This window comes from Dromaius novaehollandiae, chromosome 8 (genome assembly GCF_036370855.1).
Source record: "Dromaius novaehollandiae isolate bDroNov1 chromosome 8, bDroNov1.hap1, whole genome shotgun sequence".
Classification (NCBI taxonomy): Eukaryota; Metazoa; Chordata; class Aves; order Casuariiformes; family Dromaiidae; genus Dromaius; species Dromaius novaehollandiae.
Window position 1 is genome coordinate 14,388,241 of NC_088105.1, and position 64,063 is coordinate 14,452,303.

General features: G+C 42.9%; 1 protein-coding gene and 2 long non-coding RNA genes across 8 annotated transcripts in view; 2 read left to right on the plus strand and 1 right to left on the minus strand.

Moving 5' to 3' along the window:
• Window positions 1-150, plus strand: part of LOC112997432 (regulator of G-protein signaling 2) — a 2,985-nt gene extending 2,835 nt beyond the window's left edge. For both annotated transcript variants that reach the window (XM_026123448.2, XM_026123449.2), the window contains exon 5: window positions 1-150. This exon is cut by the window's left edge and continues 843 nt beyond it. The gene's annotated coding sequence lies outside the window, so the exon portion shown is untranslated.
• Window positions 151-8,483: 8,333 nt separating this feature from the next.
• LOC112997402 (uncharacterized) lies at window positions 8,484-57,204 on the minus strand. 5 transcript variants are annotated; one of them, XR_010390134.1, is made up of 5 exons: window positions 56,979-57,204; window positions 23,308-23,380; window positions 22,487-22,617; window positions 21,253-21,365; window positions 8,484-19,710 (listed from the first exon to the last, which is right to left on the minus strand). It is a non-coding gene; the product is annotated as an uncharacterized LOC112997402 (long non-coding RNA). The 5 variants fall into 5 exon arrangements; XR_010390135.1 differs by having other exon boundaries at window positions 8,484-19,135; window positions 19,657-21,365; XR_010390133.1 differs by having other exon boundaries at window positions 8,484-11,221; window positions 11,580-21,365.
• LOC135329013 (uncharacterized) lies at window positions 16,288-30,575 on the plus strand. The gene is made up of 3 exons (XR_010390137.1): window positions 16,288-16,354; window positions 23,352-23,457; window positions 29,210-30,575. It is a non-coding gene; the product is annotated as an uncharacterized LOC135329013 (long non-coding RNA).
• Window positions 57,205-64,063: the final 6,859 nt, after the last annotated feature.

Genomic DNA, 64,063 nt, shown 5'->3' on the forward strand with positions numbered 1-64,063 from the left:
AAGGCAAAACATGGCCGCAGCGAACAGGAGCTAAGTGTATTATGTGCAGATTATGGTTGTGTTGAATGCTGTATTAATGTCATAATTGTCTTGAGGACAGCAAGCTTCAGTGAAGTTTTTATTGTTTTTAATAAACTATTTGATACAAAACTTATGTTGCTTAAGTTGTTTTGCATACATGTAGATGTACTGTCCAGTGCCAAAATCTGGAGTACTGGGAACAGGCATCCCGCAGCAATCGGTCTCATGGGTGGGATTGCAGTAGGGCTACCCCTAAAGCTGCTAGGTTACACACTAACAGGCAAGCACACCTTTCAGGGAGTGAAAAATCCTCCAAGGCTGTAAGCTGCAGTAAGGCTTAACATGGGAGATTAGTTCCTCTACATCCTCTATTAAATCTCAACCACCTCCACATTAAAACAATACCTTGAGATATCACCAGGCACTTGTTTAGACACAAGGACAGAATTCATACGTAGCATCAACTAGAAACCAGCAGTAAGTTACTTCCTATAGCTCATGAAGGCATCAGGCCCACGAAGCCACCACCAGCACTCCTCCTCCTGGAGGTCACAGGCATAAGACTATATTTGGAAAACAAGTGCCAGTACTAAAGCAATAACACAGCTGCTACTGTTCAAGATTTCTGCTTCAGACCAGAGCTTAACAGGGTTTCTTTTTAACCAAACTACAAAGCCTGTGTGGAATCAGAGATGACACTTGAAAAACCACTTGACTCTCTGCTAGATGAGTACCCCTTTGAGGGAGAAATCACCGATCGCTGTCAACTAGATAGATGCAGTATCCATGGAATAACAAGATCCAAGAAAGCAGTAGCTCCAAAACAATTCCCTTATGAGCCCTAATTTTGTCAGACCTGTGACTTGTCTGAACTCAGGCTGTTCAGATCCTGACCCAGATACTTTGACTCCACTCTACAGGTCACACCTTTAACTCTGCAAAGCCTAAATCCCATCATCCATACCCACAGCAGTCACTTCTCTAATGATCCACTTTCCCAGGCAGCAAAAAAGTTCTAACTACAAGATTTTCCACCCAGATTGTTCAAAAGCAACAAATTATGTGTATACAATACTATATACATACTATACTGCCTCCACTTGCAGAAAGAAGCATATTTGGAGATAGTGCATCCTGATACAGCCTTACTTCTCTTCCTCAGCCTGCTGCAGGATCCCTGTAAGGTATAGGTAAAAGGGACATGAATTCAGCAATATTTCTTATAGCAATTGCCTGCAAGTCTGAGCTCCTGCATGTTGTGCCTGGGATGCACTTGCACTGTTCAGTGCTTCAGCTCTCCGGGACAAACAACCTTTGTTTTAGCCACACTTCCCTTAATCCAGGTGGAGGTTTTGGATCAGCAGGGATATGACCATGGAACCAGTGCCAGGAGTCTCTTAAGGCCTGATTCTCACACAGCTAAATTCACTATCGGTTTATAGTTATATCCACATAAAACGAGCGGAAGACAATACTAAATCCAATAGCTTACTGCAATGGAGAAAGCTTTTTCCCAGCCAGGAAAGAGATCTGGCTGATGACAGTTGCTTTCATAGGGTAACAAAATAACAAAGAAAAAGAAAGAGCCAGAAATGCACCTATTAATGACTCGGAGCCGGGGTGGGAGCGACTCCATGAATCTCCAGTGGTTCCAGCAAAGCTGCACTAATCTGTGCCAGTCTGGATGTGGTAATTAAGCAGTGCCAGTCTGTGCTTTCATGGAGAGAAGTATTTGTAATACCAGCAGGTGCCAGAGCTCCTTGCAGTGCAGTGTGCGCTGGGGAGGGGAGCGAGGTGGGGCAGCCAGGCAGGGCATCACTGCCCGAGGGCCACTCGTGTGTGTTTAAGACTTTTACTGCTAACACTTATCTTCAAGCAGTTGCTTTGCTTCCACCGAACTTGCCATGAGGGCAGCAGCAACCCAAGCCGTGCCGTGGCCCTGGTATGGTCTTTCTGCAGCACTCACCAGCCCTGATTTCAAGGCTCAGCTTTGCAGCAAGATCATTCAGTGCATCAACAGCAAAAGTCCTATTTTTTAGTAAAGTGCTTGCAACATCTGTGCATGCAACACTCCCTCCAGTTGTTGCTTTCTCAGTTCATAAGAACTGTTTTCCCAGTTCCCAGAAGGAACTTCACCATAAAGAAGGCAAAACAAACCCGTTGCAAGTGCTGCAACCCCTGGAAGACTGAGTATTTCTTGGAGAGGCACAACCAGTGACTGCTTTAAGAGCTGCTGCTTCCAGACTCTAGGCATCCTTGTATCTGCAGTTAAAATTGGTGCTCGGGTATCAGTATCCAATGGCAACAAATAATAAACTGCTCATTCCTGCACAACCCAGCTGAACAGTTAACCCTGCCTCCCGACAACAGGGCTCAAACCAACAGCAGCGGCACACAGCCTGCTCCCTGGCAAAGAGGCAGGTCTGGAAGCAGCCGCAGGAGGTTTGCAGAGCCGGGGCCCACAGACCAAGGGCCAGAGCAGGACACCTGGTCCAGGCATGGCCCTTTCCTAGCTCCTGTCACGTTGGGGAACTGCTCCAGCTCATCCCCCTAATGAGCAGCAGAAAAAAAAAGAGAAGGGATCCTCCAAGGTACCTGCGCTCCAGGTACCATAACTGCTGAGGAACACGGTCTGCGGACAAATTGTTGTATGGACAAACTTAACTCCTTCAGAGAAGCGACTCGCTGCAGGAGCTGAGGACAGGAGGAGGGGGCAGCTCTCCCAGGCCGGGTGCGCGGGGGCCAGTTCAGAGCTGCCCCCAGCCCTGCCGTCACAGCCTCCCGTGGCAGGGCCAGTCCTGCTGCTCCCCCGAGAGCGAGTGCTAGCTCATGTACTTATATAAATATAACTAATGTTGACATACAGAGAGTCCAGGGATCCAGATTTGCTGAGAAAACACTCAGCAAGTCTTGAATAAAGGCAACTTCTTTTTACTGTCCATGTATCACCAGTTTATTGCTGGGGGGGACATTGTTTGCTTGTTTCTTAATAACAAGTCTTGCAGTGTTTGGTGCTTTTCTTAGAGCTCTGGCTACTGGAGGCAAATGATTCTTCTGCTTCATACCCTTAAAATCACCCTCATAATTATGAGAACTGTGAAGTTACAGCCTGAGTATGTGCATCTCTAGTAATTCCCCAGACCAGAAGGCAATGCAAAGACTCTAAAGTTATTTCCAAAAAACCCAACACAACTAATTGTTTTTAAGCTGATCTCATGAATTGGAAAAAATAGGTCACGAGTTTCCGATCTCTGGATTTCACAACAGCTTGTTTTAAAAGGCTTGCTCTGCCACTGAAGCATATGCCAATCTGATGGAGAGACCTCCGTGCTGTCAAGAAGGCAACACGCAAAGCAATCTCTTCAAACGCCAAGCCAGAGGAGCTGATCCTTGGCAGAGGTAGCCCAGCCCCAAGGCTGGAGAGGGTCCCTGGGACCAGGGCAAGTTAAACAGCAGTGCTGACTCACTGCTCCCATCAAACAAGAAAGCACAGCCTCTCAGTAAACAAGCTTCAATGCAGTGTTCTTGTTCCACATATTTATACATTGCAGCTGAAAAACATGCCAAGAATATAAATACGATGTGTAGCTCCACTTGAAATTCCCAAATCCTGTTTGAAAAGGGGAGACAGATGACACTGTAAAGGGTTTTACAGGCATGCACACATGCATGTGGAAGGGTTTGAGCACTAGGACTTTATGACTTGGCACTTGCACGGAGCAGAAAAGTGACCTTTAAAAGTAGTTTTAGGAATTCCATAGATAATTTTTTCTGAGGGACTAACTTGACTTAGCATGAGTTAAAGTAGCAGGGAAAAGGAAAAAAGCAATTGGAATCTGGGACTACAGCCCAAACTGATCTTCCTTTTAGGGGCAAGGCATCACCACGGGCTCCTCCTCACCCCACCAGTACAGCAGTTCTCAGTGGCCCTGCAGCTCCAGGCGAGCCAGGAGCAAATCGTCAGGGGGCAGCAGGACATGGGGACAGGACTGGAGACCAGCTACCACGTCAGCCCCAGGTCCCTTCCAGAAACAGGGCCAGAAGGAGGACCAGAGACAGACCTACCTGCAACAGAGGTCACAGCTCACCCAGGAGGCCAGACTGGAGATAAGACTGGACCTGCAGCACAGCCCAAAAAAGGAGCAGTCCTCAGGCCTGAGCTTAAATGGGCCCCGGGCAGGGTGAGGGCCAGCTGGGCTCATCAGGGCAATTAACACCCATTAGAGCCCTCAGGGCCTGACACAGACACGGAGGTGCCTCATTCCTGAGGGCTACTATCCAGCCGTATGGCCCCATCAATTCACGGCCTTGAAGCAGTCCGAGTTTTTGAGGCGGCCCTGCAGCAGGGCTGGGGGTGCATGGCTTGAGAAGTGCACTGCAAAGTTAACCCAGCTCGCACGGTTTTGTAGCTGTGCTATTTGACGTTACTCTGAGCTCTGCAACTGTGGGCCCGCACAGAAACCTGGGGAAAATAGTGCCCCTGTTATCCCACATAGGAGTTTACAACGTGAGTCCTCTGGCAAGCTTTCATGAAAATAATCATTTAGATCAGAGTTTCCAACAGCTACAAAGTACCCATGAGCAGCAATTATATGATGTTCCTTTAAAAATATTAAATATTCCATTCAAGATCCTCTGACAGAAATTAATACTTGCTTTTCCAAGCCAATTTTCCCACTTCAGATTCAGTGGAATAAGTTGTGTTTCTGCATTACAAATTTAGCCCAGAGAGCAGCTATGTGGGTTCTTGGATCAGACCCTAACTTTGGGCTTTCAGAAGGCATGGTACTAATCTAATATTTATAGGGCTTGGAAAGTCAGCTGTCCAGTATGGAAAAGGCACTTGTGAGCAGCGTGGGGTGTTTATTTAGCTGCTGCGTTTCTTAGCCTGCACAGATGACACAGGGAAATAACAAAACCACGAGATGACACACGCATTGCAGAGGGGCGAGAGCGGGCAGTAAGGGGCTGTGCGTGCACGCTTGCCTTTCCACTGCTGCTTTTAAAGGCGGAGAGGATGAACCCTTCCACTAGCAGCAAGTGAGGAGAGCGGCTCCATGCCCATCGTGGCCGGCCACCCGTGACGGGGATGCTGGGAAGCAGGAGAGCCATGGTGGGAGCCCGCCGCGAGCCGGCCTCCCGCAACAAGGCAGGGCCCTCCGCCGCGGCCGCAGGCTTCCCTGCTTTCAGGAGGCATCTCGCTGCGTCACGGAGACTCTCTGTCGCGTACAGCTGCCCTCGCTGGCGGCTGCCCAGGTTTAGTGCGTCTGTGTGCAAGGCTGAGCTGTCCCCTGGTCCGGCTGCAGCTGGTCCCTGCTGTTTGCTGCTCCCTGGTCCCCCCTCCGCGGAGGGGACCCTGGGAGGGGGAGGAAGGGGGCTGCAGAAAGCGGCCCCCCAGGACACTGCCCCTTGCGTTCAGTGTCATCGGCAGTCCTAAATGTCGCTTTTGCTGCCCATCCTCCCTACAGACTTCTGGGGTTTAGGGTGGGATCTTGCCGTTTTGGAAAGGAGCAGTCAGCTCGCTCCGCAGCGAAGCAGCTCGGCCCTTGACGATGAAGGTGCCAGATAAAACAGGCAGCATAAATGGGCCACAGTTAAAAGCTGGGAAAAAGAACAGAAGTGGCCTTAGGATCAGATAGTAGAAGAGCTTTATGGCTGGAAGGGTGAAGCTACATAGCTACACGATCCAACTGGCTGCATTTTTATAACGGTGCAGTTATCAAACCTGTTTCAACAGGCTAATGCCTGTATAGATGCAGAGGTGGTTGTTGAATATGTATGCATTTTTTTTCCATTAAAACTTCTTCACATCATTTCTGTAGAGGAAAAAACAAAGTACTCTTCAGAGGTGGCTGTGCGAAGAGTCTGGGTTAGCCTAACAAAAAGGGACCAAATTCATTTTCATCTCCAGTTCTGACAAACAGATTCTATCTCCAGAGAGAGGCTTACAAACTAGGGCCAAATCCATCGTTTTCAGGAAATCGCTAAGCCAGGAGTCACCCCACCATTCATGTGGCTCTTCCCATAAGTCAGTGAGGAAGGAATAGGGGATCTGTCTTTTGCTAGCACTAAATCAACAATACACCATTATCACCATCTAGATTTACTTAAAACTAGCATTTGCTAACTATCACTGGGCCCAAACTCCTAATCCTGGCAGAAAGTATAGCACCTACTAGGTACTGTAGAAATGCTTCAGTAATCCCCAAGGCTTATAGCTCTATGCGTGCTTTATTAACACAGTGAAACTCAAATCCTTTGCAGCTATTTGTCATAGTCTGGCAAGCTAAATGTTCCTAATATCTGCAAGAATCCAAGCGGCAGAGCTATTTTCGGAGCAATTTCCAGAAGGACAAGAGTGCCCATGTGAGTGTCTCGCTCTGTTAAGTGTGCTCTGCGCCTCGGAGACCGCCTCTGAGGTCTGCCGGTGCCGTAATAAAAAATAATGAATTGTGATAATGCGGCTCTGGAGCAGCACGATCTGCCAGCAGGCAGCTCTGGAAAGAGGTGAGCAGAAGTGTGAGAACAGTCCTCAGTATCAGCATTCACAGCTTCCTTTGAAAATTGTATTCTGGGATAGCTCCCTGCTAAAGTGAGCTCAGCTCTGCCGCAGAGATCCCCTTGAGCCTGGCAGCAGGCACTAAGCCTAGGTCTTTGCACAGTGGAATAGAAAGTTCATACCCAGCAGTGGAATCTGGACATATAATACCCCGGAAAGGAATAGTTTATCCTCCTGGAGATCAAATTTGATTTAAATGTTCAGTTAAAAAATATGAAATGACATGAAGAGCACCAGGCCTCCTTTCTAGCCAGCCTCCCTTCTCCTTTTGACTTCCCCCTATCCAAGTACCTCTTCTCCTCTTAAAAAGTAACCCACAGTCTGAAATGTTACACTTCTATTTAATACTGTCTTGAAACTTGTTTGGCTCTGAGGAGGTGGAGGATTGCACAACTGCTATGAAGCGTGGTGTGCTGGAACACATACACCCTTGTAAACTACTTCTCCTTTTGTATGTGCTGTTTCTGTTTCCTTACAAAAACAAAAAATTAAAATGACATAAAAATATTGCCCTCTGGAATAAGCCAGCTTTGCACACTGAAAGGTCACTTGTTTCTTGGTGTGCGCACGCACTGTAAATCCCACAGAAGGCACCTATACCACGCACAGAGGAACAACGGCAAATTTTTCTGGTTATTTTTCTCAAGGCCAATAATTATGCCTACTTATGAGCCTCCTGCAAGCGGCTCTTAACTGCCTTGCCCTTTCTTGGCTGGAACAAGAAAAAACACATTTCTTAATCAGCTCCACTGGCCACTATAAAACAGCTGCTCTGTTTGGGTAGTTTCACTCCTGTGGGAAAACTGAACGTACATCAAGGTAACAGGCTGCTGACAACGACAGGTATCAAAAGGAGCAGCAAGCAGCAGCCACGCCAGCTTTGCCACACGTCCCGGCTAATGCACCTGCCCTGCAACATTCCTGCTTCATTTAACTCAGAGTAATTATTAGGTAAAGCCTAGTGTGGCAAAGTCTGGGGTTTTTTTGTGGAGTCCATTAAGGATTTGAGCAAGGTGTTGGATCATCTGCCTCAAAAAATCCCAGTACACAGCTGAATTTGTGTCCTCTGTGGCGCTGAAAGTTTACAGAGCAGTGACTAACTCAATGAAATGCCGATACTCCCCTTGCACAGCCAGCAAACGGCACCTCAGCTTGTAAGCGATAGCTAGAACAGGGTCTTCCAGCCTCGGGGCAGGAAAGGCTTCACATGCATGAGCAGGCTAACCACCACCGTCTCACTCTGTGATAGAGAAGGGGACACATTGATTAGTTAAGTGACCTGCTGAAGATATCACAGTAACTTCATGACCAATTCAAGAGGCAGGGCTCCCTGCAGCTCCGTGCCAGCAGTCACTGCACGCTTTGGGAACACGAATATGACCCCAGCGCAGCGTGCATCGTAGCGGGACCGAGGAGACGGGAGGGAGGCACCCAAGGGAAGCCACAGCATTTCTGTCAGGGCAGACAGCGAGAAGGAACATCATGCAGGGACTGGCTGGGCACGCGAATCGCCACCAAGCTGAGGTTTCAGCAGGTAGCCTGGAAATGAGGGAGTCCAGCCCTGTTAATGCATGAACAAGTAGAATCGACACGGACTGGGGTGGGAAGGGTTAACATGCACACCCTAACATCCTTTCCATTAGGAAGTAGTAAGTGACTAATGATGATACCAGCCATTACAAGAAGTTGGACAAGTTAGGAAATAACGTCCAAAGGGAGCAGCAGGCTCCTCTGAGTAAGCACAGGCTGGGGTACAGCAGCTTCACAGCCGTCCTGGCGGGAAGGCTGCATTCGGGCAGGTGCTGGTAATGACAGCGGGAGGAACGGGGAATTGATGCTACCAGAAAAAAACAAACCCAGGGGGAACAAAAGCCTATTTATGGGGCAAGAACAACACCAGCTGTACAGTTTGCATGAAGTTTTATTGCCATGAACAATAGAGCAGAATGGATGAAGAGTCACGAAGGAAGCTGATAGCGGATCACCAACAGATAAGAAATATCCCCCCTCGCAGGTCAAGGGAGTCTGGCAGAAGTGCCACCTTTTGCATCCCTCCCAGGGAAGAAATAATGCAGCTGCTTTGCTGACAATGAAGGGAAGTTTCTGTTTGTTGGAGTTGATATGGCCCAATTACGTTTTCCTGGAATAAGCCACTCACAGAATTGATATAACCACAAATGCATACAGAGGATTATTTTAATAGCAGTTTCCCAAAACCAAGCCACATTTTGCTTTTTTTTTAGTCTCAACATGCTGTTAACATGCATATCAAAGGACCTTGAGCAACATCACCAGCTGGATGACAGCTGTTTTGTCACATCCTTCCCAGTCCTCTGTCATGTTTGGTGACCGACGACGCACAGGATATGCCTTTGCCACCACCGCTGCTGGGACAGCACTGACGTTCCCAAGTGGGATTTACACTGCCTGACTCAGGTGGTGCTAGTGGGATGGATTCAGGGAATTTTGCTCAGACCAGCCAAGGTTATGGCCTTCACATTACGCCTCAGCCTGACATCACAGCGGCAGCAGCCGCCTTCCCAGGAAGCTGGACAGCCCCACTTCCCCGGCTCCCTCCCCTTCCCCACTCCCCTGCACATCGCTCATATCCTTGAGTCTGATTCAGCAACGGTGCAGCTGCTGTGGCGCCGAACGAGCAAGCGGGTCTGGTGGGAAACTTTTCTTTTTCTGGTGGGTTTGCTTTCTGTGGGCTTGGCTGCCTGATCTGACTCGCCCTGCAGCCACCCAGGCACTGGGGCAGGGTGATGGAGAGAGAGCAACACAGCGGTGGGGGGACATCGGCCTGGCTCGTTTTAGCCCGCAGTTACACCCCGTAATAAGTATTTACCCAGCATCTTGGGTGTGCTTTGCCGGCCGTGTCGAGCAGCCTGCCTGTCTGGTTACATTGCTGGGAGAACCCAAACAGACAGTTTAAATGTAGTTCAAGTGAGCCTGCGACATCTGCGGCCCCAGTGAGGACGTACCCTTTGCAGTGTCCTGTACTGTGTGGTTCATACAGTTGAAATTTCCTTTGTGCTTGTAACAGCAAACCTTACAAAAAAGCAAGGGGTTTTGATCCACTACCCCTTTGGAAACCTGCCCTCAGGATCCCTGGGTGTGAGGACAAGCAGATTCGTGGATGCAACAGACCTGGGCCGGCAGCAATCATGGGCACAGACACGTGTTCTTTGTCTAGCCAAAATGCAGCAAAGACCAAAAAACTTCTGCTCTGCTTTCTGAAAAAAAAAAATCTCCATTAAGTAAAAAACACATTGGCCTTACATAGGCTCTGCCAGTCATGACTGCAGGAATCTCTCGGGGTGCGGGTGACCTGGCAAGCAATGGATAAGCCCACGGTGCTGCTGAAATGTGGTCTGGTACCTTGTGGCAGGCTGCCCTGTGGGGAAAAAGCCATATTTTCAAATGTTTCGAATAGTCCAAAGATAGATCTTGCCTAAATCAGCTGGGAGCACTGTTCATTCGCATACTAAACGTGAGCCAAAGAGAGGCTCCTTGTCCTTTCTCCTCAGGCAAAAAAGCTTGCAAGAGAGCTCCCTTTCAAGCTCGGGCCGTGTTTTGAACCAGCTTTCCATCAGCTCTCCTTCTGGTGCAAACGTGGTCAGACGTGAAGGCAGGTGGGGCTAACTGACCTCGAGGTTCATGTCCCTCATCGCTGTTTTGTCATACGTTCCTCTGTGCACACCTCTGCTTCTGCTGCTCCTCCTTTCTCTTGCGCATCAGCAGCCTCTTGGCAAGGCATGCTGTTCATCCAGAAAGCACGCTGCTCATTTTCTGATGCTCCTTTCTAGGTAAGTGGCCAGACTGATTACATAACATGGCATCATCTGCTCAGCCATCAGAAGATGTTCAGAGGCTGCAGGAACCGCATTCAAACGGTACCTATCAACGATAACGCTGTGAACGTGGTGATGCCCAGATGGGGAAGAGACTCTGGAGTGAAGTGAAGAAAAAAGGAGTTGTTGGCTGGTTTAACATCCAATGAATGGCTTCATGTTACAGATCACCTGAACACAGTGACGCGGATGAGCCTTGTTGGGAGGTCCAAAGTTCAAACATGGCTTGAAAACAATTTTAACGCATTGGCAACGTGTCCTGACATGAGTCACTGGCACATTGCAAGTGGGCAAAAGTGTAAGTGGGTGAAGCCACTCAGTACCATGCTTTTCCAAAAGCAGCTTAGCTGATTTCCAAATAGAGCTAGAAAAGCAATAATACAAATTCATATCTTCAAGCAGAACATCTTCATCCATTTAGTGGCTGTCTATTTATGAGTGTAGTTTCCAGCATAGACAAATCTCATGATGCTATAGAGTCAGGAACACGGTCTACAAATGCCATATGTCTTTTTATAAGGCAAATATTAGGTCAAGTATCTCACATCTCCCACAAATCCGTTGCCAGTAGCCAGTTTTACCAGTGATTAAGGTAGCCGACTGGGTTAGCTTTTTTCTATGATATTTCAATACCATCAAACAGCGCTATTTTCCCAAGCTAATTAGGATCAGATCAGCTTGAAGGGGAATTCAGTATATTTGAGATGAAGATTAGTTTTAACTTAGTTTGTTACCGCTTCTCATTTACTGCGTAATTCATAAATATCCTTCCTCTGTCATGCACTACCTGTAATAGAGAAAACGATTTACAGGCAACAGACAACTCATCCGTAGCAGCTGCAGCTATTGTTATCCCTGACTGCGTAGTCTATTATGCAGTTACCAGAGCTACACTTTGACAAAACCCAAACAAACTGATTCAGATTAAAGGAAGAACCAGCTTGAACTTTCACCCAAAATTTGCTAGAACTTCATGGAAAATTTATATATATTTTTAATATATATTTATGTATTTTTATATAGGGTATGTACATGTTTCAAATTAACCCACACCTCCTAATTTAATTGCTCCCGAAGAGGTAGGAGATACATTAGTGACCATGCTAATAGGGATGAAACAAGGAAGTATAGCAACTGAGTCCTACTTTTTGCAGTTTTAGAACCATGGAAAGACTTCGGTAAGCTGAAGTAGCTGGTTGTTTCCTTTCCCCAGACTCTGGCTTACGATGATGATGATCTCTATTCTTGCAGCCTTCTCTTATTTACTGCCATAGCTGCAGCGTTGCAAAACTCAGGGAGCCTTTTTCACCAGTATTTCCTCCTTGGCAAGAACAAACAAAGTCAGTCATGTCAAATGTCTTTTTCCCTCTATGTCATGTTTTTGCAAACAAACAGACCTGTCCTTGGTCACTGACAGCTGAATCCAAAGGATAGACGGTGACTGTTAGATGGTCTCGGAACCAGGTTTCCAGTGCGAAATGGCTTTGAAATGTAGCTTTTCTCGCTCACAGAATAAACGTCAGTTACTGAAGGGCAGCGCGGCTTTTGCTGCATGCTGCCAGCACAACTTTCCTTTCGCTGACCTTCCCAACAGCAGCCGCTCTCCTCCCTAGGGAATCATCTGGTTTATGTTCTCCAAAAAGCCTCCTCACAGTCAGCATTTACATTTCGGATTAACCTTTCACAAGAAGTCAGGAAACTAAGCCGATGTTGGAAGCTCAGCCAACATCAACTCAGTCGAATAACACCTGAAGTGAGACGGTCCTGCTGCCTTTCAGGGTTGGGAGCAAGCCCTCCGACAACCTACCACTCCTCCTGCAGGTCTCTGTTCTCAAAAATTGCCCTCATTTTTGCTGACATAAATAGCTAATCAGTACAACTCTTGATTCAGACCCAAAATTTAGACCCAACTCATGATTTAGATACCTATGAAATCTCTTTACAGATCTTCAGGCTGATAGAAATACGCCCACAGAGGAAGAACCCTATTAAACACAACTGTTTTGAATAAATAGATATTCTCCTCAAGTTCAGCCTTTCATATTCTGAAACTGAAACCAAGCAGGCAGCTGCACAAGCATTAACTTCATCCTTTTTCATTCTGCAATCTGAGGCCTGCTCTGTACATAGGCTTTGTGAGAACGTAGTAAAATGCGTGCAGAGGAATTTTTTTAATTGAAGTTGTTATGACTTTAAAGTTGAAGCAGCACAATACTGCATAGATGGAAAGCCACAAGGACAGGCAGAAGTAACCAAAGCAAAAGAAACACATACATTCAATTTGTTTACAATTCTTTGGTTATCAACATTAACCAATGCTTTTATTAGGAAAAAAATGTTATCCTCAACATAAAAGGAAGGCCTTTTTCTGTTGTCATTGGATATAACTTTGTGCTGGGCCATTATTTTTAGGTTAATGAGGCATATGAGCAAACAGCAGTCAAAGCTGTGACTTTAACTCCAGGAAGAAAACCTGCCTGGTAGTCTTAACCAGCCTGGTTTGGAAACGGGTAACAGCACAGCCCAGTACCAGAGGCAGCCTCGGGATTAGCACCTCTTTCGTTCTGGGACTAGAGCAGCCCCGCGTTGCTGGAAAACTTTCCTCCTTCCTCTACCTGCTGTTAGTAATGGGCATTAACTTTCCATCACTGCCGTTTTTTGTCTTTTCTTCATGGAAACAGTATTGGCTCTCAAGTGCTGCCCGAAAAACCGTAGCCACGTTTAACAGTAAGGTTTTGCGAGTCGACGAGCCATGAAAAGCTCGCGCAGCCTCCGTGCCGGTCCCAGCCGCCAGGTCACGGGGAGACGGGCAAACAACAAAAATAATACCCGGCCTTAAAAACCTGAAGACAAGAAAGCTCATTTTGTGAAGCAGCCTCAGTTTCAGTGATACTGGTTAGACAAATGAAGAAAAACATGCTGGTCTAAACTTGGTTTTGCCGTACAATACAATTGACGTACTTTTATTATAAAAATGGAAATTACTGACAAAACTTTCTTGCTTCTCAAACTAAAAAGAAAAATGGGTCTTTCACTCCAATGGCAATTTTGAGCTAAAAAGAGTAGATGATGTTTCAAAAAGAGGTGGTTGGTATAAAGGTTGCCATTTGTAAGCATCACTGTAATAGAAATTTTGACTTTTCAGTTCCAAAATATCCTTCCTGGTTCTTAAGTCTGGGAAAATATGAAGTGATTCAATGAGGTTACAATGATGCTTCAGTTCACTGGGGGGAAAAAAAAGGGGGGGATTAATTCTTTCCACAGTTCTGTTAAACATTTTTTTCACAGGAGAATTTGCTGGAATAGTTAATGTGGAAGAAAATATTCCCCAATATCCAGTCCAGGAGAGAAATGTTCCGATTCTGGTACATAGTTGTCTTTTTTGCATTTATTTTAGCCCATTCGGGGAATTACTTTAAGCTAAACTGTATTCTTACTTGGAATAAGTTTCCGGTAACAGAGATATTCAGGAACAGCTATTATGCTTTAAGTTTTAAATGAACCTGAGTTAACTCTAGAACAATTTCCTAATGCTGAGTCTTATTTTATCACCCTACATTACTGTGGCAAGATAGGGGAAAAAAAAAAAAAAAAAAAAAAAGGTACAAAATCCCCAGGCATCTTCCACGCAGTTTTCCAGAGCAATTTTTGGCTTTGCCGCGCTCCTGCTGACTTCAGTAGCGAGCACTTGGGACAAATCCCGTTACTGCACTGAGCAACTTTCCCTTTCCAAGACGTCCTCCCCACAGGCGAGCCCACGGGAACGAGGAGGCGAGCAGAAAGGCCCAAGTTGCGAAATCCGAATGGCTCACGGCCCCGCGGGGCCGGGAGTGGGTGAGCGGCGGTCGCTCCTCGGGGCCAGCTACACGCTGCGCTCCCTCGCGCCCAGCCGAGCCGGGACTTGCAGCCCAGAAAACACAGCAGCTGAGGGGTCAGCTTGTAACGTTACAGCTAGTGCGGAGAAATCGGATAAAAATCCTCCCCGCTCCTCGCAGTACAGGAAGCCTCTCGCACCCAATTAAATCTAAAATAAAACGGGAGCACGTCTTACACATGCTGTAGTTATTCTGTGGGACTTGATGTCACAGGATCTTCCAGAGGCCAAAAGTATCGACAGGTTTAATGTAGGACTTAGATTAATATATATTTTTTTCCCTCTTCTTTCCAGCCCCTGGATCCCGCTCACTGCATGGACCTGGCGGAGGATGCAGTGCGAGGGGGGGCTGTGACCCCAGGGCTGCTCCTGCTGGCTCTGGTGCCCAGCCAAGTCCCACAGCCAAGGAGGAGCTTCCCCATCCACGGTCCAGGGTCCGTCACTGCTCCTGAGGGCTAAGGCCCTTCCCGAGAGAGGCGCTGACGGGGCGGAGCCCCCCAAAAGTCAGAGGTTTCAACCTCCTGTGCAGCTCCAGGAAGCAAAACGAGTTCATGCAAAGCCAAAGCTTCTTCAGGCTTTCGCTGAGGTTGCAGTTAGGGCTCGCAAGCTGCATATTTTATTTGTCTCTCTCACATGCTCCTGTAAACACAAACTGAGACACTGACAGAGCAGCTGAAATGCAGAGCTAAGGAAGGGACAGAAGTGCAGCTGTTTGCAAATGGTAAAAAATCGAAGTTATTAAAAGTTCTCTATATATACTTGTACTGTGTGACCCTAGAACTAACATTTAATATCATCAACATGTCCAAACACTTCAACATGACAGCGCTCGCCTCGTCTTTGTTGTAGGGATTTATTTCTATATTACATCAAAGTTGCCAGCATACTTGAGTCATGAGTAGCATACTGCAAGACACGTGAGAAAGAGGTAAAAACAACGTTAAACTGCAAAAATGAGGTCTGAAAATCATGTCTTATTGTCAAAGACCGGAATGTAGTTCCACCACAGCTTAAGCTGGGGACTTCCCATCTAAATTTAGGGTGTTGTAATCATACCCTCTCTCAGCCAGCCACCCACGCGTTCCCACCTGCCGCAGGATGCTGGCTCTGGCATTTGTGCAACCAGAAAGTGAGCTGCTCCCTAAACCACCTTCCCGTTGGTGTCACTAGTATCAGCACAAGCGCTGGGTCAAGGGCGCATGGTGGAGGCAGGACTGTGCTGGCAAAACTGTTCCTCAGCTCCAGCTACTTCGTTTATTCAGTAAAAGGTTCAGAAATGATTCAGAGACCTCAAATACTCGACAGCACGCGGCATTAAGCCTACGCGTACAGCTCCGATAGGCATCTGGCCCTCGGAGGAGCCTGCTAACTCCAGGACGTGGTCACTAGGAATCCTGCAGCTGGCTGGGCCCTACGTCCACGTCCCCGCGAGCGCCGGCACGCGCCGAGACGCCATTCACACTGCAGCGCCTGCGTCGCTCCCGCGGTCCCAGCCGGCAGGAGCGGGGACCACCGCGGTCCGCCTGGGCTCACGTTATCCCCTCCGTACGCAGAGGTGCAGCCTTCACTGCTCACACTCTGCTCGGCACAAACCCGAAGGAAATACTCGGTTGAAGAAAGGCAACCCGATTCCCTCTACTTGCTTTACTCTGCTGTTCACACAGGACCGTCCAGAAAGCTTCGGTGCAGCCTTTTTGTCCTCGCTCTGTAGATTTAAACGACATTAAAACAGTTGTCAGACTGCGTGAAACTTTTTCAATGAGGTCCCTCGTATGCGCAGCACTCCCACATACGCTGCTCATTATGCTGTTTCTTAATATTTTCCACATCAGTCACTGCTACAGAGCAGGATATACATACTGAAAGGGGCCCTTCCCTTTTGATTCACGCCGGGGTGTCGCCGTGCCCCGCGAGCCCGGTCAGCCCGCTGCCACTGACGCGACCTGCTGACACAACTTCCCGAGCCGAGCAGTAAAAGTGGGGCGGTTCGGAAACACCTCCCCTCTGCTGCCAGCACCGTGGCACAGAGCAGTCACGGCAGGTCAGGTAAGTGGGTATTTAGTAATATACTCTAGTGGGATTATTTGGCAAGTTTTAGGCAAGTTAAAAACAAAAAGTGAAAGTTTAAGACTCAAGATTTTCCTTCAGAATCAGTTCTGTAGGGTTATGACCTAGCACCACAGGTAGGTCAAAAATGTGCTGTCCTCAGACAGCGTTTCCGATTTCTGTGACCTCCCCTGCTTTCCTGAGACCTTCTGCACTCAGAGTTGTAGCTTCGCAGCTTAACATGACAAAGTCTTTTTTTTTTTTTTTTTTAAAAAAAAATAGTTTATAACATTTGTTATTGCAGAACAAAGGATGAAATATGACTCCCAAAAGTCTAGAAGGAAAATACTCCCCCAAACCCAAATACTCTTTCTCTTACTATTTAAGAGGAGATCATACTTTTTTATATTTAGGAGTAATATTGCTATTAAGATGGTGCAGTTTCATTGCCTTTGCTTGAAACCTCTGTTTATGCAATGCAGATGTCTGCTGGAACAGAACAACACAACTCTAACCAATTTTGAGCTTTTAAAAATTATTATTTAGACCTAATTCTGGAGGGTAAGAGCCAGGCTTTCAGCAGCAGCTTCTTAAAATAGCAACTGTTTTAGTCAGTTTATAGATTCAAATACCATTTATGGACACAACACCACAGACAGGGGTGGGATCCCCTTGTGATATATGAACCTAGTGTTTCAGACTAATAAAAAAATCAAATGAAACTGCCAAAATAAAGGCACATTACGGAAAAAACTGCAGGCAGACTTCGTAGGTAATACGTGAGCATGGAGCTACATGCAAATCCAGAAACACAGACAGCAGCTTTGTCGCCTTATCTTTGGCTTAACATCTGTCAAATCCCAGCTGGTGAGCACACGAGGTGAAAGAGCCACCGACCTCTCGTAGCGCCTGCAGCAGCAGCCTTGTCGCAGACCTCTGCGACCAGCAGCTGGGACAGCAGCCCCCACGGCTGCATCTGGCCAGGGCAACGCTGCACCCAAAGAGTGCAGATGGACTAGCACGAACTGCTGCAAAAGGAGGTAGGAACTGCCTTGATGAGGCCAGATAAATGGTTTCAGAAGCAGCGCACAGTGACTCAAGCTGCTGAATTTGTCACATCTCCCAGGTCTTTGCCACATCAGAACTTGGGTGCAGGCTTTGCTGGTCATGGGAGTCTCTCACCTATCTGTGAAACACTTCTATTTAATGCAGCTCAGGTATTGCCAAGTCCCACAAACAAGGGCCTTTTTACTGTAATCCCTAACGCAATCAGTGGCGACATGAAAAGGAGAAGGTTTTCAGGCTGGCTTCTTTGGTTACCGTGAGTTGGATGCAAACAGCTTTGATCACGTTTAGCAGCACATTATTCTGTCGGGGGTTTCGTTGGCTTCCTGGGACACTTTGTGGAGTTGGGCACTGCGTGGTGTGCGGATACTGAGGCAGTTGCAACATAAAGGTAGTTTTTCTGAAATTTGCTGTCCAGACCTTGCACCTGCGCCTATATGGTTTTGGGGCTGATCACACTGATGCGACTGACCTAAGTATGTTGGGTTTACATTACTTTTTAGCACACAAAAGCTCTCCATGGGGTGATAGCAGGAAGAAAAAGTTAGAGAGGGGAAGGAAAAAAGAAAAAAGAGAAAAGAAAAAAAGAAAAAAAAAGCAAGCAGGTCCCCAAACCCAAACATTTTTCATAAGAACTCCTGAACCTGCACATTTTTAAACAAGGTCTGTAATTTAGTTCTAAACCTTGCTGCATCTTTGCAAAATGTAAGAGGCAGAAAATAAATAAGTATAATAAAATACGTTCATACTTTCTATTAAACATTTCAAAACCCATCAAGAGGATGGGGGAGGACCAAGTGCACAAAAAGAATAGTTAATATACAATGAGATTTTTTAAAAATAAAATCTCTGAAGAATCATACAAAGCACTTTTGTAACACAAGACTTTATATTCTTGCCTTTTCTTCCTTAAAACCATCAAGGACTTCTAATCAATCTTTCGAAGAACCTGCTAGTGTAAGACACATATCTCCAAGAAACTTTAGCAAAGTGCTATAAAGTAGAGGTCTTTCTTCATTGCTAGTTCACTCTTTGCTTCTGTAGCTAGACTCCTAGCAGAACTCCGTCTCCCTCTCACACCAAATCCAGATCTTTGCCCTCACATGAAGCCCATCAACAGTTCAGGTAGGCTCAGCAGAGGACCCAGGTAAAACAAGAATTTGACAGCGGCTGAAGGAGGCTGGGGAGCTCCTGCCCATGAGCTGGCCAGACGGGAGAGCGGTGCTGCACACTATCTCACAGAAAGGCAGGAAGGCATTTCCACTATCAGACACCCCTTATTATCGGTTTTGTTTCAAGCACTTCGGCTCTGAAATCGCACTGCACGTGTTAAGGGAGGAACTGAGTCCCTCCGGTCTGTGCAAAATTCCGCTCTGCTGTGGAACATAAGGCAGAGCCCAGCATCTCCTCCTACCGACAGGGACGGCCTGTCGACAGAGGTCTCGACTCCTTTCCTGCATCACTGGAATAGATTTGCTTGTACATCAGAGATTACTGCAAAGTCCAGACTAGACCACACTCGCCTGGGGAGAAAATGAGAAAGTACAAAAGGTGACTGCAGGTTATGTTTATAGACATACTGTGCGATGGCAAAGCAGTACAGAAACTACAGAAAGCAGAAGGGCACCAAAAAATACCAGTTCCAGGCGGATTCTGTGCGTCACCTACCTGCAAACGGTCTGCAGAGCCAGGAGCGTGAGCTGGCTGCAGCCATGTCTGAGCGAGGGAAACAGTATACATATAAAACATATTTTGAGATCAAAGCAGTATGCGTATCCTAGATTTAAAGACCATGTCATGATGCATATACTCAGGGAAGACTAGGCAAAATTTTACAAGGAACCATAATTCCAACATTTCTTCTGCATGTCCAATTTTGCATGTCCAATCCATAATTGTGCTCTTTTGGCACAGATTTATATCTGTAATATTCTTTATGTATTGATACAATGCTGATTGTGTGTAAATACATGATGGTCTGTGTTGTCCACCAGACTGAAATTCTCGAGAAGGAACTCCCGGACGTTCAGGTACTGCCCTGCACACCGCTTCCCCTCTCTTCCCCTCTGTGCAGTACTGTCAGTACCGTCAATGTCCTTTGCTAGCAGCAGTACATGTAACAGTACAGATCCCTTATTACTTAACTTCCCTATATGGGTCAAGTTCATTTACACTCTCCGCAAATGTGTTGTCAGCTGCAGTTTTTGATGACAACATAAAATAAAACCAGAAGTTACCTTATCTCCCTCCTGTGCCTCTGTCCTCATGTGCTGTACCAACTTCTTCTTCTCCTTAATACACAAAGAGTAAACTTTTTGTGTTAGTGTGGTATTTTGTCTCTGGTTTTGAGATAGTCAGCTACTTAAAACTAAGTAGCTCAATGTTTCTACCGGCTTTCTTGGAATAACTTACTTTGCGTTGAGGTCAGTAGATTTCCACTATTGACTTGAAAATAAGAGTTTAACCCCACCCAGTGATTTGAAATCTAATATCTCACCTTTAGGGAAGCTATTTCTGATAGAAATAATATCTTAATATTCTGATGCTTTATTTCCCTCATTGTGACTCCTGATATGGTTTGTTTTGGGGATTACAAAAGCTTGGAAAATGCAGAGGAGAGGATGGAAAAGCCCTAGAGATCCTGGTTTGGGATCTAGCTGAAGTGCATGGGTGTGTGCTGATAGCATGTGGGCACTCACCTGCAGAAAAACAACCACTGCCGCTGAGCTGCCCGTAAGTAAAGGAATATTGGACTTCACTCCTTCACATGCAGCTCATTTCAAAAAGGGCAAGTTTTAGTCTCATGTTATACTGAGATTTCTATGCTGAGTGTTATTCTCAAGTACATTTTAGGACATAAAACACATTTTTTTTTTTGCAAGTGGAAATGCCAGTAGCTTTCAAAACAGATTGCATTAGCTACTTAAGTCAGTTTTCCAGGTATTCCAAATGTTTGTACAGAGACATTTATGTCTACATACGTAGGCTTGCAGTGAGGCATTTACAATCAATAATGTCTAATTCGGAGCTATAACCCATATGCCGTTAAGCATCTGCTGCCCGCCTTCTTCTACTGTGTTTTGTAAACATTTACTGGCATCTGCAGCTGTTCTGGCAGCTGGAAGATAACTTCATCAGTATGTATTTTGTATAAATCTACACTTTCCCACATCTCTATCAGTTTTTCCACTTGCCTTGTTGTACATCTCCCAGGCACTGGCTTGAGCTGTTCCTTACTAAATGCATGCATATCTGACAAAAGAGGATCTCTTCCCAACCTGAGGTCACCTCATTGTACAGCAAGAGCCTTGCCAAAGACAGGAATAGTTGGCTGGAGATTTCAGTGTGATAACATTATTTGTGTTGGTAGATTGTTCACGTGGCAGGATTAGTCTAATACACTTTGTGGATAAAGGAACACAATGTTCTGCTCCTATTTATGTTTTTTTTGTTGTAGTTATCTCAAAGATTAATGTTGCTAACCTTCCCTGTGAGACAAATGACACACAGAATTTGAGGTCACTTATACCTGCTTCTTCCATCTCAGGTGATCTCATATGACATTAAAATCTGATGGAAAACTCAAGTGTAGCAAACCATAATACATGCATTTATGCCAAAACAGACATCTGTGGATGAATCCTGCCATGAATTAGGGCCTCAGCTCGTCAGCGGAACTCTAGGTGCAGTGACATTGTCTTTGAAGGCATCACTTTACTGCTTTGCTAGACTAAGGTCTAAGTGCTTGCTTTCTGGAAGTTTTGGAGCAATACTCATGAACGAAAAGGTGAGAAAGCTGATCCATCAAACTCCATGATCTCCATCTAGGTTACCTTCTGTGAATCGTGGATCTGCAGCCTTCCCTCCTTCAGGGAATGCTTCCACTTATGGCCAAAGACAGGTTAGCATCCACTCCATTCGCTGTGGCTGGGCTGGCCGTGAAGGGCTGAGTGATTAAAATCATTAAAGCACAGCTATTGACTGCAGCAACTGTAACAACCAGCACACATGATGTGAAACAGGGACAAAGCCAGGGCTGATTTTACACATAGAAAACAAACCTATTTAAAAAGAGGATGACATTTTTACATAACTGCTTTTCAGCACAGAAGCGTGTTCCAAACAAACAAACAAACAAAAAATAGTTTCCACTGCTTCCCTTTTCACACATGCTCTGAACTTTCCAAACCATTCACCTTTGGCAAAAAGTTTCCTGCTTGGCCCCTTCTAGAAGGTCAATTTGTTTTGAAATGTGAACAAAATTCTTTCAGTTGTCAAAGTTAAGGGTCAGTAAATTCATTTTTAGATCTGAGGGTTTGCTGCTTCACCACTGCCACAATATTTGTACACCTCAACCTTCCATAAAATTTATAGTTCACCAGTTGAACAAGACTTTTGCAGGCTGTTAAACAGAATTATCACCAAATAATTTACATATGTAACATGGAAATTAGTTTTCCAATAGTCACATAGCCCTGTGTGGCATTACTGAAAATCCTTCCCCTTTTTACCATGTCACTTTTTTCCTTTCTGCCCCATATGAAAAGTCTTCTCTTTCTGGACTTTGCTCTGTGTTGCCTTGAAACATTTCAGAGTCCCTCGGGCAAATTATGCAAATATCAGCGTAGGCACTTAAAGGTTGTGACAATGGCACAAAAAGTACAAGACTGAAATAGAATGACCATTTTTTAAAGCAAAGGCTATCTCCACAGTTCTGGCTGCATTCATTCTGAGATATACTCCCCAAATCAGAAGTTTTCACCAAACGCGTATTTTGGTCAAGTATTTCCATACAAACCCACAGTTCCTCTACTGTCTACCAGTAGAACAAATACAAACAGATGCAATACAAATCAGACTGCACTTTCATAAGGTTGCTGATACCACTTCAAAGTCTATTGGTACAGAAAATTGTTTTCTAACCATTCCACAGCTGAACAAAAGGCGAGATCCTCCCCTCATCCTGGGAGGAGAACAGGAGAAAAGAGAAAGACTGGGATGATTTCCTCATGTGTAATGGTATCCTTTCCAAACATCTAAATAAACAGGGTTTTTTTCCACGTTTACCTGAAATTCCACTCCGGGCTTATGATCCCAGTCAGGACAACCCCATTGAGCTGGGCCACACAGTAAGTCAGGTGTGTAAGTTGATGATGACTTGGAGAAGGCCGTAATACAGAATTCTACCTTCTACAGATCTGTAAGCAGTTCACAAAGAGCTGAAGTTAACATGCCATAATACAAGGGTCACTCGCTCCCCATTTCCCATCCAAATGCTCACGGGCTTGCCTGGGACCTCCTCTGGCATGTACCAGACCCTTCCACAGACTAATTTAACTCACTCACATGGCAGAAAGTGGTCCAGGAAAAGGGTTGATAAATTTATATTATGTCAGAAAGATAAATGAGCTCAATTAAAGTCCAGAATGGGTCCAAGAAAGGGGCAGGATTACATAGCCAAGAACAGGCAAAGGAATAAGCAAAAAGAGGAAAGGGCAGAGGAAGGAAGAGGCAGGGGAGGGAAGAAGGAAAAGAAGCAAAACTACATGGGCCTGACTGCCACTGAAAACATTGCTGAAGATGTAAAACATTTTCCTGACAGTGAAGATACACCTTACCTGGATTTTAAAGAGAAAGAATAACAGGAGACAATAAGAATAAGTGAGACTTGGTAGAATAATAATGGTAATCTTAAAATCTGCAGAAGTCTAGTGATGCAATACACATCATAAATTAATGCATTAACAAATGGAAAAATCTTCTCAGAAGCAGAACCAGTTTTAAACCACAGTGGAGCTATTTTCTGCTTTTGGTAAACTTCCTTCTATTTCTATGGTTATATTTTTGTTAACTCTCATAATTTATTGCATTGCCTCTATAAATATTACCTATATTGTATCATCTCTTCATTCAGCTTACATTCCCCACACAGATCCCATCTGATGCTTCTTACCAGATCTCCTAGGACAAGAACATTTGATTAATAACTTGCTCTGAAGTTCAGGCAGCACAAAGTGGCTGAAATAGTTTCTGCAAAGGTAATGACATTTAATTTAGAGGCACCATTGCACTTCATGCTGTTATGAGATTTCCAGTAGTGCTAGTTGCGCATGAATTCAAAGAGAGACAGGAGAGGTTAAAAGAAGGTGGCTGGTCATTCTGAATACAGTATCTTCACGTATACAACCTGCACCTCAGATAACCTCTACTCATCTAAAGGCCGACTTGCTTTACTCACACTATCATGTTACCAACTGTATCCAATAGCTCTCAAAAAATTAGAGTCAGAAAAAGATCGGAAGTGGGGAGGCTGCCAGGAAATAAATGGTTTAGGACTACACTTACTCTTGCATTACTACCCCAGCTGATGAACTGCATCTTGTTTCACAGTTAAAAATCACGTGAAAATGTAGTACTTAGAAGAAAAGCTTTCTTCTCAAGATTGAAAAGAGATTTGTGGAAATTAATAAAATAACCTGTAAAATATGCATGAGAGAAGGAATTATACTCATTACACATAGCTGGAAAAAAGTTATAAGACAACATACGATGATGACACAGATAGACGAGGTTTAGAGCTGAACCCAGAACACCTGGTGCTTCACCCCATGCACCATCTGCCATCCTTTCTCCACGCTGCTGGCTCAGACCACCAGCACCGGTCAATGCTGTTGTTTTCGGCACTCCTTCCTTGCAGCTGTGCATCGTAACGCAGATGGGAAGGGTGACCGAGGGCACTGTACAGATTTCATATAATTTCCATAGTTATTAGACCCTTCTTACACATCCTGCAGGGGAAAGCCTCATTCACAATGGATGATGGCTTTTTTCCACTATCGCATTCCTGATGACTTCCCCAGATATAATTCCATCCCTTCATCTTTCTGCACAGGCCAAAGAGTACTTGAATCTTCTCAGAAATGGGGATTTATTAAATATAAAGAGCAATAGTGAAAAAAGAGACAGAATTTTACCTCTCCATGGACAAAACCAAACCCTAATCAAAACCCCCAAAATTTCTCTTCTTGCTTATAATAATTGACAGTAACAATCCTTTTAAAAAGAACCTTCCTTGCCCTATAACAAGAAACTCAGGCATATAATAAAATAATTCTAATGGAATATGAATTTTTTTAAATTGGGTTAAAAAATCCTGGCTTGCAATGCCTAATGGAAGATGGAAAATAACAGAGTCAACAGAGAAACATTATACCTCACAAGGGAAATGGTCTAATCTATTCTTAACTCATTTTTATCAATAATCCCCATAGCTGGCTTCTAGCCATCCCAGATGAACAATTTAAAGCCAGGAAAAAAGCAATTTGGAAAGACTTTATCCACATCTGTAATTCATCTGCCTTGCTATATTAAGTCATTCACCTGTTAAAAACTAATTTACTAGCGTATAGACAAATATGCTGAAAGGTTACATGGCTAAAAATAACACTGCCTCCAGAATTTTCTATACAGTGAAATACATAAATTATCCCTGTCAGTGTGCTGCTATAAAAAAGCATTGGCTTGTATTTCTAGAAGCAGGCATTTCAGGGTTCAGGCAGGGGTTACCTTTTGCAGATGCAGCTTAAATAGCTTTGTAAAGTATAAAAAGTTAGGGTTTTAAGTTACTTCATTATTGCCACTATTCAGGAAAAAAAGAAAGAAAAAAAAAGAAAAGAAAAGCTATGAGGCTTGCCATATATGAAATAATAGTAGCACAAATCTTAAACTAGCAGAGTTATCTATGAACAACGTTTTTAAGTTAAAAGCTTTCACGCATGCTAGATGGTTGCTCCAACCTAAACCTGCAATTAAAACAACCTTTTGTGAAAGACTGAACTCTCTATTTTAAGCACTGATCAAACAATAACATCAAGAGCAAAGCCTCATTTAAAAAAAGCATTATTTGACAGCTAGACTTTGAGGCGTTCACGTAAACAAGGTACTTCAAAGCAGGCCTTTCCAGCGCCCTTCCCTCCCGCAAAGCGACTGCCCAAACACGCCGCCTTCCCCGCAGCAGAGCCGTGGCCGCCGGTCGCGGAGGCCCTGCTTCTCGCTCCCGCCCCGACAGGAGGATAAAAATAAATAAATAAAGGGTTTACATCTTCTATTTGGACCTGCAAACAGAGCCCTAACCCACGTAGGACCAACTGCCCTGGGCTGTCAGCCGCTGCGGCTATTTTTACGACCGCTGCCTCTTCGCCTTGCCCAGAGGCGCGAGCGCGAGGATGTCTCGCGCTGCGAAAAAAACGGGACTTCCTTGGATAAACAGGATGTCGGAGGCCGGTCGGAGGCCCCCACGCACCTGCTCCCTTTATAGCTGCGTAAACATCCTCGATTCCCTGCAGGTCCCTTCACACAGCGTGCGCACAACGCAAGTCTCCCTCGCTCCGTATCCACCACCCGCTTCGGCCGGCGCGTCACTCCAGCGCTGGCGTGGGCAGCGGTGGGCATTAATCACCCGCCATCTCCCTCGGGAGCGCTGCCGCAGAAAAGCACAAAGGCAAATACAGGATCCGCTCACAAACACGGCAAAGAATCACACAAGTTTTCCTTTTAGCAGAACAAATAATGACAAGTGACCTGACACATCGCAAAATCAGCTGCATCCTGGTCTATAATATTACTTATATTTACTTTCTCTTGTCTTATCTAATTTGATTTACTTGCATTCAGGATGTGAGCACACATCCATGTTTATCTTTCCGAGCGGAGCACCGTGCCTGGGCTGAGTCTCCGCTGGAGCGACATTCCACCGAAGCCGACGGCACCAGCCGCGTAACACCGGCAGAGGCCGCGGGCTCTTATCTTCTGTTTTGACTATTTAGAGTCACATCCTTAAGCGGTGCCGCAGCTCCACTGAAGTCACAGCACCGTAAACACTGCGATTCAGGCGTAAGGCCGGCTCCTCCGCATCCTGCCTCCAGCCGGAGGCGTTCGAGTCCCGACCTCGTGAGATTTCCGAGGAAATCCGCAGGGAGCAGGGGCTGCAGGTCACTCGAACGTGCTCGGCCCAACGTCCCGCTGCGTTTCCTCCACCTTTTTGCGAGTTCGTGCCCTTCGCCCCATTTTCTTTTCCAGTTCCTCCTTTTCTCCCCCTATCCCCAGATTCACATGGGCTTTGGGTCACATATGCTCCCCGTTCCCTTTCCCTCACGCCCGAGGGACTCGCCTTGCCCGTCCTCCTCCGGAGGGGTGCATACGAGTGTCCCCATCAGCGTACGCCTGCAGAGTTGGAAAGAAATCCAGGCGTGAAGACAAACTTTGCCAAGTCAGGGCTATCGGCATCAGGCCGCAGGGTAACGGGACAGAGTCGGTAACAGCATTTCCAGGGAGACTGAGCGAAGAGAGAGAGATGCTAAACAGCTTATTCCAGACAGATTTCAAAGTGATCAGACAATCGAGGGAGCCCTCAAATACAGCCGAACAGCCAGCAAAGAGGAAAGGAGCAGAATACTTGGGGCAAAAAAGTTTAACACGAACGTGAGCTGTCCCAAGCGCAGGGAGAAGAAACGCCTAAGGCAGGTGCTTTCAGCTCGGTGTGCCTTGACGCTGGAAACGCCTGGTGACGCGTTCCAGCACCCGCTCTTTGAGAAGAGCCAGCCCAGGGTCTAAAGAGCTGCTGACTGCCTAGGAACAGGGTTCGCTTCACAGAAATTACTTTTTCTCTTCTTGAGAATATTTTAGCAGATTAAAGCATTCCTTGAACTGCACAGTTCTGGGGAGTTTTTTTGTTTGTTTGGGTGTTTTTTTTGAATTCGCATTTACTTTAAGCAAGCATCAAGGTGCAATAAGTGGGGGCACTTACTGTTAGCCTGCAGTGCACACGGGAAAGACACAAACAAGCCAGTGTGAGAAAGCAGAGATGCAGAAGGGATCATAGTAACCAAAACCAAGACCACACTATAACACTCCTTGTGAATTCAAAATTCCTAATTATTCCACCAGATCAGATTCAGTCAAACCCATCTCCCAACACATTTAATGATTTGCCCAAGTTAGCATCTGGTTATTTCACTGAAACCCCATCTTAGGCTTATGGAAATCTATTTATAATAGCCATTGTAACTGTCCAGTCTTCGGTCCTTTTGTGGATATTGCATTACCTCCTTCGTTTTCCAAAAGGAGTCATTCTTGCTTCAGAGGCATTTTTGAAGGCAATACAATATGCAGAGATAATGCAATATTCTCCTTTATCCAGAAGCTCTCTCAATACTTTTCTTAGTTCATTTCAGAGGATGCTATAAACATTTTTAATCACATTTCTACTCTTCTTGGGTCATCTCATCAGCTGGCTTTAATCAGCATAGCTCCAATTCAGTTACCAGTTCTAATGAGCCTTCTCATTGAAGTCAGTGGACTGATACAGCTTTACAATTAATGAAGATTTGGCCCAATTATATAGCTTATTAGAGGTTTGTTAGTTTTTATTTTCTCTCTCTAATAGCTGTTGAAACAACAGTCCATTTAATTTTAAACACAGCTTAAAAACAGTATAAATAAGAAGAGCGCTGCAAAATAATTTCATCTGTGAATATAGTAATTTTAAGAAGGCGGACAGAATTCTTTCAGACCAACTACCAACACTTGAAAATACTAGTGCCAGGCAATTTTCCTCCTGAAATACCTCTTTCTCCACAGAATAGTGGAGGAGAGGTCCTCACACAATCTGTTAGACCAGCAGGGTCTAAAGCTGACAGTTTGGTAAATATCAATTTGCAATATTTTAATAACACGAGGCAAGTATTGTGATGACTTCCCTTACACTAAGCGTGGGCCCCCAGAGCTGCCCTGAAGAGCGGCCCAGGCAATGCCCCAGGGTGGGAGAATCTGGGGTGAGAGCGGAGGCGCAGATTTACCCGGCACTGCAGCAGCGACGCTCCCATAGCTCCCTCCAAAGCAGAGGACCTCTTCTGGATCTTGACTAAGCACTATAAAATAAACACCGCTGCTCATCCTCTAATGAAGAGAAAAAGCAGAAAAGGGGATCCACCGCAGCTGGCGTGGGAGACTGCCCAACTTCAGACTCGTACATAAAAAAATTCTACATTTGATTGAACTTGCTGTCTAGCTTTCTCTTACAATTAATGGAGAGAAATAGGCACTTTGAAGTTGTTTACTGTACTGTAAACGGAAAGATGCTTAAAATAGAGCAGGCCAATTGCAGTCCACATGAACCCATTTTTCTGCACTACCAGAGAGGCTAGGCAAGTGGCTCAGTTACAGGCATCTATACATCTAAAAGTGAGGGAGATCAATCCCACCCTTCTGTTTTTCACTGAAGATAGTTGCCTTAAGGCAAAAGCCATGGCCCAATGTTAAATTTTGTCACCATCACAACTGGCATTCATTTAATATATCAAAAAGAATGGCTGCCTACGAGCTGTCCTAAAGGCATGCAGGCAGCTTCAAAAATCTGGCCTGCCATGCCCACCAGCACTGCACAGACCTGCGGCATGTTCAACACAGGTCACGGGCACATCATCGTTTGCAAATCTTGATTAAGGAGCACATGCAGCTATTTTTAAATCTTAGAAAACAGGCCTAACAAGGAAAGGCAATTAAACTGTTCTGTATTTGGAGACATATTCGCAGACAATGGATTTGGCTTCTCTTGCCTTTGCTCTTTTCTGACCCCAGTGATTCAACTTTTTGTCCGGATTTTCAAGCTAAAAGACCAGGACTAGATGCATTTGATATACATATGATTTGTATGACATTCATTTACATATACTGACAAATTCTTCTCTTTATTTTTCCTTTGCTTCTCCTTCTCCCTCCCCTCTCCTCCAGGCAGAAAATAAAAATACCTCATCCAACTGAAAGGTCTGTTTGATCTCATCATAAGAAGTCCTGATCACAAACAACATTTTGTCCAAGTAAAAATCTGGTAATATGATGCTCCTGCTGTGCTACAGGATTAACTTGCACACTGATTTAATGCAAATAATATGAGGTCTGAAAACTATGGAGCTTTTTTCAACTTTCATTATCATCAGCTGGTATGTTATGTGACCAAGAGAAACAAACGAACAAAACAAAACAAATTACATTTTATAGTTTTAGAACTCATAACATTACAATAGTTTTGATTAAAAAAAAAAAAAAAACACAAGACAGCCCTCATTTTGAGAAATATATCTGGTTTTACTTGTTAATCCTTAAAAGAATCCAGAGCCTCCATTTCCAAAGCTATAACTTCAAAGCTGCTAAAGCTATTGTAGGTCAAAAGAACTGATAATCTCAGCAGCCCAGTGCATGCATCAATGGCTAATATAATCCCCCAATAAACAAGCAGTGTAATAAATACCCTACAGTGCCAAGGAGAACTCTAGCGAACATATCATTAACCCTTCGGACTTGCTTAGGATATAGCATTGCACATCTGTTGGTCATTTAACATCTGCTAATTTTAACTTTGATAATTCAAGATTTTGTTATGTTCCACCACTGTACATATTTTGTATTTGAATCATATTCACATGATTTTAATAGGTAAGCAGAAAACCCTTACTTACTCTTTATGGAACACAAACTGTTCTCTGCAGATGCTTAAGAAAAAAATTTGGTTTATTAGATGTGGTGTTAAATGTAGGAACGAGCTGGACTTGAATAGAGAGGCCAAAATCAGCCTTTTGAGGAAAAGGCTTGCTAGTTTATCATAAAAAGCCAAACAAGAAATAAAAGGTAGGTGCATTCAAATTAGAAATGATATGTACTTTTTTCCCCATATTGAGTGTAATCACCCACTGGAAAAAAAAAATTTTGAGAAAAAACAGTGACCACTTTCTGCACAGATTTCTACAAATTAAGACAGAGTGAATATCAGCTGCCTGGGAATATACTCATTTTGGAACCAGGAGAAAAGTACCTTATAATAGCACGATTCTGAAAGACTATCTGAAAAGGAGGATTTGGACAAACAGAAATCCCTAACAAAATATAAGATGGTATTCTGTCAGTTTAAGAAAAGATTTTACAATACCCCTGGCTGTAGCAAGAAGGAGCAATAAGAGGTTTGAAGGAAGAAGAGGTTTCTCCAGATTTGCTCTGGCAGAGGAGGAAGGAAGGAAAAAGCAGCTTGACCGTCCTCTGCACCGTGGAAGAGCTCAGCAGCGCTGCTGTGCTGGAGAGAAACAAGCACCCAAAGACGAGGTGCCGAGAGAGGAACATTGGGATAAAGACGACTGCCTGGCACTGCTGGCCTCAGCGTGGCTTTTTCTGCAGTGATACCGAGCTCACTTTGTAGGAATCTTTAGACATAAAAGTTCATATGAAATGCGCAGAAATAAAGAGAAAGGGTGAGTCAGAACCTGTCATATTTTTGCAGAACAGACATGCCCTGCACTTCGGGTGGTAGGTCAACCTCCCACTCCCACAGTCCATACCATTTCTGCTAAGAGGTGAATGCCACGTGAATTATCTGAGCTGCGATAAGTAGTTACAGTTATTAGAAGCATTTTGCTTTCCTCTGGGAAATTCTGCAAAGCAGCAGTTCAAATCGACAGAGAAATCTGAGGAAAACCTGCCCAAAGAATCATTATTAAGATGAATTAGGAAAGATGATATCCTGCCCAGTTATCAGCAAGGCCTCCACACCCTGTTGTATGCTATAAGTATTTCCTGTAAGCTTAGCAGGCATTGCAAAGAAAAGGTACCATGCCAGCTTTTGCCATCGCTTCTGCCACTGGCAGGACACCAGCCATTATAGCGCAAAGAGCTAATAAGCATGACATTACTGTAAGATCATATTGTTCCAGGAACAGTGGAGCATGGACAAACCTGTTTTGCTTTCCTTTTATATCCTTAATGCTCTCATTTAAAATCTTTATTTAAATACTGCATCTTTGTTGAAAGAGACTTATGATTTAGACACAAATCATCTCTTAACTGCCAATCAGTACTGTGGTGTTATCCTAGGTACCTTAAGCAGTATGAGGTCCATCTGTCCAAATTAAGCTACTGGGGAGAATTTTGGTAGCAAGATTGAAAATCCAGAAGTTTTCAAAGCTGTGGAGACCCACTATCGTACCAAAGCAGAATTTGGAAAAGCACGAAATCAGTAATAGGTACACAGACTCCAAATTTGCATTTAAAAATCAAAAGAGGGGGCCACTCAGTACAACTTCTAGCTTTTTAACATTACGCGGGAACATCAGGTATGACTCGGAGCATTAGCTTGTATAAGTGGCTTAAAACAGTCTGCAACTCATCTGGACAAACCTTTGAGATCCAGAAAGAGATCGTTATTAATAGATAATAAAAAAATATATCTATTTTTAAAACTGATTATTCATGCAGCTGAAGCTAAGGGACAAGACAGGGTCTGACAGAGCACATTAAATTGATCAAAGAAGGCTTAAGGTATGAAACTACCAAAACAAAGCAATAGCCCTAAACACAAGTTACCCTCTCAACAAAATGAGCTTCTACTCAAGGCTTCCTATCCCACATAAATGGGCCGGATTCAAACTCCATGCTAGGCATGATGCTGAGTGACTATATGAAAGGTAGCTGCTGAGAGCCCAACTTGAGCCTCAAATGCTGAGGTGAATCAAAGATGAACATGGGAAAAGAGAGGAAATAAGAGAGAAGTGTAAATCTTTCACGAGGATAGCACGAAGTTAGAAACAAGGAAACTAATGGAGAAAATGATACAGGAAAAAAAAACAGGATTCGCATAAAGGTCGGGCAGTTAGGCACAGGGCTCCACAACCGAAAAAGGCCACACGGTTGCCACACTTTTCACTCATTTGAACATGCATGTCTCATGTAAGTTGTTATTCAGTTTCTAGTGATAACCGTGCTGGTCTTAAGGTGAGCTCAAGTGACACACGCAGGACCACCCCAGGTAATCAGCCTGGGGAGGAGAAATGCGATCCTGTGACCTACCGCCTTGGCCATCCTGCTGCTTCCGCGCACCCACACGCAGGTGCTGCGATGGGCCCGTGCTGCCAGTTAGGTGAACTTCCTACCCAATCCCAGCACCTTAATGCTGTAAACATGCCCCAAAGCTGCTGGGAACGCTTGTTTGCGGTGTCAGGGCTGTCCCTGAAAGTTTTCCTCATACTAATCACGGGGTCTTCAGAGATGCTGGACGGGGTGATGCAGCAGCTTTGTCCTACCCTGAGGAAGTTGCCTCGCAGAAAATCAGTTATGGGGTTGAGAATAGAGTCCTAGACTCAAAGATCACTGGTATAATCATGAGACCCAGCTTCCTCCTCTTAATTATTCATATTGAAGCTAAATTTGCATCAGATACACTGGGACATTAGCCAGGGAAAAATACAGTGGGAGTTGATCCACAGGGAATTAAAAGTAGGGTTTGTGTTATTCAAGGCATGTTAATATTTAGATTCACCTCCTGTTGAGGTTAGTCCGAACTTTTGCAGTGGTTCCCAAAGAAATCACTGAGGGCTGAGATGGGCCCGTAGGGAAGGTCAGACACAGACAGCTTACTGTGCTCATTACCTCATCTTGTCCTTAAGTAGCATTTTTGTGTCTACTTTCAACTATTCCAACCTGCTTTCTCAGGCTGAACCTGAAACAGTTTAGTTTGGACAAATGCCTGTGAAAGATAAACAAACTTAACCTTTCCTTAATTGCTCTGTCAGTATTTTTAGTTGTTGCTAGTAGCCTCTCCCCCACAACAATAAAAAGCCTTTGATTTCTTGATGGCGGAAAATCATGATCACCTGCATGGACATGCTATTGCCGTCCTGTGACATACTGTAAACCACCTAAAGATAGCAGTATTTTTGTGCTTTGTGAGATACCGAGGAAGCAGAGTCATTTACCATTTGTAAATAAGTTAGGCATCTAAGAGAGCCAGTCTCAAGTATCTTGTAGTTTTATTGAACTGATAGAACAAAAAAAGCTAAAAGTAAATTTCAGGCAAATGCAGGCAAATATTTCCCTACAGTCTGACTTTTATCAGGTAGGTGCAGCAAAATCATACTTACAGAACGTAAGAATATGAAAGTTCTGCAAAAAATCTTCCAAATTCTCCTATCAGATCAGCAGAGGTGGACGGGTGCAAGAGCCTGCTCTCCTTGCATGCAGCGGTCTCCCTCTCTGCATAGCAGGGTGGCAGCAGAATACTAAGGGGCAACCGCTGTTTGCATACAACTGCAGCCTGTACTGGCCCTAACATGTTACCTGTATAACCTAGTGCAATATTGTAACTTAATAGGAAAATTCTGCCACATTTGAATGGGTGCCAATGTTTCTTACCTCAACCCAAGGGCAGGATTTATAAAAGTCACATTTTCACATAAATCAAAGTGTCCTTGGAGTACTGTAAGAGTTACTATCATTTGCAGCAATCCATTCTCACATAGCATTTACCACATTTTGGTATTACGGAGAGTTTGGTAACATGATCCCTCAACGACAGTGTCCTGGTCTAGCACTCTTCCACTTCCTCCCTTAATGTATCATATAGCATCAATTACTTCTTTTATATAATACTTTCCCCCTCCCCAACCCCCAAAAATCTGATGCAAAGAATTTTTAAAAAATTCTCCTAGATTATTTGGCATTCTTCTTTCTAGGCTCAAAAGTAAAAGGAATGAGACACTATTAAGTGTTAGGAAAGTAAAAAATTGAAACAGTGCTGAGAAGAGACTTCTGCTCCCAAGAAGACAATAAATCAGTTTTGGAAGAGACCCTCATTCTCTAAATGGAGAAGAAAAACTAAACTGAGAGTTTCAATTCAGCCTCCTGTGTTCAGGCAAAATATTTCAGACAGTCTGAATGCAATCTCTTTGCATGCAAAATTCATAGATGTAACTGTTTACAAAAAATGCATTACAAGTTCAGATATATTTGCTTGTACACATAAATCCAAATGATTCACATATATATTTGAAAGGCTATTTAAAAAGTTTATGATTAGATTTTGTCGGTCAGAAAACCATTCAGTGTGAATCACTGCACTGCACACTTTCCTCAAATCCATTGCAAAATGAATAGATGTTTCTGGCCGAAATATTTGAACTCCGAGTGAATTCCTTAAAAAAACACCACCACAACCTCACTCAGTCACTGGCAGTAACCTTCGGCACTCCTGGCCTCCCGGCAGCTCCCATCACTCCTGTTCTCTTTTCTGCCAGCGAGGCATTGAAGGTAAGACTGACAGCATCAAATCATGAAGTGCAGTTTATTATTTCAGCTGCTGTTCAGACAGAAGGTTACTGCCATTAACCTTCAAGCTAAGAAAGACCTGAATAAACATCTAGATATATCCACTGAACTCCACATCTCTGGATACTTTTATGGGGCAGCAAAATGCATGCAGTGCTGTAAGGATCAAGTGCTCTTTCAAGTTACTCACATTCAGAAAGGCACTGATTTGAAGAAGGTACTTATAAAGGCAAGGAAATGCACATATGGGAAAGTGCTTTTTTTCCATCTTTTTTTTTTTTCCTCTTTTTTGACAGCAAAAATAATTTTAAACTGAGATATATTCTAGCTGGACTTTCTGCATTCAGTAATTCTCATATTAGAGAAACAACATCAAACTCTTTGACCAAATTGGTAAAAAGACAGCTTGGCTTGCAATTTGGCTCAAAGTTTTACGTTACAATAACCGAGGCCAAATTCTTCTTTGTTGCTATTGGCTTCAGCAGGATTACAGAGATATAATGGAACAGGATTTGTCCCACTTGTAATAAAACAGATGACACTTGCCAGGATTTAAGTAGTCTTCAGGCCAAGTAATTAACTTGTAAAAAAAACAGCAGTCACATTAAAACCTTCAATAAACATATTGCCTCCAACACACCAAATGATATCACCAAGAAAATTCAAGAAATTTCTGGACAAAGCTCTTTGTCTGATCCTTAATGAGGCTTTGTGTTATATTTCCTAACTATATATAGTTTCCTTCCTCTGCTCGGATCTGATAGGAACTTCTTTACCAAGGTGTTTCTTGAAGCAGGTTCACTATTCCTGTCAAAGTACTGCAAGAATCTGTCTTTGATTTAGCGCTGGAAGAAGCAAGAGTGTTGAACCTTAAGGCTTTTGTGCTCCTGCAGGAACACACCAGGCCTTGAAAGCTTTGTGCACAGACCCCACAGTGTAAGTGTGACTCATGAGATGCTATTCTTTCCTCAATATACAATAAAAACATTATTATTCACTGTATCATACAAGTTATTAAGAAACTGTTTTTCCTCTGAAGTTTAGGCATAGCAAGGGAATAATAATTTGGGTAAATTGTAGTATTTACAGCTTCTTTGAATTAGGGCTGCACATTGTATCCTGGGAAAGTGCTTGGCTCTAAAGAAGGATCCCAACTCATATATAATTCTTTGCAGCCCTCCAAAACATAAATTCAACATACACAGGCTTACTAAGGTCAAAATATGTGACCTCCATTGGCTCAGAAGGGACTGGAGGACCAAAATAACCTTAAGAGCACGAATAGTTTCCTTGACTTAGCGGACTCGCTTCTGTACTTCATGCTGGATCTTAACACATATTCTTGAACAGGATCTACAGCTCTGAAAAATACAGCTGTGGGTAGGATTTGTCAAAAGTATTCTGCACTGACTGATCCACTAAAGTTTGTGGCAAGAATTCGGTAAAACCATGCTACAGCAGGGAATCATAAGAAGTTGTACATGACATGGCTGTTACTGCCATATTGTCGCTTGGGTTCCAAGGCCTTCAATCACACAAGAAATAGGTCATCGGTGCTCATTCTGGCCCAGACTTTAAAGAAAAAAAGAAGAAAAAAGTCTTCCCAAAGATGACACTTAGAAGCAAATTTGAAGCAGTCAGGTGGAACAAAATCTTAAAGATTTGTTTGTCATGCCTGCAGTTCTAGTAACACTTTCAAGTTCAGTAAAAGTTATGCAAGGCTTGCAACAGATCTAAACAGAGATGGTTTGAAACTGAAAGGTTTGAATATGGCTTCAAACACCCACAAGTTTCTGGCTTTAGATTCTAGTCCAAGTACAAGATGCCAAATTAACTGGAACTGTACTTATGTTGCTTTTTTGAGTGCTACATGTGAAACAACTTTACTGTTTGTAAGGCAAAATCCCAAGTACGTGCAAAGAACAGGGGGGGTGACCTGCAACATGCTAGAGATCTGTTCAGGAGCAGACACCTGGAAAGGATGAGGGAGATAACTGCATACAAGTGAGTAAGCTTGTATGCCCTCTCTAACACTGCCTTCATTGCCCAGGCTCTTGAAGGCAGCCTAGACAGAGAGGAGCACCCAAGAGCAGCTTTGGTTCTGCTACGGACATACCATTACTAGTCCCGCTTGCGGTGCAAAAGCGAGAGAAAGCAGTTTTTCTCCCGCAACTGTTAATTCTGCAATGCAATTAAAAAAGCAGCGAAAGGTTTTAAATAGGCAGTTTTAAATAAAAGCTCATTTTAATCTGATATTTATTATTTAATTTTTGTCTTCCCTGCCTCCCATACATAGTGAATCCATATATGGTTTATAGACCAGAAAACAGGTTACCTTTCCCTTATGAAAAGGAACATTACTATAGGATTTTGTGTTTTCCATGCTTTCATTCAAAGCAATGATACAAGAATCAGATGCAATAAAAAGCAGTTGCTAAAATATACACTGAAACATGACCCAATATGAAGGAACAATTGCTGCACTTTGCACACAGTTCGAAAGGGCATTTGGGTTCCTGCTGTCACTACAACTTGTATTTTGATCACTACAGAACATGATATGCTTGAGATCGCATGCAAGAGCTGCACACAAGTGCAACACGTGCAATAGCCAGTATTTTTCCTTAGGTCATGCTGGACAAGAAGTGTCATAGACCCTTTTTTTCTATCTGACTTTAGGCCAAATCATACTCGGAAAGCTGTCATCTGGCCTTTTTTTCCCTGTGATGTATTGCATCAATCTCTCATTTCCCACAAATTGACTTTTAAAGAGCTTCTGTTCATTTACGTCTGTGTGGTAAGAGATCTGTGTTGCTTTTTTCTCCTCCTCCCCTCCCCGAATAACGAAGAAACATTCCACTGAGAAAAAGTTTTAGCATCAATCAGATTTCATAACTGATTAGACGGCAGATACTCTGGCTGCATTTGCAATGGGCCTCTTTCAACTGTTTTTGCTTCTAAAATTAGCTTAGCTATTTCCTGAGAGAAGCCTCAGGATAAAAGTAGAGATGCACGTAACGCGGCACATCCGAGCTGTGTCAGAAAGAACACTGAAAAGTTGACGAGACTATCCAAGAAAACTAAGACACTGCTTATCCTTCCTGTCGTCTGTGGGGGCAACGCAGACCCCCACTCCCCTCAGCAGAGCTGGGAGTCCTGTATTTGGAGGAAGACTATGTCTGAGGCAACAGGAGAAAGCCAGAAACAGACGGCTAAGACAAGATACTGCACATTAACTTCATCCCCTATAGAATCTATATAGTTCCCACCATTATTTACACAAGGGCTCACGCCCACCTGGTTTGCTGCTGAGCAACTGACACACCACCTCTGCAACAGTCGCATTTACGTTTGCTAGAGCAGCCCTGGGCAGGATACTGCAGCCATCTGAAAGGCAAAGGGCATAATCCATAAAAATGCTTCCCGCCCTCATGAATCAGCTGATGCTCTACCCATTTTTCAGGAGCTGACTTCACCCAGTTTACTCAGTTCTGTGAAATCCTGTAGAGCGAATTTTGGAAAAAATTTCCAATACCTGCTTCACAAGTAACGCTTCTGCGTCAGTCTCTCTGCAGGCTCTTATTTGCCCTCTTTACACCGGTTAAAATCCTTCTGACTGTAGGAGAAAGATTAGACCCTGACAAAAATAGGGAACAATTACTTGTCTAAAACAGATACATCTTCTCCCTTTGCTCAGGTTTGCTTTCTCCCACAAGAAAGCTTGTATTATGAAACACAAGCAAAACATTTGCTTCAGGTCACCGTGCAGTCAGTCACATGCAGGATAGTCAACATAAGCCATTTCCTTTTAAAATGAGGAAGCGATAAAGCCACGTCGTGTTGCGAACAGCTCTGGAAGGGCTGGCTACGAATGCACACTCTGTACATTTTTGAATTAGATGCAGAGTTTCCTCTGTCTATGCCAATGACTTGTTAGGAGTGCAAGAGTAGGACACTGTGACAGCTTCTGAAGCTCTGCCTTCCCAGGACTTGAAAAAAAATAAAATTAAGAAAAGAGAGAAAGAGAGAGAGGGTGGCAGCAATTAAGTTGCAACAGAATGGGCTAATAAAACTTCAGATATTATCCCTCTGGCATTTTATGCTTTGAGCATATCATAAAAATGACAGAGCAGGAATTAGGTACATTGTATCTAAGGCATGCCTAATAAAGATTAGCATACAGTTTCCGTACCTAATGTATACTGTATAAAGAAAAGAGATTCCCATCACTGAATGAAGCCAGTTTTAAAAATCAGATACAATGTAGGTTCCTAGGGAACTCAAACTGCTTGCTCCGTGTCCCGATCCAATATCGGGAGGGTTTCGTTACGATCCCAAGGACGAGATTAAGACGCTAAAACCGGTCAAATATCTTACAACCTTTTAACTTTATTTTCCACAGAGTGGGGAATAAAGGTGGGGAAAGGCAAAGGGGAGGAGAGAGAGAGAGAAAGAGAGAGAGAGAAAAGGGGGGGAGAGAAAGAGATATCACCACCCGTGGATCCAGCGGTGTCCCGTTGGTCCTCTTCACCCTGGGTGTAAATTTTAGCGATGCGCGTGCAGTAATTACAACTCGAGCAGGGTCCGACCCTAGGTTCCCGCTGAAAAGTTTGGAGCCAAATCAAGGCAAATTAAATAAATAAATTGTAATGACACGCGTGCAGTAGTTACAGCTCGAGTTGGGTGCCTCCGAAGAGGGACCCTGAACAAAGAAATCCCTGGGCAATTATAGCTTTTTTCAAATTAAGTTTCCCTCCCCTCATGCGGCAGTTCAGACCAATAGTAATCTTTGGGTCTGGGGTCTCCTGCTCCCTTATTGGGTCTCATCATTGTTATCTTTACTCTGCCCTTCTTTCTCAGGGCCTTGACAAACAGGTGTTGTTCCAGCAATTAGCACTTACAGTGTTATCTTCCAAGGTCCTGATGAAGAGGATACAATCCAGACCCCCCTAATTAACACTGTTTCAGCAGTGAGGGGAGGCTTTGTTTCTCAGGGTCCTGGCGCCCAAGCAGGCCTTATTTCAAAGCCTTGACATCCTCCCTCCCGGAGTGTGACGCATAGGAATGCAAACTGCTGGTAACTCCCTTATCTTTCCAGTCTGCACCAGCTCTGGGGCCCTTTCTCACTGAACTAGGGAGTGCGGCCTAAGGCTTCAGCAAATTTAGCTACTCATGCTAAGCAACTTTTATAAAAGTTGTGCTAAGCGGCAGTATTTTGCAGTCCAGGTCCCAAAGTCTCTGCCCGATCATGGTCCGGTTCAGCGCAGGCTCGGTGTGTCCCGAATGGTCGCAGGGAGACCATTTCAGGGGTCGCAGCAGCTCAGTCCTGTTTCCGCTGGGAACAGATGGCTTGTTTGGGGTTTTGGTTTGCTTGCACCTTATGTACCAAGAAATGTTTAAGGCAAAAGTTCACTCATCTGTCCGCCACACCACCCCGTGACTTAAACATTGATTGGTACGTCTCCTTCCTGAAGTCTTCATAGCCTTCGTCCATGGTGGTGATATGAGACAGAGATCAGAAGGAAAAATATAGAAAAGGTAGAAGCACGCACAATAAACAGAGGTCTTGCTCAATGCAAACTTATTCTTTAACAACTTTAACAACATATAACTTCACAGAACAAACATCAAAATTGAGTTAACAAGGTAAGTGATTGTTACAACAGGTAAACAAATTGCATATTTGACACAACATGTCGGATTAATTGAACAAAGCAAGGAATTATACAAGATAAGAACATTAAAGCAGCAACTGCACATTACAAATACAATATTAACTGTTTCACTCACAGTGCCCCCAGTAACCAGGACCACGAATCGCCACTCCAGCCATTCCAGGTTTGGACAGGGATGTGGGCTATTTTTTCTGATATCTTTGGTTAACTGGAGAGCTACTCCGCCTACATCATCTATCTCTAAACAACAGTTGGAAATATTCAATTTCCCACACACCCCTCCCTCTTCAGCTAACAGATAGTCTAAAACCATGCGGTGCTGATGGATTGCCATGCGCATCTGTTGGGACTGCAGAGTTAAAAGATCTATTGCATTTCGTTCCCCAGCTTTACTGAAACCAGGGGTTCGGCTGGGGAATCCAATTTCTCAACCCCCGGTCCCTGTCAGTCTGAATCTTCTGTACCAATCATGAGCAAATCTGCCTCTGGAACAGATGCAGACTGAGGTTTCCAATGATCTGATTGTCTTTTCGGGCACTCATTTTTCCAGTGCCCCTTCCCCCTGCAAATTGCACACTGATCTCTCCTCAGTGGAATTCTATTTCCCAAATCCCCTCCTACTCTATGCCCTCTTCCACATCCTTGTCCTTTTGGAAAACCCCTTCCCTGAGAGGAAGTTTGTGCCCGGGCAAATGCAGCTGCCAACATTGCAGCATTTTGCCTCTTATCTTTCAGTTTCTCCTTTTGTTTTTCCTTTCCCTCTACTTCTTCCCTGTTATTGTACACCTTATATTAACATCCCCGACATACCATCTACTTTCTGAAGCTTTCTCCTTATATCTGGTGCTGATTGTCCTACCTCTCTCTTAATTGTTTGATTCATTCTTTCAACTTTTCCACTGGATTGTGGCCTCCAGGGGGTATGTCAGGAGGCCACTCGTTATTCTCCCATTTTTGCGTCCCACCCAAATCTGCCTTAATGGATCACGTCTTACAGGCAACACTTCTGTCTCCGAGGTTATCAGATACCTTTACGCCTAACTGAGGTCCGCCTGTTTCTGGTAAAAGGAAAAACAAAGATCTGATAATCCCTATATAACAAATTCCCGACCACCCCACGGGTAAAAATTTATATGCTGTGTCCACAGATCCAATAATGCCCCTTCTTAGCTCTGATGCTCTGAGCAAATGGCCTGTCTATCCCTGGTGGGAACTGAAAGTAAGTTGTGTCTCTGTTGCCCAGAGGGCTGACCAATGTGACCGTCCCATCACCTATTTTGGCTGGTACAATACCAAGCCCCAGAAGCGCCTTCCCATTTGCAGGTTTGCTTGTAAGGGGGATAATTGGATCGTTGGAGAGTTAAAGTTTCATTTTTGTTTGATCAGTATCCCTCAAATCCCCGATTGTGCCCCGTTTCATCGAGCCACGTCCATAAGTGGAGATTCCCGTCTTTATCGAGTGGCTTACGAGCGAGTGTCCATCGACATTTATTTTCCCCCACTTCGATCCCTCCCTCCTGGGTACGATTTAAACAATATTGCCCCATGGCTGGAAACTGAATTGGCCAGGTCCCACTGTCGTCCCACGTGTCGTCCGCGGTTTCGCTATAATTGCTTACGATCTGGTCTGGGGTGAGGGGTGTGGACGTCCACGGCCAGCTTGATAACCCTAGCGGTCCTCCGCAAACCCAGCAGTGGCTTAAATTGAAAGTTTGGCTTACTGCTTTCGCCAGCAACATGAACTCGTTGTTCTCGAAGGGATTAAATGGGTTGGGGGAAGGTAGAGGGAGTGGTCGTTCGTCGCCCTCATGGATGCATCCTTGAATCTAGATGGTCCAGAGCAGTAGATGCATCTTGGTCAGACCACCACCTTTGAAAACATAAATAAGAACAAACTCGCTCCTCGGGTCAGGAGGAGGGAATAATACATTTTGTGTGAATCTTGTAGGTTTTCCCACTAGCATCTTTTGCTCTCCGAATATATTTATTATTCTATTAACCTCCCAGGCATTTTGCTCCCAAAAAGGAAGCCATTCCAGGCAGCCTTTGAACACCGTATGTGAGTCCGTGTAGATGTGTACAGGGGAAGTAGCCTGGCTTTTGCATTGGGATACGCTCCACACTGCAGCCAGCTCTCCCACCTGCGCACTGCCCTCTCCCTCTGTAATGATCTGCTCCTTAGTCCCCACTTGGAGCGCCACAGCCCGGTATCTCCAGGTTTTTCCTTCCCACTTTGAGGAAGCATCTGTGAACCATGCATTTAGGATCTGATCGGAAAATGTGGGAGCTACTTGAATTACAGACGGAAGTTGGGGGGTTTCTTTATTCAAGTCTGCCTCATCTTGTATATTTAATACTTTAGTGGCTCCCTCTGTTACGGAGAAGATTTCACAATAATGCTCTATTTGTGCATACCATTTTCGTACAGAGGCTCTCTGAGCCACCCCGTCAGGGGGCAGGGTCCCTGCCAGGACTGCTTTGGTCACTTTAAACGGACCTCGGAGAACTATGGTTTGCTTTCGAATAGCTCGTTCAGCCTCTCTTACAGCAAGGCTGACTACAAACAGCCCCTTCTCCCACAGGTGGATAAAGAGCCCAGTCCGGGCAAATCCCCATTCGATCTGGATAGGGTCAGTGGGGTGGATTGGCCCCAAAGCTTGGTAGGCGTTTGCCTCAAAAACCCGCAGCCACAATGCCTCATCGTGGACCGAGGTCCACTCCCAGTGAGCCCTTTTCCGTAGTAAGTTGTATAATGGCCTGGCAATAATTGAAAAATTGGGAATGTGCTTCTTCCAGGATACGAGTAGCCCTAGAGCGTGTTGCAGGTCCTTTTTGGACTCCAGCATTTTAACTGAGTCTAATGAGGACAGGATATCCAGGGGAATGCAGGTCATCCCCCTCCTCCACCAGATTCCCAGAAATTTTACTTCACTGGAGGGAGTTTGGATCTTTTCGAGTGGAATTATCAGCCCTACCTGCTCTAGGTGAGCAATAATGTCACGCTGTGTTTTCTCAACGTCCTCTACCTGGCTCCCTCCCACGAGCACATCATCTATGTATTGATAAATTTTGACTCCTGCCTGTATGGGGACAGTTTCAAGCTCTTGTGCTAGCGCATGATGGGCTAGTGTAGGGGAGTGCTTGTACCCCTGAGGTAGCCGAGTGAATGTGTATTGCTGTCCCTCCCACGTGAAGGCAAAACGCTCTTGGTCCTCAGGCTGCAAAGAGACCGTAAAAAACATGTCTTTGACATCGATTGTTGCCATCACAGGGTGGGACTGCTCCTAGATAGTCGCTATTAATTCAGCAATGTTTGGCACAGCTGCCATCAATGGGTCTGTATTGTTATTTAATTGCCAATCGTCTACGGTTAGTCTCCACTTACACTTTGGTTTTCGAACTGGCCATACAGGGGAATTGAAGGGGGACTGTGCCGGGATCACAACTCCCTGTTTTTTCAGGCCCTCCAATACTGGGGTAATTCCCTCTCTGGCTCCCAAAGGTAACAGATAGGGTTTTACATTAGTCAGCCGGGAAGGGGGGAGGGGAGGCGCTGCTTGCAGCAAGCGCACTGCCACACCGGAATCTCCGGTTAGTCTTCTAACCTGAGGAACACCGAAAGACCACGAATTCCCCTGGGAATCCCGCCACTGTTTCCCCTTCAGGACGTCTATGCCTAAGAGGTTCATTTGAAAAGGCCCCACAGCCACCATGGTGTCCACAGGACTCTCTTCCCCTGGTAACCACAATGTTACCGGGGTCATGGGCACCGTCTGGGTCTTCCCCAGAGCACTTAAAACTATTAGGTGTTTGGAGGGGACCGAGATGCCACACCGTTCCGCCTCACTCCGTGTTAGTGCTGTAATTTGGGCCCCCGTATCGATTAAAAAGGTTACAGGCCTTTTCTTCGGCCCCACCCCTACGGTGATGAACAAATCTCCTTTGTTATTGCAGGTGAGCTGTCTTATAAACATCCGCCCTCCGCCTCCCCCCTCACCCTGAGGGGGCCGAGGAGCTAGTTTTCCCACCGCCCTTTCATCCTCCTCAAACTCCCCCCCCACGTTTAACGCCGGTGCGGGGGGTGGTTTCGGTCTGGGCGGGGGTCCCTGTCTGGACCACCTGCGTACCAGGAGCTCTAGTTTTTTGGTCGGGAGCCCGTCCATCAAGTCTCGGGGCACGCCTTTTTGCAGCCCCAATTGCCATAGTCCCTGCCAGGTCAGGGATCTTTCTCTTCTGGCTAAGTCTGGGCTCCTCCCAGAAAATGCCAGAGACTTGCTTGCTGGCTCTGCCGCCCGCACGGCCCTAGTTTCCACCCTTTGGTAAGTCCGGCCGACTGGCCCGTATTTCCTCCCATAATTGATCAATTCCTGGGCTACCTCCCCCCAGGTCCACACCTTTTTCCCCAGCCACCGATGCTCGGGGGTTACCATCCCCTCCAGGGCCGCCGCAATTCTCTCCTCGCGGGGCACATCTTGGATTCTCCCCTGCAATTGGATCCCAATAGGTTTCAGGGAACCAGGAAGTCCCCGTATTAGGGGAGTCATCCGCTCGGGATCTACCGGCAATAACATCGGAGAGCTCAGGTTCGGCTTGAGTTCCTGATCGTACATCATTTGCAGACAAGCTGCTTTTTGTACACTTTCCAGCAATTCATCGACGGAACCTGTTATAGCTAGGGGATCCCCCCTTTCCAAAGGGTTCAGCCCCCCCGCCCAATACGCGGCCCTCTGAGTCAGGGACCACGGGGCTCGGCGATCGCCGGTTGTGAGGAACACGCCCGGGCCCCAATATCCCTCTGCCTCCTTTTCAGATAGCAAGATCCCGTCCCCCCCCGACAGGGATACCCTCCACACGTATTCGGTTTCGGATTCCCTAGCCGTTCTGGCAAAATCCTTTCGCAGCTTGGCCAGTTCGGTAGCTGTGAAAGGGATTTCTTTGGTAACAACCTGGGGGCGGTTGTCGCTGTCATCCTCGTATACATATTCCGTTTTGACTAGTGGGCACATATGGGGGGGGCCGTCTACGGCCTCCTTTAATCTTTTTAGGTCCCTTTGGGGGTAAAATTGGCGTACCCGTTTTCCCTCGAGCAGCACCTCAGTTTTGGTGAGGGTGTCTGCCTCCCTCAGGAGCTGGTTTCTTAGCTCCTCTTTCAGTATCAGATTTTGGTGCTTCTCTTCCTCCAGTGCCCGCTTGGTTTCCCGTAATTGTTCTTGCAGCGGCATTAGCGCCGCTTGCAGCGCGGCAACCACGGCCTCTGCCTGACAAGGTGCCCGCTGCCTGTCCTCCACCGCAGCTGCTAGGCACGCTCCTAGCACAGCACAAACAATAGCTTTCCCTTTTCCTCTCTTAACTTTAGCTTCTTTTTGCAAGACCGCTATTCGGTCCACTACACTTTGCAATTGGAACCAATGGTCCCGTGCCCAGTCTCGTCCTGAGGGCGAGGGGCGAGAACAGTGTATTTCCAAAAGGTCATATAGTTTCTCGATTTCTCCACAAAAGTCGCCTGCCTTCTGAGCGGCCATATCCTACAAAGGGGATTTCGTCCCGGGAGGGCCAAACCTTAAATGAGTCCAAGTTTCCCCTATACGCTCCCGGGAGGCCAAACCGTAAGCTACTACAAAAAATGTCCTACAAAGGGGATTTCATCCTGAGGGGGTCACACCTTAAAGTCCAAGTTTCCCCTATACACCCTCAGGAGCCAAACCATAAACTAGTTCAAAAAATGTCCTACAAAGGGGATATCATCCTGAGGGGGTCACAGCTTAAAATCCAAGTTTCCCCTATACACCCTCAGGAGCCGAACCACCAACTAATATACTAAAGATCTCAGCATTCACTCCTTCCTTACGCTTCGTTCGTCTCCGGCCGCTTCCCTCGCGGGAGAGCGGAACCGCGGATCGGAACTCCGCACTCGCTTCGTACTTGTTCGTACGTCTCGTTCACACACACTCGCTCAGCACACCACAAGGTTGTACGACACTCTCGTCTCAAGGGATCCTGTCCGTGACGCCAATTAGATGTCCCGATCCAATATCGGGAGGGTTTCGTTACGATCCCAAGGACGAGATTAAGACGCTAAAACCGGTCAAATATCTTACAACCTTTTAACTTTATTTTCCACAGAGTGGGGAATAAAGGTGGGGAAAGGCAAAGGGGAGGAGAGAGAGAGAGAAAGAGAGAGAGAGAAAAGGGGGGGAGAGAAAGAGATATCACCACCCGTGGATCCAGCGGTGTCCCGTTGGTCCTCTTCACCCTGGGTGTAAATTTTAGCGATGCGCGTGCAGTAATTACAACTCGAGCAGGGTCCGACCCTAGGTTCCCGCTGAAAAGTTTGGAGCCAAATCAAGGCAAATTAAATAAATAAATTGTAATGACACGCGTGCAGTAGTTACAGCTCGAGTTGGGTGCCTCCGAAGAGGGACCCTGAACAAAGAAATCCCTGGGCAATTATAGCTTTTTTCAAATTAAGTTTCCCTCCCCTCATGCGGCAGTTCAGACCAATAGTAATCTTTGGGTCTGGGGTCTCCTGCTCCCTTATTGGGTCTCATCATTGTTATCTTTACTCTGCCCTTCTTTCTCAGGGCCTTGACAAACAGGTGTTGTTCCAGCAATTAGCACTTACAGTGTTATCTTCCAAGGTCCTGATGAAGAGGATACAATCCAGACCCCCCTAATTAACACTGTTTCAGCAGTGAGGGGAGGCTTTGTTTCTCAGGGTCCTGGCGCCCAAGCAGGCCTTATTTCAAAGCCTTGACATCCTCCCTCCCGGAGTGTGACGCATAGGAATGCAAACTGCTGGTAACTCCCTTATCTTTCCAGTCTGCACCAGCTCTGGGGCCCTTTCTCACTGAACTAGGGAGTGCGGCCTAAGGCTTCAGCAAATTTAGCTACTCATGCTAAGCAACTTTTATAAAAGTTGTGCTAAGCGGCAGTATTTTGCAGTCCAGGTCCCAAAGTCTCTGCCCGATCATGGTCCGGTTCAGCGCAGGCTCGGTGTGTCCCGAATGGTCGCAGGGAGACCATTTCAGGGGTCGCAGCAGCTCAGTCCTGTTTCCGCTGGGAACAGATGGCTTGTTTGGGGTTTTGGTTTGCTTGCACCTTATGTACCAAGAAATGTTTAAGGCAAAAGTTCACTCATCTGTCCGCCACACTCCGTCAATCCTGAGCATCCCTTGGAAGCAGGATAACTTGCCAATACTCTAAGCAGTAGCTTCAGATTTTTAGACAAAGGTTGAGATGAGAGGCACAGGCAGGAGATACCTTCTTGTTTAATGTCTCTCTTCTTTCTCACGTCTCTACAGCATAGCGAAAGACTGAGCTTTAACTTCCAGAATTTTCTTCCGATCCAAACTAAGAGGAGAATAAGAAAAGGAAGCAATCTCTTTGCAGGTGCTGTCATCATGTCTATATGCCTGAAGTATATATTATGCAAACTAACATTGATTTGTAGGCACACTAGTAACTGTTTAAAAATCACTCTCATTTAAAAATACAGGTAGGAATATGAAATAATGATACACTGTTAGAACTGTTCCTCCTCCTCTTCTGTCTGAATTTGTAAAGATTCTCCTCTTCTTCTGGCTGAATTTGATGTAAAAAGACACAGAAGATAAAAATCCAACAGATACTATAGTATTTTGTCTTCATAAACTTCATTAGATTCTATTCTAGCAATTACATAAATAAATGGGGACTAGAACTGCTGTAAACTGATTTAGTGTCACTGACTTCAGTGGCACTAAGCTAGCACTGCACAACCAGCTAGAGTCCATAGGCTCCTTTTGAACGCACCTCCTCAAATTAGATTTAAAAATATATATTTTTTGAATCTTATTTTCAGATGGGGGCTAAGTAATACTCCTAAATCAAACTATTGTATAGATGGAGGACTAAGATCAAATTCTTCTGCTGAAATGAAATAAAAGTCAAATGTTCTCACAAATGGCTTTTCGGCAGATGCAGTAAGGATTAAGGGAGCAAGAACCTCCGTTTTGGCGATGACATCCTTATCTCGTGCCCTCATGGCTAAATTTTGTTTCAAATTAGACTATAGCTCTAGGGTGCATGCTAGTGTGAAGTCTACCAAAGGTGTTTGAAAGCCTTCTTAGCTCTCCAACTCCCTGGGCTGAACTTCAGAAAGTGAATGCCATTTTGCACAGGAAACTATGACAAAATACCCTACACCCCATTCATTCCCATACAAATAGGATATCGCATTTGACATTCCACTAAACAAATAAAGACATTAGCTTGTTGGAAAGGGCTATGAAATAATAAAAGTTCTTTATGTTTGTTAGGAATACAAGTGCCCAAAACCATGATGGACATTGATAAGTTTAATGTAGTAACTGAAAAACATTCTTAAGGATGTTTTTCTGTGACAGTGGATATCTTATCTTCTAGTGGAATCCACACAATTTTTTTTCAAAGGGGGGAAAAACCTTTCATAACAGAAAACATATCAAAACAACAGCATTATTCATGTAGGATTCTGAGCTCACCTACAGGCTGTTGGAAAAAAAACTGCATCAAAATGCTTGCTGAAATACCAATTATAGAAGGAAGTTTGCCTAAAATTGCCAATCTGTGTAAAAAGAGTAACAATTAATTAAGAATATGAAATGCCGCATGACTGCTCATGAAGGCCATTTATAACTCTCCAAATACAAAACATGTAGACAAAATTCATAAAAACCTAAGCAAAACAATAAAAACAAGAAGTCAATAGTTGCAAGTCTTGAGGAAAAACGGATGGTTGTTACAATTTGGTTTTGGTCCCGTCAACAACTTAGCGTTTAAAATATGGGAATGACTGCTTCCTTTAGCAATCAGTAACTGCCAAGGACTTGATGAAAGATGAAGATGCAAATAAAACAGATCATAAGAGAAGTGATGAAACTAAATGAGCACCAGTTTCCTTATTTAAGGAATTTCCAAAATATTGTGTAACTGCGATTTCAGTCTAATTGATTTAATATTAACTTTTAGGAGCTTGTGTTTAATTTAATGTACGCTCTTACCCAGTTAACGTAAGACTTATCTACATCAGAAAGACTATTGCCAGAGACTCCCTTACAATGTTTTGTTCAAATTGTCGTAAAAAGTTAATTTTTCTTTGCAGGTTTAAAGCCAAACCATGTTAGGCTCTGAAAATTATAACCCAGTTGTAAACACAATTCAGTCAGGTCTAGCCTAATCTGACCTCCTACTAAAAGAGCACAGAACAACATGTTACAGCACCAGACTCGAGGAATTGTGTGTAATAACCACAACCAAGAACCCACTAGAGACTGAGCAGTAATTTAGGGTTGTCCCTAGATTACATAGACCCCATCATTTGTTGATGGGCTGTGCACATGGTTTCCTCTGCCTGCTGTTAGTGCAAAGACACAGTTCCAGAAGTAGCATATCACATCCTTTATATATCGACAGAGGAGACATCCTAAGCAGCAGAGGGCAAGGATTTCCACAGAAACTTAAGATCCCACTCTAATCCAACTCTACCTGAGTATTTCAGCCTGTAACTTTTAGTCAAATAGCCTCTAAACATCAGTGAGGTGCTGTTCACTATCGCAGTACAGAGGGAGAATTTAGACAGTATCCAAGACTGCCAGAAAGGGGGAGACAGCCACAAAGTGACCTATAGCAAATGCTAAAGACAATGCTATCTTAAATCCTCTTCCTCCCTGCCCCACAAGCCCAGGATACTAAGCTCACAAGCATCACGTGGGGTTGCGACTTTGTGCGCACACAGACTGGCATGGAAAGCTTTCTGAACACCTTACTACAGCCTTGTTTGCAAAGGAAGAACAGCATTTACACTTCTCTTTTAAATGTGTGCAGAGGAAAAAGTGGTGATAGTATTTACCTGCTCCATTATAACCTTGTGGTTAAGGCATTCTCCAAAGAAGAAACCAGAAATCCTCTCCTTTTCCCACAGCCAGGCCATTGGAGGTAGGATTACAGGAGGAGCAGGCATACCTCAATCCATCTGGACTAAGTAGGTAAGAACACATTATAAACACAGTAACACCATCCACTCTGGCAAGTAGCAGATGACGTTCCTAGTCCTAGTTGGCAGCATTTCTTAAAATTTTTACCCTAACCTGAATAAATTTATCTTATGTTTATTGTGTTACTCATCCTGTAACTAACTTAGGCTATGTAGACAGAGCCTAAAAACACGAAGAGCAAATAGCTAGAGAGAACCCCATACCATCAGCTCTGTTTTCTCAGGGTATTTGTTTAGGACTGGGTATTTTGAAGACACTTAAGTCAGAAATGTCTTCACAGAGGATGATATCTAGACTTGTTGCTCCCCCTATCTCGCTTGTACAGAAAGAAGAGTCTCAGCTCTGTCACAGGCCCATCCTCCCCAGTTCCTAGCATGTGTTATCTCCAGAAAAATGAACATCCCACCTGACTGGCTTCCCCTCATCGGTGTCACAAGCCTTTCTGGGGTCCCCCATGTCAAACAGCATTAGGGCTAGGATGTGGTCTGAAAGGAAAAAAGAAAAAAAAAAAAAAAAAGAATCGGCCAGTAAGTCTAACCTGCATCTTTCGACACTAACTGTAGCTCGCAAATGGAGTGCGTGTCCAACCTTGACTTAGTCTTGTAAATTGTATCACGAGATTAAAGAAAAATTAGACTCTGGTAAATCCTGAGGTAGTTTTTATAGCAAAGTAAATACAAGGACAAACCTAGTTACTGTTTATTAACTCTGTATGTCCTAACCAGATGTTTTATGTCTCTCAATCAAAAGTAAAAATATACCTTAAGATACAAACACCGCCAATATTTTCAAAGTCCATTGAGGAAGCTGGACAAAAAGAGATTAAACTGTTATGGGGGAGGGGGGAAACCTTTGCCTCCCATTTCTATATAGAAGTCAAAGAAATGAGATTTTCAAGTTTAAAAATCAATTACTGAACTCTTTATCCTCAAAGATAAACAACATGAAAGCATACATTAGGACTGGATTAATTAATTAGTACTTCAGGCAAAGCAGACTATTTTAGTAGCTTGTAATTGTGAAATAATCTTTGCATCTATAAGTATCAATCAATTTTCCACTTTTCTTCAAGTTAGTTCTACAATGAACTTGTGAAAATTGATATATTTTGCTTGATCATTTTGGAAAAAAATAACCCAGACAAAGAATTTCAAGAATAATAAAGGATAAAGAAAAGTTTAGGTAAAAACGAAGAACAGGAACATGGCATGCTTTTTTTTTTTTTTTTCCAAAAAAAAAAAAAACCTTCAATAATTCAGCACATGGTTTAGAGGAAAGAAATGGTGACCCTAAACACAGAGCTCTTGGCAAGTTGGTAAATACGCAAAAGAACAGTAAAGCATGAAAATTTATAAATAACAGACAAAGAACAATATGGACTAAAGCCCAGTCTAAATTAAACATCTCATTTTTAACTCAACACTCTTAGAAATGTTCTGAACTTAGTTTTACTTAAAGCGTGAAAGAAACATTGTAGGTATTTCTTATCTACTGCAGTTACACACTAGGAGCTCATAGATAAAAACTGTCAGAAATACAGCAAGTAGTTACCCAAAGGCAGTGACTGATCAAGCGCATAAGTTATATATGCAGACTTAAGCCTTACTACATGCCTACACAAATTATTTATGCGAGAAATCTTTGACTTCAGTAGGACTCTTCATATCCACATAAATATTTTCAGAACAGGGATGAGGCAAATGCTGGGAAACAAATCCTCTTCCACTAAGAAGAGACAGTTGCCAATAGGTTGTGACAAAATCTAGGAAAGTTGTGATGTTCTTGGGTTAGCCCCACTGTTAATCGCAACATTTCACAACACAGAGGATAACCAACAATGTTCTCAAGTGGGTATTTGAGACCTAAGTCCAAAACTAATTAAAACATATAAAACCACAGCCAATTAAAATGGCTCATCTTTAAAAATCGTAAGGCCACACCAGCTTTTCTCAGCAGTGGAATGGCTGATGCATCTGACATACTGTCTTATTTGCCTATTAAATATTTTTATTTTCTCCAGGGAAGAAGTATACTCCATTTGAAAGTGTGATTTCAACATAAAGGATTTTATACAGGCAAACAAAGTTTCCATGTCAGAACAGAGATCAGGACTTTAGCTGAGTCACAGTAAATATTACTACCTTTAGATCTAGGCTTTTGCCATACAGCAAGGAACTATATTTGCTGAGATATGAGGACAGTAAATTCAGGCTGCCTAAAATAGAAGTTGAAAGCATACAATGCACCAATGCGTCAGCTCTAAGAACAGTCATTAAGATTTTACAGCAGATAGGACCTATGAACTTTAACTCCTACTTTATTTGCTGTACATTGTGTTGTGTATGCAATAAACCATGTGGTAGAGAGTTTGTTTCACTGCAGAGCTAAATTCAATAAATTCTATCATCAACAGCAGGGATACATGAATGGTTTTGCCTATCTCTGTGTATCTCCAGTTGCTAGCTACAGTATGGACATAGATGGAAAAGAAAATTAGATAACCCAGCATTACACAGCAGAAAAGCAGACATCCAGAACAGTTCAAAAGCTTCTGATGAAAAATAATGATGACTGAGACGTTAACGTTAATGGCAATTGGTGCACGAGCTGTAAGAGTAAGGAACAATTCCTCTTTGCTTACAGCACACACAAACAGGGTTCTTAACGTTTCTTGCTCTCCCGATGCACAACCAAAACGTATTTTCAAGCGCTGCTCCCATCTGCATTACGAACTCCCCCAAATCCCCTACATTTCTGGTGACAAAAGTCCAAGGACATTTCTTTTATGACACTAACTTGCCTGTCTTTATTGTGTATCAAGGTTGGACTTTGTGGAAAGAACCACAGCAAACTTCGGATGCAATTATCCTGATGCAAATACTGCATGAATACTACTACAAAAACACAGCTCAATCTAACATGAAAAACAAGTAGCTCTCGCATTGTATAAATTTACTTCTGGAGTCCCTTTCGCTTTGGCAGACGCTGCCAAACAGTTCTCTGTGTGATCAAAAAGGCCACTCGTCTTGTTTTTCCAGCCCGAGTGCTCTTTGTGAGTATTGAGCTCCATTTTTCAGCCCTGTTCTCAGAGTTTTCCATAAACGCTTCAAGGAGCTTCAGTTCCAGAGTCATCGTGTATACAAGCCCTGCTAACTCTTCCTTAAGGCAGGAGACCATCCAACTTGTGCGGTGCGCTCTGCCATATCAGTTACACCTGGCTTCCTTTTGGGTGGTCAGAACTATTACCATTTTTGGTATCCTGAGCCTATGATGAGCTCTAGGCACACTTGGTCAGAGCTCTGTTAAGTAAGCCAAACAATACCGTTAATAGGGTTTTGTGGCTTCAAACTGTTAACAGATGGCACAGCGTGCAGCTTTAAGTGATTCATGAAATACAAAAGGGATAACAATCTACTGAGTGTCTCATCCCACTTCAAAGCACCAAACCAGAACTCCAGCTACACAGCATTTGGATATTGCTGCATCATTTCCAGGGAAAACAAAACAAAACAAGTTTCTTCCCTCCTTCCCTCACACAAACACTACTGGGGCCAGGCTTCCAAAACCAGAGAGACTGCAGCACCCGATTTGGATAAATCAAAAAAATATTTGTAAAAATGGTCAACCAACCATTCTGTTCCAGCTTTGACTTCTGTATTTCTATCCCATTATATTTGAAAAAAATTTTTAGCTGTAGTTTCATAATACAAAACAACACTGGCAATTCATATCCCATTTGGTAACTGAAAAGCACACGAGAAAAACATGGAATTAGATTTTCCACAATATTAAAGGGGTTTGAGCATGTAAAGGAGATGCACAGTATATCTACATAACATACTATTGCCATTATATTATTAGGAGTTTGATTTGAATGTTTTGTTCTCAGGATCCTTTCTCTATGACAGCTGTTGAGGATTGTTTTCATATTTAGGATATGCTGCTACATCTTGGGATTGCTGGCTCAGTAGAGGGCGGAAGCTAGAAAAAGCAGTATCTGCAGTACAATGCAAGTATCTCAAAGCATCTCTAGAGTCACTTAATCTAACTGAACTGACCAGTGACTGAAGCAAAAGTACTATGGCACCAAGTGAAGCAAGACGACACTAAGACTGAAGCCTGGGAAGATACTAAGCTCCAGAGAGTCAATACAAGTTGGAGATCGCTAGCTAAAAACAGCTAACAGCAGTAGGAATCAAAATATTAAGAAACAGAGGATATTAAGAGTCAGCTGAAGCTCGCAGAGGCTCTTTTCTGAACGACGCATTAAGTGCAAGATATTCGGGAATCCTCAGAACTTCAAGCCTGCCATTAAAACCGAAAAAAAAGGGGGAGGAGGAAAGGGAATTTTTTTTTAGACATGGAATATGGAGACTACATTTTCCATCTTCATTTGTCATGTTTGTCCACATTGGTTGTGCGACATCAAAGGCAAGCCAAATCTATTAATTTAAGTATATGTAATAAAATTAATTCCAAGTAAAAATATAAAACATCCTTCTTAGGTAAGTTGAAGCTTAAAGCAGAGACTAAAATTCTACATTTAAACTTTGTTCCCTTGACTTTTTTCTCCTTAGTTGTAAGATTTAATTCTCAGATAACTTTGGTTATGAGATTTGCCACGAGCATAACAGTAGTTTCTTACCTAAAATGCTTCCTACAACCATACAAGCATAACGATTCTGAGGCATAAGAATAGCTTTTGTCACACTGCAAAATAAATGAAATTCTGCTCCCTTTCATTGAGGCTTTCTTTTCAATTGGCCTCACTTATTTACTTTAGTACTTCCCATTGTTTTAATTGATCAAACTTGGGGATGACATTGTCTAAGTATTCAACATTCATTCTGATCAGTAATTTATAACATAATACTTACAAGAGCTTTCATAATGATTAGTATACCTTCAGTTAAGCAACGACTGAACAGATTCCCTACAGAACCAAAACTCCTAGTTATTTTCATTGTGTATCTCTGTGCATTTTGCAGTGGGAGAAAGACCATTTTACGTCTAATCAGTGATGTATTAAGAGTCACCAGAAGTGAATCAAATTCAGTGGAAAGTGAATCACATACTATAGTGTTATCCATTGCTACTTCCTCAGGCAAAATTTCTTGTTGCTGATGGAATTCACTGATGTTTTTATGGTCCTGTCCGACTCTTACACGTTTCAAGCATACTAAGAGGTTTGGTTCTTTCATAACCTAACATCATAAACTTAATAGAAACCACTGCAACAAGCGCTAACAGAATTAACTTTTTTAGAAACAAACTGTAAATCATTCATGTAACAGCATGCTTCAGACCAGAAGCTGTTTTACGTAAAACTAAAGAATGAATTTCTAAGAGTCAGAGCAAAAGGCCATGTTCAATGTTTGCTAGACTAAAACCCATTTCATAAGATGTTCAGTGTTGCAGAAAAAATGCAAAGTAAAGTACTAAGAAGAGGTTGTATATATTCAGAAGTTACTGTAAGAGACAGTATAGCAAAACAAGTGTATGGGTCTAACCACATCTAAAAGGCATATGCAGGACACTTGTCTTCTATAGAAAAGATTAATGAGTACCATAGGGATTAGCATTTGTAAACATTACTTCAGATCGGTCAAGTTTATTGCGTAGATCTTTCATTTACTTTCTGCAAAAAAGCCTGTCTAAATCAAATGTTTGCTTCAAAACTATTTCAGGAAATTCAGACACCAGATCTCATATAAATATACATGCACATATGAAAAGCCTGCACAGTCATTCAGAAGCGCTGTGTATGGAACGGAAAGCTCATCCTAGCAGCCCTAAAGATGAACAACCCTCCTTTCCCCCAGAGCAGCCTGCATCGAAAGACTTCACTAGCAATTTTGCAGTCCAATTGTCATGTAATTACTGCTGATTTCCTTATCATGGAGGAAAGTATTTCATCCAATTTTCTTCCCTTCTTCTGCAAAAAGAAAAAATAAACAGACAACCCACAATTTCTACACTGATTCTCTCTTAGGCTTTCCCATTATTATTCCCTATTTGTTTTTTTTCCATCTTAGTTCCAATCTCCCATCATCTCCCTTGCCAGAACTAAGAAACACTATACAACTTTGACTTTCGTCCCCTTTTTCCAAGGCGATGTCTGAGGCAGAGAGAATGAGAGAGAAACACTTTGCAAATTTCTTTGGCCGAGATACCAGGTTATGAAGCTGGAAATTGTGAGATCTAGCAGGACTACTGCACAGCCTGGTATACACTTCAAGTCCATCATACAGGCATTTGGTGCACCAGCCTTTTCTACAGTGGAGAGGGAGTTTGAACAGGAATAATTCCACTTCCAAGAAATAGGAAAACTTCTGTTTTCATATGAGAGCAACTGAGTTACTATACTGATCACTGCATGCACATGCATACACATGTACGCTCACTCATGTTCTTACGACTAATTAGTGACTTCATGCTTCAAGGCATAAAAACAGAACTTCAAAAAGGCATTGTTTATGTAAAACACTAACAGAATCCAAACTGTCTTAATGGGGATTACTGTAAGTCTTTAGTTATTTAAAATGAGTTATTGAACAGTATGCATTATTAGCCCATAGAACATTTCAAGATCTTACCAGTAGATACTTGACCCTTAAAGGTGGGAAGTGGGAGAGACTTTCTTTACAGTAATGAAAATTTTCAAGTGTTTCACAATAACCTTATGCATCACTACCTGTTCTCTGAAGAATACCACCAAAAAGGACTAACCTTAGCTCAGTAAGGCCACATATGGAAAGCGTCCTCCTTCTGACTTGTGAATACGCAGAAAACCTGGACTAGTAACTCAGTATATTCCACCGGGGGGTTGTTTGCTTTTATAGCCTTGTTAAACTGCTTGGATGAAATGCCACAGAAGGAGTTGCACAGAACTACTTCTTCTTAATGTGTTTCCACGGCACACATAACACTGCACAGAGACATAGAGATTACTTCTGGACAATGAGTCTCAGGTATCTCAGATAGCACAGTTTTGTGGTCCTTTGTCCTCCATTTCTCAGCAGTGTGAAACCTCCCTCCAGATAAGGTTTTCCCCCATCATCTGCCAGGGACACAAAAGTTCTCATCAGTGTGTAGACAAAATTAAGTAATGATCTCTACGAGTTCCTGTCAAATGGGATAGTAATTCCTGTCAACATTTAATTGCTTCTAATAAGTCTTTCTTCTCCATAGTCAAGCAGGTAAGGCACTGAGACAGAAAGATTAAAAAAGTAAATCTCTCTCTCTCTTTTTACCAGACAATTAGAGACAGATATACATGCAAAAATTCAAAGGATGGGAAAATTGATACACCTTCTTATGCTGGTAACTTTCAGTGGTATAAATACTTTCTAAACTGAGGAAACAGTAGTATGGAGGAAGACAGGAGTCACTTAACCTGCAGCATATACAGACACTTCTTCCCGCCCTGCAACTTCAAGTTAAAAGATGAACATAAATGCTTTAGTCATCACCAGGACTATAACTACTCATGTTTCCCTTTTCCCTCTATCACTAAAATGCTGCCAGGATTAAAGCCACATTCGGTTTGGCTATTTATACCTTTCTGATATGACTCACAGCCATATATAACTCCTAAAAACATATACTTGACACTTCATCTAGACAGCAAATCCCTGCTTCCATATTATGTAAGTGAGGACATGTAGCTGGACGTCAGGATGACATTTAAGAGCTGGAAGAGGGGAAAAATAAATGAAAGAGGCTGCAGAAATGTCACTTTTAAATTTCTTTTTCCCTTAAAACCAAATTGCGTTCCCAGCAGCGATTTAAAAATTTCTAGTTATGTTTAAATTGCCTCCTAGTGCTAACAACTGAAACAGGGAAGCGACAAGTATTTCATACTTAGATTTTAAATTAACTATTGAGCATGAAGTTTCCTGAAATGCCCTGCAGATATCCAAGGGACTGAGAAATGACCAATGGATTACCAAAAAAATAAGAAATGGAATGAGAAAGAAGCAGTACAAGAAAAAGCTCATAATATTCTCTTCTGCTCTTGGAAAATATTTTTTCTATCAAAAAACAAAATCACATAAACCATAATGCTATTTTATTTAGTGAAATTAAACCATCAGAAGGTTACTTTAAATAGTATCAGTGGAATAATGCATGCATGTTGCATTTCCTCTAGGCTAACTCTTTGCTTTTCCATTAAGAGCAAAAGCACAATAGCATAATAATAATAATAATAATAATAATAGCAGCTTAATAAACTTGACAGGAACACAGAACCACAAACTGTTTGGTCTTACCAAGTATAATACTGTCCATTAATGACAAGACAGGGAAATTGGATTTGTTAATATAAAAGCATCTCTGGGCATTTGCTGTGAAGAAGTGGTAATTCATCTACATACTTGTGCATACATTTGTAGAAAGTGTTTCTAATAAAAGGAACTACTAGATGTTAAAAAAAATTCTGATTTTTTTTTGAGAAATGTTTTGTGGGTGTTTTATGCCCTTTTTTGTTTAAAGTGGGATACAGCAGCTAATTTGCTACCAGACTGCCATCAATAACATTAGCTGAAATTAATAAAAATATTGGCTTAAACCCACACTTTATTTTTCATTCAGTGAACTGTAAATATCAGGTTCTGATAAAGTTGCACAAGATTGCTTAGTTATCGTCAGAGATGTATCTCTGGCAATTAGCAATGTATAGTTAAAAAAAGTCAAATATTAACATAATCTTCAATTGGTGTAACTAAAGCATAAACAAACTGTACAAAATATGGAAAATACTTATCATAGCAAAACATTTTTCATCAGCAGACTTGGAAAGTTCCTTCAATATAATAAACCCTATTAGATCTTATTAGTAGAGGGAAGTGAGATTATCCAGATCAGACAAGAAGGCTCCACGGCAACACTGTTTTTTACAACACTTGTGACTAGAACACAAAACAGAGTAGCCTGCCTCAATTTCACAGGCCATTGAGAAAACATAGCCTTGTAATTGTACCTCTGTGGGAACAACTCTGCATTATCACCTTTCTCTGAATAAGAGTTATTTCTTGAACACAAAAGATTGAGAATGCTACCCAAACTTACTGTGAGCTTCTAGGTTGCTAGTTTTCATCTTAAGGGGATAAAAATACATAAAATAAAAAATATACTGCATATGGAGGACTGATTTAAATGTCCCTATTAGGTGTTTATGAAAGGAAAAAAAACAAACAGAAAAAGGAAAGAAGAAGAAAAGAAAGACAGACAACCTTAGCATATAGGCATAACTATTTCCTCCACAGCTCATACCTGATCCCCTAAGGATGCACTTATACTTACATTTCATTTCATGATATTGCTCAGGGACCCCAGAGAAGATTCAGATTTCACAGTCCTGCATAGCTGCATCTCAGAAATGAATAAACTTTAACAAAAAGAAGCTTCACTACTAAGGCATTAAGTGATCTAGCCCATACTTCCTCAACAATGTAATTTTGATGTAATTTAAATCTTTTTTTCCCCTCTTTTTCATACAAATCACTTTTGCTCCTCCTCTACAAAACCTAATACCCATCACATACTTTCACAATTAATAAAATCTTTTATCACTACATTTATTCATTTTTTCTGAACACTCTGCAAGTCGTTACATAGGTACAACCTTTTACAGTAGCAAATCACATTAAAATGCCTTTGCAGCAACACTAGCAACTATTTGCACATTCTTTCCCAAAGGTATTTGGTGAACACAGATGATAAACTTGACACTTCTTTACTGAACAGCTTCCATATTACTTCTGCTTTTGAGGATGAAAACAAATCAAAGAGAAAAAAAATAAGTGAAGATGATCAAGGTTCCAACAAGTATTCTTTGCTGGGCACATTTATTTTACTCTAGAAGTTTGATGCTGCTTAGCCATTCTAGTTGGCCCCACTAATTTTGAAGGGACTCTTTCATATATAAGATTCAAAACCAGTCTGACAATGCATGCTGCAGCATGAACTCTAGTTCTTCCAAAGACATCCTCACCTCCCAGCATATGGGACCTACTCAGGCTGATTAAGCAAGCACCGCTTTCCTTGAGAAGTGGGAGGAAGAGTTTCAGCTGTCTCTAGTATTTCTTCCAACTCTGGAAGACAACGCAAACACTACATGTTTAATGTTCAGCAAAGGCCAGAATGTTCCTTATATATCCTGCCTTATAAATCTTTTAAGGCTGGATGCTATAAATGCCATGTAAAACATGCTTTAACATACGAAGAGGCTGACCAGCTACTTACTTACCAATAGAAATATGCAACACAACTTGGTTTAAGATGAAATGTTGCTACAGAAAGGTTTAGCACCCACCTGTTTATGCATGTACCCAACAAAGCTTTGGAAGGCCTACTTAAGGTCACCACAGGGGTAGCTGCAAGGTAACACAGTTTTCCAACTTTGCTTAATGATGACAAATGTAACTATGACTAAAAGAATTTCGTTACTGGCTACAAGGAAAACATTTTCTTGAATTTATCACCACATTGTCAGTTGTACAGAACGTTTTACAGGAAAAGCAGTACTGCAAAAAGCTCCTTTGTTTCCTGACAATCGCCTTTTTTACATAGTGCTACAAGACTGCCAGAAACAATAAAAATATTAAAAGAAAAGTACTTTAACAATGCTTACAGATGAAAAATTACTTAAGTCAGTATCCTGCAGTTGAAATAAATACATGCTCTCTATTCACTCATTCTTTAGTATTTATTAGGCCCTCTGTTCTTCTTCTACTTTTACTCTCCATTTATATAATTCTCATAATCTCACTGCCTAAAGGTCAGATCTTTGGAATATAAACCATTATCACAACTAAAATAAAAGAAATTCAACAAAAGAAAACTTCTCGTAACTGTTTCTGATTCACTGTTAGGAATATTCCAACGCTATGGGTTTAACTAACTTACTAAGGCCAAAAAGACTTGCAAAGCTCAGGACTTTTATCCTTTACTGTCTGACAGTAAAATGCTGTATTTATCCTTTACATCATTAACTGAATGATATATGAACTTCAATATTACTCTGTAAGGCAGTAAGGTGCCACACATACAAATTGGATCTCAAGCAGACAGACAAAACCCTAAAAAGATGTGGAACAAAAGTATGCAAAAGGTAATGCAAAAAGTTGTGGGAGGAAAAGTAGTACAGCTTCCTGCAGAAGCAGTTTTGAAAAAAGAATAGACAGGCTTTATGATTATTAACTTAAAACATAGCTTAAAACTCAGATTTTTTTTGTCAGTGAAAATATATATTCAAATATCATTAAATTTTTTTGAAATTTTCAAAGCTGTTTAAAATCAGTTTCAGAAAAAACACCAAAAACCACATTCAAAAAAAAATTTTTGTACAAATAAGTGAATATACTACATCAAAATTTTTCCATTTTCAAGTCATATGGCTCACTTTTTTTTTTGTTCTCACTTTGTAATATGGGGGGGGGGAGGGGGTCATTCTCCTCCCTAGCCTTCCACAGATAAAGAAAAACCTCTCTTTATCATCATCATGGACTTCAGTCATATTTAGTAACTGTAAGAGATGAAAGTTATGTTGCCCAGTAGTGATTCTTCATTAACAACTGACCTGTGCACGTTAAATGATTTTCAGCATTCATTTTCTGGAGTGACCCAGTCTTTATTGATTACATTCAGATAAACTGCACAAAAGACTCCACATCCTGTATTTTCTACCTCTAGCACCACGAGAATAAATAAATCTGCTATTTGAACAGCAGCTTCAGAAGCTGATACAGCAGTATGCTTATGTACAGATAGCATGATTATTTTCCCTGTAATAGCCATTTATTAAAAAGGATGTAATGCATTTTAAAGAAAATCCAGATAAGCTCATTTGAACTACTTAAACAGCCAGTAAAGAAGCATTTGTGTAGAAATTTTAAATGCTGCAATTCAAATGAAAGAGCTGCCCATAACAGGTCGGTTTCACGAACAGATGTAGGCAAGTATAAACATCTATTCCAAACACATAAAAACACTAGCCTTGTATCTGTCTGCCAATTGTTATTTCTTAAAACTTCCCAATCTCCTTTAACACTGGAGGAGATTGCGTCACCAGTACCACAACCATCTGACCCAAACTTTCCTCCAATGCTTCATTTCTACTTAATTTAAACCCTTCTGGTGCAAGCCCCTTCTGACCGACTTTCTGAAGCAAGCGTGTAATGAGTCTACTGGTACGTCTTATTTCTTCCTTCTCTCTCTCTTAACCAGAAACAGACTACTATGTCCTTACATCTTTAACTGCTCAATTATTCATTCATAAAGCAAAACACCATTGAATATGCAAACATACTTATGGCATTGTATTCAAAAATTTTAGGGTAGCGTTTTCTGTTTTGTAAACAAAGGAGGCTAAAAAAGGATTATTACGTTTTCACACACTGAAGTTCTTAAAGCGTGAACATGACATCACTGTAAAAGTGCCATCTATGTTTCATTAATTAGTCAGCTCAATACAGTTATTTTTAACATAAGTCACTGAACAGCTTAGGGAATGAGAGGTAGAAGACAACATCCTAGATATCTTAGGACAACTGCATGCTTCTTAACTCCTCCAGGAAAGGCCACCAGGCTCCTATTACATGTATTTTCAAAGCGTGAAGTTGCTGGATTGTTATTTTCAGTACTTACTGTATTACCATTTAAATTACGGCTTTGGTTATTCACATAACTTTCATTAGCTGGTTTAAAAAATAAAACAAAACAAAAAAAACACAAACAACTAGCTAACAAACATTTTTTCTCCCCTGCCCCCAAAGGGTATCATTATACCACACTGATGGCTTCACTCACTTGAATCTAAACGGAGGAGACAAACAGGATTAAGACTAATCTAAACCTCAACTATTAATAAAGACAAGCATTCTGCACTACCTTTAACACTGGTAGACAGAACACAACGCAGCAAGATCACACTGAAACTCTTCACTAAGATTTTATGTTAAACTTTAGTAAGTGGAATACACACTGCCCTCTTTTGGGCAACACCAAAAAAACAACCATATGGCACAATTCTTTGCAGAAACCAAACTTACTGTTTATTCTCCATGTGGCCAAATTTCATTTTCAACAGCTACTCCGCACGTATGTTTATACCAGCAGAAAGCACAGCTCTTGAAATAAGCCAGAATGGAAACCCTTCACTATTCCATATACAGCAAAAATACAAGCTCTTGAAACTAGAAGATGGAATAAGGCCCAAACATATTTTTGTTTTTTGGACATCTTTAACTTGGTAATTCCTCAGCTTCATGTACAGATTTACATCCATGCAACACTGTCCTCAAAGCAGGCAACATACACATACCATCCTTAAAACCAAGGCACACACTATGAATATATATATTTTAAGTACTTGGTGAACGTGATGAAAATGGTCCAAAACTATCATTGGGGTTTCAGCCAGAAAAAAAGATTCTACAATACTATATAAAATACACTAGTTTTGATTTATTCTACCTCTGCATTAAACACACCAATTAAAAAAAAGAAAAAAAGAACAAACACTTTTCACTCAAATGTCGAACTAACAAATTTAATTAAAACTTGCTCTTGACCATGCCATTTCAAAGTCTGCTCTATTTTTCATTCCACAAATCCACAAAGTTATAAATTATAAATTAGTAGGTTTGTTTCATCACACACACACACACACACACACACACACACACACACACACACCAACCAACCAAAAACACTCAAAATTGACAGTTGCAGAACTACTTTTTTGGCTTCTTTAGCAAAATTCCTTTTCCTCTCTTATGTGCACAAGCACACACACAAAATGAGAACAG